The 71,525-nt window shown below is 37.8% G+C and overlaps 4 protein-coding genes, 1 long non-coding RNA gene, 1 other non-coding gene and 1 pseudogene across 14 annotated transcripts; 6 read left to right on the forward strand and 1 right to left on the reverse strand.

Moving 5' to 3' along the window:
* Positions 1-1,800: 1,800 nt before the first annotated feature.
* Positions 1,801-2,814, forward strand: LOC113309901. Its single transcript, XR_003340790.1, has 3 exons — positions 1,801-1,940; positions 2,056-2,130; positions 2,677-2,814. It is a non-coding gene; the product is annotated as an uncharacterized LOC113309901 (long non-coding RNA).
* Positions 2,815-8,142: 5,328 nt separating this feature from the next.
* Positions 8,143-8,215, forward strand: TRNAF-GAA. The gene has a single exon. It is a non-coding gene; the product is annotated as a tRNA-Phe (tRNA).
* Positions 8,216-8,745: 530 nt separating this feature from the next.
* LOC113311525 lies at positions 8,746-15,029 on the forward strand (annotated as a pseudogene).
* Positions 15,030-18,096: 3,067 nt separating this feature from the next.
* On the forward strand, positions 18,097-22,912 carry LOC113310636. 3 transcript variants are annotated; one of them, XM_026559362.1, is made up of 10 exons: positions 18,097-18,466; positions 18,848-18,902; positions 19,069-19,140; positions 19,655-19,726; positions 19,889-20,588; positions 20,692-20,838; positions 20,946-21,029; positions 21,129-21,248; positions 21,346-21,540; positions 21,702-22,912. In XM_026559362.1, exons 2-10 carry the CDS (start codon positions 18,880-18,882, stop codon positions 22,707-22,709), a joined length of 2,421 nt encoding a protein of 806 aa, XP_026415147.1. In that variant the 5' UTR covers positions 18,097-18,466; positions 18,848-18,879; the 3' UTR covers positions 22,710-22,912. The 3 variants fall into 3 exon arrangements, with proteins under 3 accessions (XP_026415147.1, XP_026415148.1, XP_026415149.1); XM_026559363.1 differs by having other exon boundaries at positions 19,892-20,588; XM_026559364.1 differs by lacking the exon at positions 18,848-18,902.
* A 47-nt stretch (positions 22,913-22,959) lies between these two features.
* On the forward strand, positions 22,960-30,599 carry LOC113310637. Of its 5 annotated transcripts, XM_026559369.1 has the most exons (9): positions 22,960-23,215; positions 24,138-24,212; positions 24,307-25,003; positions 25,101-25,244; positions 25,328-25,429; positions 25,574-26,466; positions 26,866-27,005; positions 27,733-27,804; positions 27,943-27,980. In XM_026559369.1, exons 2-7 carry the CDS (start codon positions 24,148-24,150, stop codon positions 26,870-26,872), a joined length of 1,908 nt encoding a protein of 635 aa, XP_026415154.1. In that variant the 5' UTR covers positions 22,960-23,215; positions 24,138-24,147; the 3' UTR covers positions 26,873-27,005; positions 27,733-27,804; positions 27,943-27,980. The 5 variants fall into 5 exon arrangements, with proteins under 5 accessions (XP_026415154.1, XP_026415151.1, XP_026415150.1 ...); XM_026559366.1 differs by lacking the exons at positions 27,733-27,804; positions 27,943-27,980 and adding an exon at positions 27,324-27,357 and having other exon boundaries at positions 22,960-23,219; positions 25,574-26,443; XM_026559365.1 differs by lacking the exons at positions 27,733-27,804; positions 27,943-27,980 and adding an exon at positions 27,324-27,357 and having other exon boundaries at positions 25,574-26,443.
* An 8,279-nt stretch (positions 30,600-38,878) lies between these two features.
* LOC113308622 lies at positions 38,879-42,410 on the forward strand. Of its 2 annotated transcripts, none has more exons than XM_026557082.1 (7): positions 38,879-39,105; positions 39,429-39,503; positions 39,655-40,360; positions 40,447-40,593; positions 40,693-40,776; positions 40,890-41,009; positions 41,121-42,410. In XM_026557082.1, exons 2-7 carry the CDS (start codon positions 39,439-39,441, stop codon positions 42,060-42,062), a joined length of 2,064 nt encoding a protein of 687 aa, XP_026412867.1. In that variant the 5' UTR covers positions 38,879-39,105; positions 39,429-39,438; the 3' UTR covers positions 42,063-42,410. The 2 variants fall into 2 exon arrangements, with proteins under 2 accessions (XP_026412867.1, XP_026412868.1); XM_026557083.1 differs by having other exon boundaries at positions 38,882-39,105; positions 39,658-40,360; positions 41,121-42,408.
* Positions 42,411-47,580: 5,170 nt separating this feature from the next.
* LOC113314327 (transcription initiation factor TFIID subunit 12-like) lies at positions 47,581-51,237 on the reverse strand. 2 transcript variants are annotated; one of them, XM_026563119.1, is made up of 8 exons: positions 50,669-51,237; positions 50,409-50,576; positions 48,714-49,256; positions 48,519-48,593; positions 48,251-48,329; positions 48,106-48,170; positions 47,921-47,956; positions 47,581-47,827 (listed from the first exon to the last, which is right to left on the reverse strand). In XM_026563119.1, the coding sequence occupies exons 1-8, from the start codon at positions 51,227-51,229 to the stop codon at positions 47,717-47,719; spliced, it is 1,638 nt and encodes a 545-aa protein (XP_026418904.1). In that variant the 5' UTR covers positions 51,230-51,237; the 3' UTR covers positions 47,581-47,716. The 2 variants fall into 2 exon arrangements, with proteins under 2 accessions (XP_026418904.1, XP_026418903.1); XM_026563118.1 differs by having other exon boundaries at positions 48,714-49,259.
* Between the last annotated feature and the right edge of the window lie 20,288 nt (positions 51,238-71,525).

Genomic DNA, 71,525 nt, shown 5'->3' on the forward strand with positions numbered 1-71,525 from the left:
AGCATTTTGAGGCCATTAGATAGGAAGCATATGAAGAAAAAAAAAACGGATAGAAAACCCTTGATCGCTAAAATAACGAATTTTATTTAATGTTATTATGGAGAAAATTTTTGATGGGGGCGAAATCCGAAGGGGGCATGGGGGACAACTGATATATTGACACATGTCTTTGATTCCCATGAATTTTGTTTCCAATAATACCAACAATAATTAAGAAAACAAGTTTTCTGTCCAAAAATACATTTGTTTTATATTATTGGAAACAGAATTCATGGGAATCAAAGACACGTGTCAACATATCATTTGTCCCCCATGCCCCCTTCAGATTTCGCCCCCATCAAAAAATTTCTCGTTATTATGCTAGTGCTATTTACAACTAAATCCTTTGAGAATATCTGAAATTTTCAGAATAAACTCAACAAATTTGGGAAATCAGGGAGGAAGATTTGGAAACCGGAGAGGAAAAAACGGTTACAAAAAAAGGAGAGAGAAAGAGATACAGTGGATCAGAATCAAAAAATTTATTTACTAGTACTGTAATGTAAATGCTCTAAAAGGAAAAGATAATATACATTAGGATAAAATACTAACTTATGGTTGTACATTAATGTCAAGTAAATCAATTTTTGATGTAAAACCACTATAATGATGATTGAAAACATCGAAATCGAAATCAGTTTTCTTGTAACTCTACACTTTGGTGCTAAAAGATCTCTTAGCGATAATGCCATAAGTCAATTAATCCTTAAAGGTTTTGTTACCTTATCTCATATGTTTTTAAGTTTACTCTAACATCTCAGATTCTCAAAGTTATTGTTATGAGAATTCCCAACCAAAAATACACGGAGCAAAACCATTTATTTTGGTGCTCTATAAGATAGGATACTTACATCTTTTTAAATAATATATATGAAAATGTTGCAGTTATACACTCACGTAAAACCTATTTATGCTCATTTGATTATGTATCTCCAAAATCATCATGACTATAGTCACACTATATCATTTCAAGAGATCACTCATTTTACACTAAAAGCTACCAACAACTAAAACTCATGGGGTAATTGTCTACCCGTAATGAGGTACGTTTGACATCACCTGGTATATCTCTATTATTATTAAATAACGTTTTATGGGATTTTGAATTTTTATCCCTCTCTTGTTTCATGGTTGTCACTCTCGCTAGTATCCTCAATGTTGTTCTTGTTTCAAAATTCGCAATCTTTGGTACTGTTTTAGCCAAATCAAAAGACTCAACTCTAGAAAAATTAGGATCTATTAGGGAAAAAAGTAGAATGTCTTTTCATCTGCTTCACAAAGTACAACAACTTAAAGGAAGAAGACAAATAAGTATTTACTGTCACTACTCAAGAGTCAAGATTCAAAGTCAGATTTGTTTATATTTTTATTCATTTTTCCAATTTGTTCCGACTTCAGTTTCTCGGCCAAATTGGGTATACCAATTTTAAACCCATCTAAGATGGTGTGTTAAGCAGGGCTGCACAAGAACCCGTAGGGAGGATCTGAACCGGAGTGGAACCGGAAATACCGAACCGGAACCGGTCTAGCCGGTACAGACACCGGTACTGGAAGTTGAGAACCGGTCTAGACCGGTACAGACACCGGTTCTAGGGGGAGTACCGGTAGGAATCGGCCCATATGTACCGTTTAATTTCAGCCGTTAAGATCCTAACTAGTTTTAATCCTATCCGTCCAATATAGATAACCCTAATACTAATCGCTAACTCTGGTAACTCTCTCACTCTCAGTTTTCTTTCTTCTTCGTTTTTTTTCCTCTCTGAAGCAGTGAAGCTATGAAGAGCAGCCTCTTCATCTCTGAGTAACTACGGCTACCCTCACCAATCAATCAGGAAATCACCAATTCACGATCATCATCAAGTGATTCAAGTCTTACTAGTTAGTAGCTATCAATCAATCAGGTAATCTTTTCGATTTCCTTTCTATTTCAACAAAAGGAAACCCTAGGAATTGTAAACGATTTTAAGTAGCTATCGCTTGACTAATCAACTAACCCTAGTGTTTATACTCACGCAGGTTAAGTGGTGACTGCCAAGGATACCAATTTTTTCTTCGTCTATCAGATTCAATCTAAACCTTTTTGTTTCCAAGGTACTTTACAATCTTTACTTATTCTTGTTCTTCTGATTGATCAATCTATCTTATGAGATTAACCTTGTTGTTGTAAATGATTTAGGGTTTGACATTGATTGAGAGTTTGAGATCAATTTAGGGTTTGAGAATTCAGATTGATTGAGCAATACATGTTAATATGTTATAATGAATACATAGATTGATTGTACTTTGTACTACTGTGTGATAAGTGATAACTGATTAACTGTGATTCTATGAACGGTTTTGCAATTAGTTGTATCTTTCTTGTATGAGTATGTATGACAGTATCACTTTGTGTATGTCTCACTGGAGGTATTTCCTAACTTGGATTTGTTGATAATATTGAGTTTGTATGTTAGTATGTCTGTATACTGTATGTTTGTCAAGTACAATAAGTATTGGGGTGTATATGAGAATATGTAATGTATGGAAATGAATGGACTGAAAATATTCAATCTGCACAAATTCAACTGTAGTTATGAACTTCTTATGTATTTGCTTGCTATTTGTTTTGAACTGGTTGTAAACTTGTAATACACACAGGTTGAGGTTGTCCTATCCAATCAATGGCCTTATTGGAGGGGAAAGTGCAGATTTGTGGCCTAGGATTGCAACTTGCAAGTGCAGGCTGTGCAGCCATCCATTTTCGTTTGCAATGATCGCATTTCATTTCTTGTCGACTTGTCGTAGACAGACTTATATGGTAGTGGAAATGTTGTTTTTACTTTTTAGCAAACTGAACTTATGAACTTATTTTGGATTGTTGTTATGAAGTTATGCAAAATGTTGAACTTAAATATGTATGCAACCTGAACTTATTTTGGATTGTTGAACATTGAACTTATGGAAATGTTGTATTATATTTTGTAATATTTTTCAGGTAAAAAACCCGGTACCGGTCTTGTACCGGACCGGTACCGGAGGACCGGTACAACTCCAGGTACAAGTACAGGTACCGGTCCTCAAAATGAGGTACCGGTCAACACCAAGTACAGGGACCGGTTCCATAAGAGAACCGGACCGTACCGGAGTATGTGCAGCCCTAGTGTTAAGGGGTGTCTAAAAAACGTTATAAGACCAAATTGCTCTTACTATTAATTTATGAATTCAACCTTAAAACTAAAACCTATCAAAACAATTTTCAAAATCTTTTTTAAATTCTAACTGAGTATGTAATAAATACTTACCATTTTTTCAAATCCCCTATGGTTCCACATTTTTATCACAAGTATTAATCGGCAGGGTATTTTTTTGTTGACCTTGCCGACTAGTATTAGTCGTTATTTTCCTAAATTGAATATCATGACGACTTTTTATCTCTAAAATTAGCATTTACAGTGTCGTCACGATATTCATCCTTATACCTTGACGACTATAGTTTAGTTGGCAGGTTATCAAATTAATATTGCGCCGACTATAGGTTCACTTACCTTTTTGATGAGTTTCTTTCTTTTTGTCTTCCTTAAAGCAGAAGATTACAATCATGATCCCTAACCTCATTTCTTCTTCCAAATAACAAAACCTAAAAAAATTGAAACAAAAAATAATTAGGGATTTGTTTATACTAGAAAATGTTAAAAAAAATGTGAATAATAAAAAAAAAAACTAACCACTAGAAACATCAGAAATTCTAGGGTTTGTGAATTGAAGATGATGAAATTTGGGATTTTGGATTTTTTCTATGTTGCTGGAGAAATCGGGAAATTGAAATTTTGAGAAAACAGTGAGTTCAATTGTTTGTAGGGCCTGGCTTATGAAGTAGCGGGTTTAGTTGATTGTTATAGTGAACATCGTGTACAAATGCAACTACATTACAATGGCACCACGTGTAAATAGATGAGTACCTGTTTTATTTGGAACCAGTTTTGTTAGTTTTTAATTCTTTCTAGGATACAGTTGGAACCAGTTTAAGGATCAAAATCTTTAATTACTAATACTATAATGTAAATGCTTTAAAAAGGGAAAGATAAAATACATTAGGATAAAATACTAACTCATGGTTGTACATTAATGTCAAATAAATCAATTTTTGAAGTAAAACCACCGTAATAGTGACTGAAAACACTGATACAGATTTTAGATAACCAAAATTAATGATTAAATGAAATCCAGTTATATCTGCAAGCGCAAAGGTCAATAGTAATATAGATAGTAAATGTGGTTCATTCTCACAGGGAGTGTGAAATGCTCTACCAACTAATACCAAAAACTAAATAATCAACAAGATAATGTTTTAAGGATTTTTAGAAATTCGGAACAAAATGAAATGATAAATAATTTAAAGATAAACAAAACGAGCGTGGGTTATTAAGATTTTCGGTTTCCACCAATTAATTATGCAAACTCTACTAATATTTAAAAAGTATATTCCATACTTTTTCAAATACTGTTTTTCCGCTATAGTTGTCTTGACTTCATGAGTAGTGATTCTAAAGCATTACATATCTATCCTTGCATACCACGTCAAGGGATTTAACCGAAGCACACGCAGTATCAATTCAAAAGCATAAATAATTTAGAAAATCACATCAACAATAGAATACCAAGCCAAATGAAGAAAAACTACTAATCAATCAACTCATTATTAAACATATAAATATAAGTTTTCATAATAAAATTGGGTTTTACCTAGACCCTAACATAGTTTTAGCTAGCCATGACTTTCACAAAAAAACCATAAAAAGATTAAAATCAAATAGCTAAGCAAAAATGGAGAAGAAAAACTCCAAACCCTAGACTGCGAAACAGCCGTCTAGCCGCGCCTAACCCTTCTCTATCTCTGGCCGTCGGCCTCCTCCCCCACAAGGAACCTCTCGGATAAAACATGAAGATCTTGTCTTTATTTTCCTTTTTTAATGCTTAATTCCTGTTGGTCTTGTAATGTCATCAGAGGACCTATAATTAAGGAAGAAATAAATTTCTTACTCTTTTCATTCTAACGAAGAGCCACACTAGTTGCTCCTTCCAAATCTCGGTCACTGCATAATGTCGAATTCAGTCAACAGAACTAGTCTGTATCCGTCTGTTTCCCAGCACACTTTCAACTATTCCTTGATCGGCACCTGATCACTCCCTGTCCGTCTAAGAACCACGACGGCCGTTCACGCTGCAAACAGCACCAAACTCGTACCATTATCACTCAAAGCAATCGAACCAAACAATTCAAACTGTTCCAAATCAAACCCAAATCCTTTCCATACTCCGGCCAACCAACAACATCAGTTTCTGCCATCTCCAGTTCACGTTAAGCTCTATACACAGCTAGCACAATCGTTCTCCCTAGCCAGCAGCACCAACTGCACCAGCTTCTTAGTTCAGACTGGATTTCAGTCGTTTGTTCTCAACTCCAACTCGACTGCTGCCTGCAACTTCAGTTCGATGCCAACAAACCCAATAATCAACTGCCTTTATTTACCTAAATTTCGTCCACAACAAACAAACTCATGCAAGACAGAATACACCTTCTCCTTCATTCACAGATCACAACAGCTCATACTACCATCACTGGCAGCTGGGTGTTTAAAAACACATGATTCAACGGAAGCTTAAGTCCTTCTTTAATCTTCGTTTGCGATCGAATCCATGCCATTAACGCTCCTAAAAACTTCCATTTCGATCCACAGAAAACAAGTTCAGCCAACATCAGACATACAATCAATATCGAACACATGATTGAGCCACAAACTTCTCATTTTCTGACCCTTAAGACTTCGTATTTCAGGCATTGTATCGACCAACTAAAGTGCAGTTTCCGTGCGTATAGGGGATGTATCCTTACTGCTTTCTTCGCTCCTCCTCACAGCTTTCTTCGCCTGCCAAAAACCAGAACTCCAGGCTTCTACATCTCGTCATCATTGGCTGCAAGGTCCCAGCTAATTACTCATACAACTCTTCACCGGCAGCAACCAGTTTCATTCCTTGACCGGTTTCCTCCATCACTAGCTTGAACGTAACAACACCTTCACTGCTACTTCTGATTTTTAGAGCATAGCTTGAACTCCATCTCCGTTTGATGTTAATGCTTAACAAATGTCACCAAGAGATGAGGTGCACAAGCATCCACGTCCGCCTTTCCTTTTAGCTCTAATGGGCTTCATGTGCTTGAACAGAGAAAAACTATTCTTTGCTTCATTTTCTGGCAGAGAAATGTACCCAAGCACTAGTGGGCACAAGCTACTTAACTGAGCTGCCTCCTTTGGGTATTGTGAGTGATACTGGCGATTGTTGTTGCAAACGCCATATTAGCTCCCATTTAGTCATATATTAAAAGGGTGATCAGATTCGTATGTACTTTCTACAAAAACACTAAAATAATGTCATTAGCCGAGATATCGAGTCCTAGCTAATATAAATATAGATACAAAATGTAGCACTTACGTGCTTATCAAACACTGAAATCGGTTTTCTTATAACTGTACATTTCGGTGCTAAAAGATGTCTCAGCCATAATGCCAGAAGTCAATTAACCCTGAAAAGTTTTGTTACCTTGTCTCATATATTTTTAAGTTTACTCTGACATCTCATATTCTCAAAGTTACTGTTATGAGAATTCTCAACCAAAAAATACATGGAGCAAAAGCATTTGGGTTAGTGCTCTATAAGATAGGACAGTTACATCTTTAAAAAGAATATATATGAAAATGTTGCAGTTATACATTCACGTAAAACCTATTCATGCTCATTTGATTATGTATCTCCAAAATTATCATGACTATAGTCACACTATATCATGTCAAGAGATCACTCATTTTGTAACCTATTATAGGGGCTCACGATTCTATTGGACTGAACCATCGTTATAATGTCTACCAAATTGGTTACGGGGTGTTTAGTGTCATGTTAAAGGTCTAGATTACCCTTCCATTTTTAAAATGACTAAATTACCCTCCTATCTATTCAAACGTAATAATAAAAAAACAAAATCAAAATCAGTTTTTCTTTGATAATCATCATCAAATATATTTAAACCTTAAAAAAAAACCTAAAAAAAAAAGAACCTAAAAAAAAAAAGGATTGCAGTGACGATAATCAACAAAATCCTTCAATCCTTCAATATCCTCTAATTGTCGAAGAGCATCAATTTCAATTTCACCCTAGACTATCGGAAATATCAAGTGGCATGATTTACATTAGGGTTGCAGATGGAGTTACGGTTGGTTATTCTTAATTAACCAACCGTAACTATGATTTATGAAGGTGTTTCAAACTTAGAGGTCAACAACGACAATGTGTTCAACAACCACAACCAACTATGGTGTGAAAAGACCTTTTTACTTTTAATATAAGCGAGGCATGTGTCTGTAAAAGTTAGGAGAAGATAAACAGAAAGAATGCTGCAAAATGTGGCAAAATCACAATTTTGCAACAACTTATCCATGCCATGTACAAGCAACAATAATTGCATAGTTGCATTATCTTAGCGAACTTTTTATGCCATAAGAGTTTATCTTGTTCACTACTTACATTGAGTCCTACCAGAAACCATACACCAAAGCAAAGTTTTCAAGTTCAAGATATGAAGTTATTTGCAATTCGTCGTGAATTAGTTCCTATACTGTTCTTACTGGTTTAGGAAGCTTGGATACATGTATTTCTAGTCTCATGATTTCATAATCTAACCGAGACCATACAATTAGCAATAAAATCAAACTCTCTCTAATAGTTATTCTGCTTCCTAGCCTCTACATCAAGTAAAAGAGGTCACAAAACCTCAAAAAAAAAGAAGAAAAACAATTCACATGAAGCCGTTTTATCGTATTCTCTATCTATAGAACGAATGGTAAAGCTACAATATCCTCTTTCAAACTTCTACATCATTCATGTGGGTTGTCGTCATCCATTATATACTGTTATAATATTTTGATAGTAAACCTTAAGGAAAAGAAAAGAATCTAACACCCTGTGTCTTGTATATACCAATACATTGAATTCATAGTCTTTCGATTCAACTCCATGAGTCACGACCAACATAGTTACTTCACATTCATCTCTGCTATCACATACACATATGCGGGGATAGCTCAGTTGGGAGAGCGTCAGACTGAAGATCTGAAGGTCAGGTGTTCGATCCACCTTCACCACATTATCATTTCCTTTTTCTTAATCTAATCAATCACACGATTATTGTTTTTCTTTTTCTTTACGTAATCATAAGACTTACGATACAAGATTATTTTCCTAACTGAACACCTTCACCACATTATCGTTTCTTTTTTCTTAATCTAATCAATACAAGATTATTGTTTCCTTTTCCTTAATCTAATCACAAGACTGACTATACAAGATTAGTTTTCTAACTGAATTTTCCTGTGGAACGACGAAATTAAAAAATAAATCAACTTGCAATCATGCAAAAGCTGTGTGGAGATACCTGGACATCAATATTGATCAGGTTATAAATAGCTGTCAGAGCATCAGAGAACGAATTATTTCTTAGTTCTTAAAAGTCAACAATACAAGCAAGGAGGTACAAGATACTTAGAGAAAACCACTTATGGTTGCATGCTGGATAATCTGGAAAGAAAGATGTGACTGCATCTTTCAGGATAAAACTCTCAACCCTGCTAATACTGCCTCTAGAATTAATTTTTAGTTGCTCAGTTTTAGTCAGACATGCGTTTTAGACAAATATCAAATAGAAATACTAGATTAGATTGGAGTACTTCATTTAATAATATGCATACTGATGTTGATACAATATTTGTTGATACTTCATTTGATCATCTTACTCTTGATTGTGGCACTGGAATAGTGTTATTCTCTTGCGCAGGTGAAGTTAAAGGAATCAAAGGAACCTATGCAGTTGGAGTAATGGATCCAGAAGCAGAAGAGTGCATGGATATTTTGGGAGCTTTGAGCTGGGTTAAAGCTTCAGGACGTATCAAAATCAATTTAATAGATGATGCAGAGAACACGGTGAACTCAATTACTTCTGAGAGTTTATTTGTTCAATCGGAGAATAAAAACTTAGTGAGAGATATTAAATTTCTTTTGAACTATTTAAATATTTTGAGTGTTGATCGTCATGTCAACAGGAGAGTGATAACTTAGCTGATGTCATAGCTAAGAAAGTGAGAAGAGATAAGATATGCATTGAGGAACTGCATAATGTTCATAGATGAGTCGAACCGATGGCTCACTCGAAATTGCCTAAGGGTTTATTGGACTTTTTGTAGTAGCCACCTAAGCATTAACGGATTTAACGTGCCGTTTACCGTTTTTCTGAAGAAACGATCAAGAAAAGAGCACTTTAGAAAAATTAAGAAAGGGGGCACTTTTATTAACGTATTTCAAAACAGGAGCATTTTATCAAAATTTCAAAATTTATGTAAAGGCCATTGGTATGAACGAATTTTCTATACAATGCAACTTAAGGTAACGTTATAAGAATTCATTATGTAAAGGCCAACTTGTATAAAAAATTTAGCCATGCATGTACTCTCAGCTCATGAAAAGCCAATGCAACCTAAAAATTTGGCCGCATATAAGATGAGAGTATGTTTATGTTCAATTGTCAGTATATTCCAAGTAATAAAGATATGATATTTTTTATCATCTCGATCCTCAGCTGCCAGTAACATCAAAAAATAGAACAGATCTCTCACTCAGTCAAAAAAAACAAAAACAAGAGATCTGCCATCTCTCCTCCCAACGGCTATTTTTCTTCAACTTTTCTCTTCTTTTTCCCTTTCAGTTTTCCTCCTCCGATGATAGCTGAGTAATTAACCCATCTGGTATTCGATCCCAAGCCAGATGGGGATCTAGAAAAGGGTTTTGAGTCATCAATTGTTGTGTAGATTCTGTTCGATTATGTCCCTTGGTTGGCCTGATTTATGTTTCATCATTTCTTCTCGTTCATCATTTGCATCTAATATTGAGTTACAATTTCTCTGTACATCTCATTCATCATATGCATCAAGCACTGTTCGTCGCTGCATCCTTAGGATTTAGTTGGCTCTCCAATACTTTATTTCAAGTCTCTTTTTAATCTCTCCGAGTCTCTTCTTAGGTTTCCAAATTATTGATTTGAGATCATCCCTGATATATTATGCTTTTCAGGATGGGGGATTTGACCCTAATAGAGTTTTGATTCACTATTAGTTGAAATTTTAGAATAGCAATTTAGAAAACCATTGATAACTTTAAGATAAACACAGTAGTAATTAAGAAACTTAGTAAACAACACTGGAATACTACAGATAGACATTCTAGGATAACTTCAACATTACTTAAACAACTCAAAACAAAGTATACTAAAAACTTAAACGGGAAACTGCTTTCTATCAATCTTCAGTTCTTTTCTTTTTTAGTCCAGACAGTCTATCGTTAGCCTAGTATTGTGGTCTTCTAATCTAACAGCTAGATTAGCAGTCCACGTCAGTTAGGGCAACCTCCTAAGTCATATGGGAGTGCTAATCTAGCAGCTAGATTAGCAGTTCACGTCAGCTGGGACCACTACCCAGCGCTGATTGGTTCAGCGCTTTAAATTTCAGACGTCAGATCAAATTTTGTGATTTTTGTGATCCGTGTGATTTTTGTGAGTGCTGAACGTTTCAACGCTAAGGTCACTTTTTGAACGCTGAACCATTCAGCGCTTCAATCTCGCTGCTAGTTGAACTGCGAGCACATGCTAGGAGAGAGAACTAGTGTTAACTTTTAGGCCACACTTTTTTTTAATTGCAACACTTAACTGCCAATCTAGCAGCTCAATCTAGCCCATAGACTTAGCCTTAGATCTTATAAGTGAAAAGTACAGCCACACCCATTTTTAAGATTTTGGTCACTGTGAAACACGCCGACAAAAAAGTTCAGGCGCGCACCCAATTTTGGTGAAAAAATTTCTCCCAAACCCATAGTTTATAAAATTAGGTTTCAGTTTTTTTTTGTTCTTCTTCTTCGATTCCTTTTCTTCTTCCTCTCCCCTCTACTGTTCCATCTGTTAGACTTGATTTTTCGTTAAATTTGTTCATACCGGCATCTTGTGTTCTTCTTATTCTTCTGCGTGTCTGTTGTAGTATCCAGTGACTATGATCAAGTTCAAGAAGAAGGTCTGTGGTCAATCAAGCCATGAGTCTTGTGGATGTTCAACAAGGGATAAGATTCCTTTTCAAGGTGGAGACAGAGATGGAACTAGTGGCGATAGTTTGGTGGAGATTTAAAACTGAATCAGTTAAAGGAAGGGGATCTGATGCTGCTGATTTGGGGAGACGATTAATGGAGTGCTTATAGTTTTCAAGGGCTTGGAAGAGTGGGTTTAATTCAGGCTGGAGTTAACAGCCAGGAAATGAGTTTAAAGAGACGTACAACTGTGTAGCTGGAGTTGAGCCGTTGTTATGTTTGAATATGGCAGTAAATGGTGATGATTGATACTAGTTTACAAGTCTTGTAAGAAATAGGAGAATGGGTTATGTATGAATTGAAATCTACAGGATTTGTTGACGCACAACAACACCATCAGTTCTGCTCATATGGTGTTCGTAGAATTTCCTGATCCAAGGAGAATGGAAGTTTTGATCGAGATGAGTTAGGAGATATGTTAGAAGCTCAGATTGGCAGCAGGATAATGGTTCGAGTGACTGGTGCTTGTTATCGACAGGATAAGAAGATGAATTGAGCAGCAAGGAGATTGGTTGAGTAAATGGAAGAGTATCATGGGTTCTGACCAAGTCTTGGCTGAAAGGAGAGAAGAAAAAAGTGTTGATGCTGTCCATTTGTGTTGTTGCAGCCAGGGTGCTGGTGCTATGCTCATTTATAGGTCCTTATAATTTGATGGTCCTCTTTTGTCCCTTTTGTTTATGGCATCTGTTGGGTCCTACTGTCATTTGTGGATTTGTTCCACGAATACAATGTTCCACAATATTCATTACGGAACACTATCGGCATCGAAGCTGTTATGCTTGCTTGTTATATGGTGCAGGTGATAGTCTTAAGTCTGCAATACAGTTTTAAAATTTTATGTTGAATTTTCTGATATATGTTTTATTACCTGGTGATGTGTTGTGAATAGTGATGCATAACAAATTATGCATCTACAAAATTTGTTGCATAATTCTTGAAATTGGTTGCATAACACGCTCTGCAGTTTTTTTTTTTGTATAACTTGTTATGCAGTCCAGAAAACGTTTGCATAACATGTTATGCAGCTACTTTTTTCTTAGCATTGAAACCAACAAAAAATAAGATTGCATAACTTGTCATGCACCTACAATAATATCTACATAACATGTTATGCAGTCGTGGAAATATGACTGCATAATGCATTATGCATCGAGAAAATTATTGCACAATCTTTTATGCATCGAGAAAATATATGCATAGCCTGATATGCATCCGTAAATATGGATGCATACTGTGATGCATCAATTTTTATGTACACACTAAAACCAACCAAAACAATGGTTACATAACTTGTTATAGATGCATAACTTTGTTATGCAGATGCATAATTTGTTATGCAGTCGAGAAAATGGTTGCATAAAATACTATGCGTCTGCAGAATGTGTTATGCATCTTTTTTGGTGGCTGCATAATGGTTATGTAGTCAGTTTTCTAATTTTTGCCTAAAATGATGATCACCTCCGACTTTTTCGTGAAAAACAAAAATTTGATATTGTTGTTTGTACTCGTTGCATAACTCTCTTAAAAAGATTTCCAACGATATAAAATTTGTAAAATTCCAAGGCGCGAATTTTTAGATATGTTATATCCAAGTTGCGTTGCCAATTATACCCCTGATGCGTAACCCGTCACGCGGATGCATAATCCGTCATGCAAATATTTTTAATAATTTCATATAATTATGGGTGTCACGAAAATAATTATGAGTGTCACGGTACCTAAAATTAATTATGGGTCTGACAATGAGGATATTATTTTTTTTGGGCCTCCACCTAATTTTTCCCCGTAAGTGAAGTAGGAGGCTCTAAACGGATCCTCCTTTGTTTGTTTCACATCAAGCTTTTTTATTTTTATTTAGTTTTTCTTTTTTTGAACCACTCGAAACCACAATTGATCTGTTTAGATCGAAATTGATGGAGGTATATCGCAACAAAAAATACATTAGACCAGTTATCACTCTATACAAAAACTAACATATTCCTGAAGGTAGCCCATTGTCTTTACGGCTGGTACCTGCCCGCTCCAGTATATATATATATAGGTGCCTTGATCATGAAAAATTTCCATTTAATCTTTAGCACATTCTTACCCAATTGAAAAGCGAAATGGATGATTTGTTATTGAAGATATGTACGGTGTTTCTCTTGGTGGTAGTCCTCTTTCTTTCTTTCTTTCTTTCTTTCTTTCTATTCTTTAAAGAAGAAGGAAAATCAAGATGACGGAATAACAGCAGTTGGGCCACCTGGAACTGCTGGTTGGGCGCAAATCATAAGAGAAAATGTAGATTTCCTTCGGAAAAATCTTAAAGGGATTCCAGAGCAATTCTTTCAGGATAGGATTCGAAAATACTCTTCAGAAGTCTTCAAGACTTCATTATATGGAGAGACTGTGACTGTCTTCAGTGGTGCTGCTGGTAACAAATTCTTGTTCTCAAACGAATACAGACTCGTAAAGACTTGGTGGCCTAAATCGGTTAGTAATTAAGATTTTAGAAATGGTAGAAGATCAAGCCTCACCCGCGGCACAACGAGTATCTAGGAACGTCCGTAATAAGGTGTTTCCATTGATTACGAAACTAGATATGCTCCGGAGGTACGTCGGCGTGTTGGATTCTATAGCAAGGAATCATCTCAGTACTCACTGGGATGGCAAAACGGAAGTTGTTGTGTATCCTTTAAGCCAGATTTACACTTTCTCATCAGCATGTTTGTTGTTCTTGGGCATCAGTGATGAAACTCGTGTCGGTGATTTACTCGAGCTCTTTAATGTGGTGAGCGATGGAATCTTAACTATACCCATTAATTTACCCGGGACACCATTAAATCGGGCTTCTAAAATTATCCGAAAGGAATTTGCAAAAATAATTAAGCAGAGGATGGATGAGATGCATCTTTTTAATGAGGATAATCTGCAGAAGATGAATGAATTATCATCGTCGTCATCACCCTCGTCTTCAGTTCCACCAGCACATGATTTGCTGTCGCAGATGATTCTATTTTGCAAAGAAAATGATGATACTGAACATGTAGAAGACATTGAAAACAACAATAAGAAGACAAAGACATTCATTTACGCGTAGTACCTTGCGGACTTGGTACTTCCGATAATCATCGCTGGATATCACACCCAAAGTACTGTTATTACAGTCCTTATGAAGTATCTTGCCGAGCTTCCACATGTATGACAGAGCAGAACGAGATCGCAAATGCGAAAGCAACAGGAGAGTTACTAAATTTAGATGACATACAAAAAATGAAATACTCATGGAATGTAGTTTGTGAGGTATTGCGACTTGCACCACCGCTCCAAGGAGCTTTCACCGAGGCGTTGGATGACTTCACCTATGCAGGATATTTCATTCCAAAAGGATGGAAGGTAACCAATAACCCATTTATTAGTTCAAAATCTATTTATATATGTTTCCAATGAATTAGGACTTCAATTGAATTTATTTGTCTGTATAATTTGGTACGCAGTTATATTGGAGTGCAATTTCGACACACAAGAATCCAGAATATTTTCCAGATCCTGAAATGTTTGATCCGTTTAGATTTCTAGGGGCAGGGCCTGCTCCATACACATTTGTAGCGTTTGGAGGAGGACCTGGAATGTGTCCTGGAAGAGAGTACGCTAGAGTACAAATGCTCATTTTCATGCACCATGTTGTACGAAAGTACGAATGGGAGAAGCAGATTCCTGGTGATGAAATATTAAAAGTCAGTCCCTTTCCTTCGCCGGCTAAAGGGCTTCCGATACTACTTCGACCTCCGAAAACCTAATTAGCTAGTACTATTTATTTGATTTATCAAATAATCGTGTTTTATGTCGTAGCTTATTCTACTGTATAATTGTAATTCTCGTCAAAGTTTGTTACCAGAATTTGCCATCCGTTCATTTTGCTTTCATGCTATTGTAAACTCAATAAAATTGATTTATTAAAAAGACAAAGAAAATATTATTATAAACTAATAAAATTCAATAAGCTCATGACTTTAAAAGATAAAATATAAAACATTTAACAATAAGTTAATAAAAATACATTGTAAAAGAAAAAAAAAATTAAAAGTTATGGGCCAGCATGACAACATCTTCGAAGCATATGTAGTAATTGTTCGATCTTTATAAAATTGATTAAAAGTTATCTCCCTCCGGTTTTCTCCAAATTATGATATTTTACAAATTTTCGGAAATCGTGATATTCTTTTTTTATGTGCTCTTGTCCAATCATTTACGCCTTTACTTCGTCAGTAGAAGCGTCATCAACATCGTGATTTATCATAATCTCAAAAAGATCGCATTCATCCGCTTGACTTTTTATGAATTCTTCCATCTCGATTATGTCATTTGAATTATGTTAGTATGAGTAGAGCTTTTCTTCTATTAATTCGGTAACTTATTCTTCACAGAGTAATTTGAAGAGTTATGTACATATGACATTCTTCCCTTTACAATTGTAAAAAGGTATTGTGTCATATTTATAGTCAAGAATTGGCTCATCACAACACTTTTCTTGATTGCAGACAAGACCTTTTACTCCAGCAAAATGAGAGGCAGGTTTGATTACTTCTTTAGACATTCGTACGAGAATATTATGAAGTTTTTCATTCCGCAGTCGAAAACGACATCTCCTTTCAAGGTGACCTTTGTTCCCGCAATAATAACAGTTGTAGGGAATGTGTTTTGACTGTTCTCATATGAACTGTTTTCGAAGGTGGAAAATCTTTGTTCATAGGAACATCAGCTGTTAAAGGAGGTTTTTCACTTTTGACGTCAGTGAAATTCTCACTTAGGAACTTGTCATTAACACAGACAACCATGTAAATCTAACTTCGGTCTCATCCTATAAAATTGCACATCCAAACTGGATAGTTTGATAATGGTGATTCACCCCTGTAAATGGAGCAAACAACATCTCATATTTATTTGTTCGATATGTAGTATCAAAGAAAACTACTTCACCAAACTGATCATATGACATACGTGACCGAGCATCGACCCAAAAAAAGTTTACTGTTCTCCCTTGTTCGGCGACTTGGACTGCATAAAAGAACTGTGGATTTTCAATTTGTTTCATCTGTAAATAATTAATAACTGACTGGGCCTCGCCAACTTCCAAATTCTTATGCCTGACATTGCGCAAATGATTCTAACAGTCTCTCCGGTTAAATCCTATCTCTGCACCACCAAAGATCGATTGGACTTTAGAAATTTAAATGTTTTCCCTATAGAATGCCTCTGTAAGATCTTTCACGGCATCTGGCATGCATCTATTTATGCACATGAGCTTTTTCTTTGTTGGTGAGACAAATTTGTGGTTATGAATATCGGAAAATTGTGTTACGATCCATTTATTCTTTTCGTCATCGTGAAGAAACCGAATCTTTGCCTTGCAGTTACACTTGATGGTATTGCAACTTCTACCTTTTTTTACCTCTATTTTTTCTTCCTTTGTTTTTTTCCCCTCACGAGCGCACACCATATAAATTGCTGTCGCTTCGTCTACCCCAACACGTGTTTTATTTGTTGATCGAATTCTCACTGAACATCCATTCTGCCGGCCATACTTAGTGTAACGTTCTTTCACTTCTTCACTAGTACTACCTCCGTCCCACTATTAGTTGACCTAGTAGCACAATTTAGAAATGATTTACCACTAAAACTATACGACGAATATTCGTAAATTTTATATCGTTGGAAAGCATTTTAAAACACCTATGAAACGAATATAAATATGAGTAACAAATTATATAAAATCAACTACTAATGAGACAAAATTAAAAAACAAATAAGTCATCTAATAGTGGACGGAGGGAGTATCAAATTGCATTCCATTATATGGTTTTTCTATATTGCAGGAACTATCCTTTGAAGGTCCACTATTGGTAGCATCCTGTTTTTTGTTCAACAATGTGTTTGTATCGTTGGTTCCATCATCCAATACTCGATTTTCATCGTTTGTTTCGTTTGACGGCTCATCCATAAATAATCAACTCTGAATTTTTTTTTCAAAAGTTAGGTACTATGATAAGAGTACAATTCCGAACAGATGCGGAAGAGAAGAAAACAAAATACTATTAGTATCGCAGCTAAGAGTTGGAGAAGAAAACTAAACGAATCCTTCTCATAAAGACGTGGAAGATATTCTTCCAAAAAACATGCTAGATATATTTGGAATCAGTTGCAAAGAATTTATCGTGTTATAAACTTTGTACCAGGTCGGCTTGACTAAGCCGTAAAGCTTTTGTTGTAGAAAAAAGATGCCACCTCATCAAAATTGGTAGCCCTTGGATGTATAGAGATGGACGGTTAGAAACTTTTGTCTAAACCTTTAGTCAAAACCATTAGTCCCGTGATCCCTTCCCCTCTACAAAACCATTTTCTCCCCAAAAATATCAATTCAAACGAAGAAGAAAGGTGTTCCCTTATCCAGTCTGGGGGTGCCTTTACCAATTTGTTTTTTTAAATAATTGAGGTGATGCGAATAGCAATTTTGGGGTCTAAGTAGTAAAATTTTTGGGGTGCCTTTTTCAACTCTTCCTGGGCGTGCCGTTATCCAAAGTTGGGATGTATTTAGTACTTTTTCGGGTGCCTTTAGTAATTTTTCGATCCGATTTCTCCAAAATATTTCTTTCCAAAAATATCTACATAATAAATACAAAATTAAACACTAATAAAATATAAAATTAAGACAAATTAAACACATAAATGTGTCTATCAACAATTACTCCGATTCTAGGCATACCGCCTAGCTAAAAAAGTTAAAAACCTACTCACTCAAAAGAGTAGGTCCCGGCCCCTACAGGGTCCGGTTTTGTGGTGAGAGATAGGTTTTAGTTTTATCTACACTCTCTCGTTACGTTCAGAATTTTTGTTACAGAAAAGGGATAATACCCAAACGGAAGGTGATGATGAACCCATTGCTAACACTGAATCCCTTGCTGAATGCCATGGAACGCAGCAAAGGAAAATACACAAATAATTTTTGGTGATACAATGAAGGGGCACAGAGCTGGGCAAGAGAAAGCAGCGCCTTTGGGGATTTCTTTTACGGCCAAGTGGCAGTTTATAGGTGACAAGTGTATCATCTGAACCTTTTTAACTCCACTGCTGAAACCTCTCTCAATTAACGAATTAATCAAAAATCTCCCCATCTTCAGCGAGATCAGAAGTCTCATCTCCATAATTTGGGTCTAAGTTTCTCTAACCCCATCTTCAGGTACGATTCGAACTCTACAGAAACTGAAATTTCAGCTGGGAAAATCGATTTTATCGATGGTGTTGTTGTTACCTCAGAAATCAAGTACAGTAATTCTTTGTGTGTTAAAGCTGATTTATTAGTGTTTCTTATCTTACAGCAGCCATTCCCAAGACCTTTCCTCTTTCAACTCTACTATCTTCATACTGTAGTTGAAATCAGTGGAGTAATATGATTGTTATTGTTGAGAAAATTAACATGCATGTTAACTGATTGATGAAATTTCTCATAGGAGTTTAGTTTCTTACACATGGAGGACGAATTTTAATGTTGTTGGCCTGTCATTGTGTCTCTATGGGGATATGATTCAAATTTTTTTTCCTCTCTTATCATAAACAAAAGGCAATTGAATGGGATTTTAAAACCCTGGTCAAATGTGTTGTAGCTTATGCGCAGGGTGAGTGATGAAAGGCTTGATAAACTAAAGACACTAGCTTTTGCCTAGTAATTTAGCATTGTCATTTTTGTTATTTGGATTCAATAATTCACTCTTGATGTTGTAGTACGTATCTCTCAATTTTCTTTGCAAATGATCATTACTAACCCACAATTGTTGTTTGTAGACTCCAACTAATGGATCGAAGGAAAAGCCTTCGTAAAAAAGCGGCAGCTGAAGGTGCTAATAACATTAACAGGTAAATTGGGAATCTGTAATCGAGTGAAGTGTATTTCTGTATACCCCAAAAATTTGCATGCATTACAAATTTTATCTTGAATGTCCGCTCTTTTATGTATAGATGATGCAACTTTTTTTTGATAAACTAGCTTTTCTTCATTGCTCTTGTTTCAATCAAGACTTAACCAACTTGTTGATCAATTGGGCATCCTCACCATCCAATGTTGTCGATGTTCTGTAATTATGTACACTATCCTTTCATTGTAAGTTATATTGTGCTTCCTGAAAATGTTTATTATAACTATCCGGTCTTTGGTGATGACTCTGCCATCCCAACGAGCAAGGGATTCATACTTTTTCGTATGAGGAAGGCAGTGCCCAGACAAGCCTTGGCCACTTAACATGCTGTACTGGTTATTTAGCATTGTCACTTTGTTACTAAGTTCAATATTTCACTCATGACGTCGTAGAGTTATGTATCTCTCATTTTTCTTTGCAAATGATCATTACTAACCCACAGTTATTGTTTGTAGACTCCAACTTACGAATCGAAGGAAAAGCCTTCGCAAAAAAGTGGCAGTTGAAGGTGCTAATGACATTGACAGGTGAACTGGGAATTTGTAATCGAGTGAAGTGAATTGCTGTATAACCTCAAAATTGGCATGCATTGCAAATTATATCTTAAATGTTTCTTCATTCTTTTTATATTCAAAGTACTCGTGAAAGGCTAATGTGCAGCTGTTTTTTTTTTTTTGGGCTATTTATAGCAGCTATATTCACCCTCAGAAGTTTAGGGATAAAAGTGCGACAGTAATAAATCACTCAAGCTTGCTGCTACTAGCCGAAGTACGGAACCTGCTGTCTGTTGATGAGCAAGCCATATTTAAGGGTACAGCAATCGGCCATCTACTTTCGGTGCCGGATGATTCCAAGTTTAGCGGCACCATAGTGCATTTCTTACTTTCGAGGGAGATTCAATTGGATGATAAACCAGAAAAAATGCACTTTAAGGTTGGTGGAAAAGTATTGCATTTTGGCAAGAGAGAATTTGCTTTGATTACAGGGCTTAGTTTCAACAAATCCGAGAAATTTTTTATATCGTCCCTCAATCCTTCATCCCTGATGAGGAAGCATTTCCCCAACCAAGATCATGTAAGTGCATCAGAAGTGAAGGATCTCCTCTCCAAAAACAATTCTGCTTGCCCTTCTCTAGACAGAGTGAAGTTGGCATTACTTTTGGTTGTACACAATTTCCTAATGAGCCGTCAATATAGACAAGCCATAAACATTAGTTATTGGCATTTAGTTGATGACTTGGAGGAATTTAACAAGTACCCTTGGGGTGAAGTAACATTTGCTAGGATTTCGAAATTTAGACTACCACTAATTTATCAAGCCAACAAAGAGAACAGTGGTGCTGGTGGGGAACCGAGTTACACGGTGGTTGGAATTGCACATGCTTTGGTGGTAAGTGGCACTTCGGTTGATATTTTGTGGATACGTAGACGTTATCATTTGATTAATCTTTTTGCATTGATGTACTGGATCATTTTTGTTATTATTATTGTAGGTTTGGGCTCTCGCTATCATGCCTGGGCTGCTTAATCTGTGTGGACGAAAGATAGAGAGTAGAAGCTGGCAACCTCATATGCTTTGTGTGTTATGCACGAAATCTCCTTTCTACCCCTCTCTTATTCAAATATTGGACGTGAATGATGTATGTCCTAAAAAGAATTTCTTTTTGTCCATATGTATGCACGAGACACCTGGAGACATGGTTGTTTGTTTCCTATATTTGTAATTTTTAGTGACATAAAATTGCAGGTTCATGTCTGTTCAGATATGATGTGGCAAAAGGGTGATGGGAATCAGTTAATAATGCTTGGGTTAGAAGAAGGTACTACCGAGGTAGAGGATGTGTACAGCGAAGGGTTTTATAAAATGTTTTACTCCTTGTTATAAGCAGTATAACAGAAAAATAAATTCTTGGTTTTAACCTTGTCGCAGTCAAGTTCTTCTATCCAGACAGAGAAAGAAAAACATGAACACCATGTGGAAGAATCGTCTCTGAGGGACTCTTTCCATGAGAAGAAAGACTGCGATCAAGGCCATGAAGTCCCAGAACAGGTAATAGTGTAGTCGATTCTACTTTCTCTTCGTGTCTCTCCCCTTTTTATATCCTACCAAAGTTTTAGATATCTGATTCTTCTTCCACATCTTACAGGCTCCTGACTTTCTTTCCAAAAAGAGAGAGATAAGTACAGAAGAGTCTCGCCCTGGTGAAGGAAAGGGAATTAGTAATTATGAACCTGAACATCTTCCTTCATCAGAACATATAACTATACCTGCCATCCCTATCCTCCAGACAGATTGGGAGTCGTCTCCAGATAGAGACGCGGCTCGCTGTTTGGTGGATCTGGTAGCATATACTTCAGATATCTTCCCATTGGATTATTTTTCCTATATCATTTGCCTACAATATAATCGATCAATAACTGTCTAGCCGTTCCTCACCATTTTTATTTTCTTTTATTCATACCTTTCCACTTTAAACATCTGATTCTCTTCCACATTTTATAGGCTTCTGCCTCGCCGTCCAAAAAGAGAAAGATCAGTGCGGAAGAATCTCTCCCTTGTGAACGAAATGGCATTTGTAATTATGAATCTGAACATCTGCCTTCATCAGAACCTATAAGGCCTTCCAACCGCATCCTCCAGGAATCTGTGGCAAAAGAGAATGAGAATGACGTACTCGACAGTAGTGGGAAGGACTCGCGTGGCAAGGATGTATCCAAAGGAAATATATCATTTTGCTCTGAAGCAAAAACTACAGGGAATATATCATCTTGTTCTGGAGCAGAAACTACGGGAGCTGAATCACTTGAAGTGGGTGAGCTTGTTGAGGGGCCTGCCGATGCTACAACAAATATATCCTCCTTTAAGGGCCTACCGACTGCCGATTCCACCTTGTTGAATATTTTGACTTCGATAGATATCATTCCTTACCCCCCAGGGTTTCCAAGGGCTTCAGCTCAAGAGAGAGCTGAAGGGTTTGAATATGTGGACAATTTCAAGATCCCAGAAGAGTATGTAACTTTGTACAAGAAGATCTATGAAAAGCATGGGCATATGGCGACTAAAAAAGTCGTCAAGTTCAATGATGATATGCTACTCACATGTGTTGCCAGTTTATTGAAGATCATCTCGGCAATGGAATATGTGCGTGGTTCAGAATTGAGTGAAGCTTTGCTGGAGAGATGGGAAGGATTCCTCGAAGATGCTGAGACCTTGGAATTCAATATTAAGTGGCTTCGTGAAGGACTCAATCGACTTAAGAACCATTGGAGGTCTTCATTTGGGATAGATAGAGAAGTTGAAAGCCATGCACAAGTACTGGATGCGATGCAGGTCAAATATGTTAGCCTGTCGACAAGAGAAGACGAGCTAAATGCTGAACTCTCAGAGGTAAAAATCCAGAAAAAAAAAGCTGAAGCAATGATTTCATTTGAGCGAAAAGCTATTCAAGAAAAACTGAGTCAGAAAATAAAATTACAGAATGAATCTGTTGCAGAAATAGTGCTTAGTTGAATTTGTATACTTACTTGTTCAAAGGTTATTATGATGCGATGAAAGAAGCAGTTTTATTAGCCAGAGAACTTGCCAAGTTTGTAAAATTGCTTAGGCAATGATGTACAGTCTGTCTGTCTTGTAAATGGGTGTTTGACAGCTTGCCAAATTTGTAATATATAGTAGCATGGGTAGTGTGCTGAAATAAAAAAAAAAAAAAAAAAATCTTTCGTTGACCATGTTTGACCTGATGATTTTTGCAGTTTGCACCATAGATAAAGCCATAATGCCGTGGAAAGGCTAAGATTAGGCAGGTATACAAGGTTGAAGCAATGCTTTTGGAGTTTTCTCTTACGGGCAAGTGGCAGTTTATAGGTGACAAGTGTACCCTCTCCAACTCTACTTCTTAACTCTCTCCCAGTTAACTTATCAGAACTCTCTCCATTGAAGAACAAAGAGATCAAAAGCCTCACCATATCAAGCAATTTGGGTCAAGTGGTTTCACATTTCTCTAACCCCATCTTCAGGTAAGTACGATTCAAACTCCTTAAAAACTGAAATTTCAATAATCGTTTTATGTGTTAAAACTAGTGTTTGTAACTAGGGTTTACAGCAGCCATTCCCAAGACCTTTCCCACTTTCAACTCTACTTTCTTCGTACTGTAGTGATTGTCATTATTGAGAAAATTAACATGCATGTCACCTGATTGATGAAATTTCTCATAGGAATTAAGTTTGTTCCACATGGAGGACGAGTTTGAATGGGACTTTTGTTGTTGCAATGGCTTAACATTGTGTCTCTCAGGGGATATGAACTATGGAAGGGTTGGGATTGGATGTTTTTCTTTTCTAATCATAAGCAAAAGGCAATTGATCAAAACCCGTTGGGTCCTTGCAATTGAATCGGATTTAAAAACTCTGTTCAATTGTGGTTTTCTGGTTAGGTTGTTGCAGGGTGATCGATGAAAGGCTTCATAAACAAAAGCACTAGCTTTGGTTCTTCGCACTAGTTTTTCATCAAAAACTTAACTAACTTCTTAATAAATTGAGCATCCTTGTCATTCAATGTTGTTGATGTTTTGTAAGTTATACACTGTGCTTCCCTTGTAAGTTAATATTATGCTTCCTATGAATGTTTCCTTTTGTACGTTTCTGGTCTTTTGGTGATGACACTGCAATCGCAATTTTCAAAGTGGTGCAATGGTTTTGTAGTTGGCACTTGTTATGCTTTTAGTTTGATTGGGTACCATGTTGGTCGACTAAGGGACTAGGCAGCCTAGACAGCCGTCTAAAGCCAAAATTAAGAAAAACGTATGCATTTTAGCTAAATATAAAGATTCAAGAAAAATGCACTTCATTAACGCTGTGGAATTATAGTGCAATGGAGAAGTTTTCGTTCAACATACCATTCCTTGAGGATCATTACTAACACACAATTATTGTTTGTAGATTCCAACTTATGGGTCCAAGGAAAAGGCTTCCTAAAGAAGAGGCAGTTAAAACTTTTAATGACAGCATTGACGGGTAAATTGTAAATTTGTAATTGAGTGAAGTGAATTTCTATACAACCCCTAAATTTGCATGCGTTCAATTTTACTGTTTTTGTGGTTTGTATCAGGTATATTCACCCTCCAAAATTTAGGGATGGAAATGTGAAAATAACAATTTACTCAAGCTTACTACAATTAGCCGAAGTACGTGACTGGCTGTCCGTTGATGAGCAAGCAATATTTAAGGGCACGGCAATTGGCCATCTACTTTCAGTACCAGCAGATTTGAAGTACAGTGGCACCATTTTGCATTTCTTACTTTCGAGGGAAATTCACGTGGATGATAAACCAGATGAAATGCACTTTAAGGTTGGTGGAAAAATATTGCATTTTGGCAAGAGAGAATTTGCTTTGGTTACAGGGCTTAGTTTCAAGAAACCGGAGAAAGATTTTGTATCTCCGCTCAAATCCTCATCCCTGATGTGGACTCATTTCCCCAACCAATATCGTGTAACTGGATTACAAGTGAAGGCTCTCCTCTTCAAAAAGAATTCTACCTGCCCATCTCAAGACAGAGTGAAATTGGCGTTACTTTTGGTTGTTCATCGCTTCTTAATGGGCTGTCCAGATAGAGATGCCATAAACATCAGTTACTGGCATTTAGTTGACGACTTGGAGGAATTTAACAAGTACCCTTGGGGGGAAGCAACATTTGGTAGATTAACAAAATTTAGATCACCACTACTTTATCAAGCCAACAAAGAGAATAGTGGTGCTGGTGGGGAAACGAAGTACAAGGTTGTCGGAATTTCCCATGCCTTATCAGTAAGTGGCACTTCGGTTGATATTTTGTGGATGTGTTAACGCTATCGTTTGAGTAATTTTTTTGGATTGATGTGTCTTTGTGTTATTTTTGTGGTAGGTTTGGGCTCTCGATATCATGCCTGGGCTGCTTAATCTCTGTGGACGAAAGATTGAAAGTATAGGCTGGCTACCACATATGCTTTGCGTATTATGCACGCAATCTCCCAAGTATCCCTCTCTTCGAACATTGGAAATGAATGATGTATGTCCTAAACTTTGTTATTCTTTTTGTACATTCTTTTATATATCGAGTCGTTTGTAATGTTTAATGACATAAAATTGCAGGTACATGTCCGCTCAGATATAATGTGGCAAAAGGGTGATGCGAATCAGTTAATAGTGCTTGGCTTAGAGGAAGGTACCCCCGAGATAGAGGTTGAGGTAGAGGTTGTGGATAGCGATAGCTTCTGTAAATTATTTTTCTCCCTATTAAAATCAGTATAACTGAAACTAAATTTTTTGTTTTCAACCTTTTCAAAAAAAAGTCAAGTTCTTTTTTTAGACATTTGATTCTTCTTCCACATTTTGCAGGTTCCTGTTTTTCTGTCCAAAAAGGGAAAGATAAGTACAAAACAGTCTTGCCCTTGCAATGGAAAGGGAATTGGTAACTGTGAACCTGAACATATGACTATACCTGCCATCCCCAACCAGGAACCCGTGGTGAGAGAGAATGAGAATGACATTCCCCACACTAGTGTGGAGCACTCTCACGGCAAGGCTGTACCCAAAGGGAAAACTACTGGAATCAAATCGCTTGAAGTGGTTCAGCTTGTTGAGGATCCTGTGGTTGCTAAAATGAATACGTTCTCTTCTAAGGGCCTGACTCCTGATTCTACCTTGTTAAATATTTCGACTTCCATAAATGTCTTTCCTTCCCCGCCAGGGTTTACAAGGGTTTCAGCTCTGGAGAGAGTGGAAGGATTCCAATTTGTGGACGACTTCAAGGTCATAGAAGAACATGTAATTTTGTATAAGAAGATTTATGAAAAGCATGGGCATATGGCGACTAAAAAAGTCATCAAGTTCAATGATGATATGTTACTCACATGTGTTACCAGTTTATTCAAGATCATCTCGGCAATGGAAATTGTGCGAGGTTCAGAATTGAGTGAAGCGTTGCTGGATAGATGGGAAGGGTTTATCAAAGATGCCGAGAGTTTGGAATTCAATATTGAATGGCTTCGTGAAGGATTCCATCGAATTAAGGACCACTGGAGGTCTTCATTGGGGATAGATAGAGAAGTTGAAAGCCATTCTCAAGTATTGAATGCAATGCAGGTAAAATATGATTCCCTGTTGACAAGAGAAGACGAACTTGAAACTGAACTTTCAGAAGTAAAAGTTCAGAAAAGGAAAGCTGAAGCGACGATTTCATCTGAGCGAGAAGCTATTCAAGAAAAGGTGACTAAGAAAAACAAATTACGGTGCGACCCTGTTCTAGGAATTGTGCTTAGCTAAATTTTTATACTTGCTCAATGGTTAATTAATGATGTACAGTCTTGCCTGTCTTGTTAATGGGTGTCCGTAGTTTTTAGCAGTAGGACAAACTTTCTTAAGGCAAACCGGTTTCCGTATAGTATAGTAAAAACTTTCACTCTCTCGTTTGATTGAGTGAAAGAGGGTTTCCTAGTAGGATCATATTGAATGAGACTCCCAAACCCCATAACCATATTCTTCTTAGGATTCTTTTTTATCACATGATAATTTTTTACTAGTGACCCATATTGCAAAATAATGTATTTGTGTCAACAGTGTAATTTAATTTCTGAATCACTAAGCATATTTTGAGTCACGAGCTAACAAATATTTAATTACTGTGGCAGCTTTTAGGTGACAAGTGTATTATTCTCTCCAACTCTGCAACTCTCTAAACTGCACTTCTGAACTCTCACTCAATTGAAAAGCTAACAGTGGAAGTAATCTCATGAACAACCAGGAGAACGAAGATCAAGTCACTCTTCAGGTACCATTCAAACTCCTCAAAAACTGAAATTTCAGTTCGGAAATCGGTATATGATTCTGTTGTTACCTCTGAAATCAAGTAAATCTTGCTGGTTGTTAATTTCTTTGTGTTTTGTAAAATAACCAGAGTTTACATCCGTTCCTCTTCAGCTGTATTTTCTTCATTGTTTAAATGATCAATGGAGTAAGATGAGTGTCATTGTTGAGAAAATTAACATGCATGTTAACCATTTTCTTGAATGAAATGTTTTTTTCTTCTCAAAGCAAGAGTGGGTTAGAAAATTCTGGCTCATAACTAACCCACAATTATGGTATGTAGATTTCTCCAACTTATGGCTCCAAGGAAAAGGCTTCGTAAAAAAGTTGGAGGTGACAGGTGAATTGGGAATTTGTAATCGCTGTGTAACCCCTAAAATTGCACTGCATTAAAAATTCCTTGTTTATTGTTTGGCGAAATTAACATGCATGCTAATTTTTTGACGAAATTCCTTCATAAGAATCTAGTTTATTCCACTTAGAGGGCGGGTCTTAATGGGATTCTGGTCTGTTGTTGGCTTGTCATTGTATCTCTGGGGATATCAATTACGAAAGGAGTTCATACTTTGAGTATATATGACGGCAGTGCACGGACAAGCCTTGGCACTAGATATTTCACTCTTAACGTATGGTTATATTTCTTCATTTTTCTTTGCAAATGATCATTACTAACCCACAATTATTGTTTGCAGACTCCAACTTATGGATCGAAGGAAAAGCCTTCGCAAGAAGGTAGTAGTTGAAGCTGCTAAGGACATTGACAGGTGAGTTGGAAATTTTTAATTGAGTGAAGTGAATTGCCGCATAAGCCCCTAAATTTGCATGCATTACAAATATTATCTTATATGTATCTCCCTCAATTTTACATTCAAAGGAACTCAAAAAAGATAATTTTGTAGCAGGTATATTCACCCTCCGGAATTTAGGGATAAATATGTGCATGTAGCAAATATCTCAAGCTTAATGCTACTAGCCGAAGTACGAAAATGGCTGTCGGTTGATGAGCAAGCCATATTTAAAGGCACAGCAATTGGCCATCTACTTTCCGTTCCGGAAGATTCCAAGTTCAGCGGCACCATTGTTCATTTCCTACTTTCAAGGGAGATTCACATGGATGACAAACCAGATGAAATGCACTTTAAGGTTGGTGGAAAATTATTGCATTTTGGCAAGAGAGAATTTGCTTTGATTACAGGGCTTAGTTTCAAGAAACCCCAGAAAGCTTTTGTGTATTCCGCAAATCTACCATCCCTGATGAGGACCCATTTCCCCAACCATAATTTTGTAAGTGCATCAAAAGTTAAGGCTCTCCTCTTCAAAAAGAATTCTAGTTGCCCTTTTATAGACAGGGTTAAACTAGCGTTACTTTTGGTTGTGCACAACTTCCTAATGGGCCGTGAAGATAGAGATGGCATAAACATCGATTATTGGCATTTAGTTGACGACTTGGACGAATTTAACAAGTACCCATGGGGCGAAATAACATTCGAAAGAATTACAAAATTTAGATTACCACTGCTTTATCAAGCCAACAAAAAGAACAGTGGTGCTGGTGGAAAACCTGCTTACAAGGTTGTCGGAATTCCACATGCGTTGTGGGTAAGTCGCACTTCAGTTGATTTTTGTAGATGTCTAATCTTTTGAGTGATCCTTTTGGATTAATGTATCATTTATGTTATTATTGGTTTAGGTTTGGGCTCTTGATATCATGCCTGGGCTGCTCAATCTGTGTGGAAGAAAGGTAGAAAGTGAAGGCTGGCAACCTCATATGCTTTGTGTATTGTGCACGAAATCTCCTCCATACCCGCATATTATTCGAGCATTGGAAGTGAATGATGTATCTCTCCTATAGTTTGAAATTTTATTTTTTCACTCTTTTATGTATATATGGTACACTTGGAGACATGGTTGTTTGTTTTCTATTATTTTTGCAGGTTCATGTCCGTTCGGATATAATGTGGCAAAAGGGTGATGCAAATCAGTTAATAGTGCTCGGCTTCGAGGAAGGTACCCCCGAGGTAGAGGATGTGGACAGCAAAGGGTTTTGTAAAGTGTTTTTCTCCTTGTAACAGCAGTATAAAGCAAATTCTTGGTTTTCTACCTTTTTTTTTTTTTTTTTTTTTTTTTTTTTTTTGCAGTCAACTTCTTTTATCCGGAGAGTGAAAGAAAGACACGAATACCATGGGGGAGAATCTTCTCTGAGGGACTCTTTCCACGAGAGGAAAGACGGCAATCAAGATCATGAAGTCTCAGAAATGGTAATTTTGCAGTCTTTTCTCACCCTTTTTAGTTTCAGTATTTATGCTCGTCCAAGTTTTTAGATATCTGATTCTTCTTCCACAACTTACAGGCTCCTGTCTTTCTGTCCAAAAAGAGAAAGATAAGTACAGAAAACTATCGCCCTTGTAAAGGAAAGGGAATTGCTAATTATGAACCTGAACATTTTACTTCATCAGAACCAATGACTATACCTGGCATCCCTATCCTCCACACTAGTGTGAAACACTCGCATGACAAGGATGCACCCATCAGGAATATGTCATGTTCTGGAGCAGAAATTACTTGAATTGAATCACCTGAAGAGGGTGAGTTTGTTGAGGAATCTGCGGATGCTAGAATGAATACATCCTCTTCTAAGGGCCTGACTACTGATTATACCTTGTTAAATATTTTGGCTTCCATAGATGTTTCTCCTTCCCCCCCAGGGTTTGCAAGTGCTTCAGCCCAAGAGAGAGTGGAAGGATTTGAATTTGTGGACAACTTCAAGATCCTAGAAGAGCACGTAATCTTATATAAGAAGATTTATGAAAAGCACGGGCATATGGCGACAAAAAAAGTCATCAAGTTCAACGATGCTATGTTACTCGCATGTGTTACCAGTTTATTGAAGATTATACCGGCAATGGAAAATGTGCGAGGTTCAGAATTGAGTGAAGCATTGCTGGAGAGATGGGAAGGATTTATCAAAGATGCTGAGGCCTTGGAGTTCAATATTAAGTGGCTTCGTGAAGGATTCAGTCGACTTAGGAACCATTGGAGCTCTTCACTCCGGATAGATAAAGAAGTTGAAAGCCATGTACAAGTATTGAATGCAATGCAGGTCAGATATGATTGCCTATCCACAAGAGAAGATCAACTTGATGCTGAACTTTTAGAAGTAAAAATTCAGAAAAGGGAAGTTGAAGCGACAATTTCATCAGAGCGAAAAGCTATGCAAGAAAGGCTGACTGAGAAAATCAAATTTCAGAATGAATCTGTTGTAGGATTACTGCTTAGCTGAATTTTCATACTTGCTCAATGGTTAAATCAATGATGTATATAGGTTGTCTTTCTTGTAAATGGGTGTCTGTAGTTTTTGGCAGCAGGACGAACGAGGATTTGATTGAGTTTCGGGTGAAAGAGTGTCTCCCAAATAGGATCAATTTTGTCAAATTTGATCGTTATTCTGGATGAGATTCTTCACAAACCCCACTTAATTGCAAAATAGTTTTTGTCTCAACCGTGTAATTTTCAGGTTACATATCGCAACTTCCGAGTCAATAAAGCATATTTTGAGTGACGAGCCAACAATTTCCAGTGAGAGAATAATTTAGGCTTTTGTTAACTTGTATATCCGTATACGTATTAAGATTTAATAAATAGTTTTATTTCATTGGAAATTGTATTTTTTTGTCTTAAGAAATTGGTTTTTCTTGCATGAAAAACAACGAATTTTTTTCCGAATGCAAGGAATCATTGTTTTCAATGCAACAAAACAAACAAATTTTGTTTCCAATGCAAAAAATAGTTGTTTTAATGAACCTTAACATGTATACGGGTATACAAGTTAACAAGACGCAATAATTTAAAGTCAAGTGATCAAACACGATTAAGCGGGCAAATATTTAACAGTACAAGTTCTCTACACACCGAGAAAATAGACCAGATAAAAATCGTCTCTCACATCTTTTTTCCATTTTTTTATGGGCCCTGTTCTTCAGGAGACGTACAGGAGTGGATTGTGAGGGGCGGTTTTTTGTGTGTGGTTTTTATCTCGGTCTCCCGAGACTTGTTGAATATTTAATCACACAGTGGCAGCTTTTAGGTGACAAGTGTTTTCTTCTCTCTAAACTGCACTTCTGGAGGTCTCTTGTCAAGTAGTTTTGGTCAACTCAGTTTCACGTTTCTTTCAGGTACCATTCAAACTCCTCAAAAATTGAAATTTCAGTTTGGAAAGTGATTTACTGAGTGATTCTGTTTTTAATTACCTCCGAAATCAAGTAAATCTTTGTATTTTAACATTTAGAGTTTGCTAATTTCCTGGTGTTTTGTAACTAGAGTTTACAGCCGTTTCCTCTTTCAGCTCTATTTCTTCATGGTGTTGGATGTCATTGTTGAGAAAATTAACATGCATGCATGCATGTTAAAATTTTTTTTTTTTTTTTTTTTCATCCATTGAGCATATGGATATAAATGGGTATGAAATCTCTGGTGAAATGCGTTTTTTGGGTAGAGGTTGTTGGTTTGTTACTGATTTTTTGATCAATTGAGCATCTGCACTATCTGGTATTGTCGATTTTTTGGAAGTTATGAAGTACGCAGTTAGTTGATTGGGTGCCATGTTGCAAGGGATGAATACAGATTATTGGTTTGTTGTAAAATTTGTTGAAATTTAATATTTCAGTCTGAACAGTACAGTTAGATCTCTCTTATTTTTCTTTGCAAATAAACGTATGGCTCCAAGGAAAAGGCTTCGTAAAAAAGTGGCACCATTGTGCATTTCTTACTTTCGAGGGAGATTCACATGGATGGTAAACCAGATGAAATGCACTTTAAGGTTGGTGGAAAAATATTGCATTTTGGCAAGAAAGAATTTGCTTTGATTACAGGGCTTAGTTTCAAAAAATACGGGAAAGCTTTTGTACCGTCCCTCAATCCTTCATCCCTGATGAGGACACATTTCCCCAACCAAGATCGTGTAAGTGCATCATAAGTGAAGGCTCTCCTCTCCAAAAACAACTCTGCTTGTTCTTCTCTGGACAAGGTGAAATTGACATTACTTTTGGTTGTGCACCGCTTCTTAATGGGCCGTCCAGATAGAGATGCCATAAACATCAATTATTGGCATTTAGTCGACGACTTGGAGGAATTTAACAAGTACCCCTGGGGGGAAGAAGCATTTGGTAGAATTACTAAATCTAGATCACCCCTACTTTATCAAGCCAAAAAAGAAAAAAGTGGTGCTGGTGGGGAACCGGCTTACAAGGTGGTTGGAATTCCACATGCCTTGTTGGTAAGTAGCACTTCGGTTGATATTTTGTGGATGTGTGAACGCTATCGTATGTTTGAGTAATCTTTTTGTATTGAGTATCATTTATGTTATTGTTCTTGTAGGTTTGGGATCTCGATATCATGCCTGGGCTGCTTAATCTGTGTGGACGCAAGATTGAAAGTAGACGCTGGAAGCCTCATATGCTTTGTGTATTATGCACGAAATCTCCCAAGTATCCCCCTCTTATTCAAACATTGGAAATGCACGATGTATGTCCTAATTTTATTTTATTTTTGGTTCATTCTTTTATCAATAGACGATACACCTGGAGACATGGTGGTTTGTTTCCTAGACTTGTAATGTTTAATGTTATAAATTGCAGGTTGATGTCCTTACGGATATTATGTGGCAAAAGGGTGATAGAATCAGTTAATAGTGCTTGGCTTAGAGGAAGGTTCCCCCGAGGTAAAGGATTGTGGACAGTGAAGGTTATATGAAGTGTTTTTCTCCTCATTATAAGCAGTATAACAATAAAATAAATTCTCGGTTTTCAACCATGTCAACTTTTTTTTCACAGTTAAGTTCTTCTATCCAGACAGAGAAAGAAAGACACGAATACCTTGGGGGGAATCTTCTTCGAGGGACTCTTTCCATGAGGCGGAAGATGGCAATCAAGACCATGAAGTTGCTGAAACGGTAATTTATTGTGTAGTTGATTCTACTTTGTCTCAGTGTGTCACCCCTCATAAAATATTTAGACATCTGATTCTCTTCCATATTTGACAGGCTCCTGTGTTTTTAACCAAAAAGAGAAAGATGTCATTTTGTTTTGGAGCAAGGACTACAAGAACTGAATCACTTGAAGAAGTGGGTGAGCTTGTTGAGGAAAATGTGGATGCTACAATGAATACGTCTTCTTCTAATTTCCTGGCTCCTGATTCTACCTTGAATATTTCGACTTCCATAGATGCCATTTCTTCCCCCCCAGGGTCTACAAGCGCTTCCGCTCAAGAGAGAGTGGAAGAATTTGAATTTGTGGACAACTTAAAGATCCCAGAAGAGCATCTAGTTTTGTATAAGAAGATTTGTGGCCAGTATGGGCATATTGCCACTAGAAAAGTCATGAAGTTCAGTGATACGATTTTACTGGTATGTGTTACCAATTTATTGAAGGTAATCTCGGCAATGGAAACTACGCGAGGTGCAGAACTGAGTGAAGCATTGCTGGAGAGATGGGAAGGGTTCATCAAAGATGCTGAGACCTTGGAATTCAATATCAAGTGGCTTCGCGAAGGATTCCATCGACTTGAGAACCGTTGGAGGTCTTCATTCGGGATAGATAAAGAAACTGAAAGCCATGAACAAGTATTGGATGCAATGCAGGTCAAATATGATTGCATGTGTACAAGAGGACTCTCAACTAAGTCTTATGGTAGACCGATTATACCGTCAAATATGATTGCATGTCTACAAGAGGACTCTCAACTAAGTCTTATGGTAGACCGATTATACCGCTAAACGAACGAGTGTAAAGCCGGCTACGACAGATGGACTCTCAACTAAGTCTTATGGTAGACCGATTATATTGCTAAATGACCGAGTGTAAAGGAAAGATTGTAGGCTATTCTTTAGTTATTATCTGTTATCTTTTGAATAAGTTCAAATCTGTAACAAACTCAGTTGTATTTTTTCAAGTATAAATAACATCTCTACTCCACAAATTCAAGTGTGGAAGTATTCACCAAATACCAATTTTTAACTTGGTATCAGGCTTGATCCAAGCCACCTTCCGCACAAATACCCAAAATCAAAACCAGAAAAACACAGAAAGCAAAACCCTAAACACCATGGCAGACACTACAAATACTATTCGTCAGGTACATATACATCTTCTGGTTACCTTGAAACATACTGAAACCAATCACCTACTCTGGAAAGCTCAGTTTAAACTCATCTTAAAAGGGTATGATCTCACTGGTTTCATTGATGGAACCAAACAAAAACCAGCAAGGACCCTGCCTGACAGTGATGATATAAATCCAGCATTCACAGCTTATGAGGCACAGAACTCTCTGATTGTTGGATGGCTGAACTCGACCTTAACTCATGAAGTTCTATGCAATGTTGCAAAACCTGACACAACAAAAGAGATATGGGATAAATTGGAGCCGGAGTATGCACCAAAAACGTTTGCTCATCAGATGAGCCTCAAAAAACAGCTTCACAGCATGTCAAAAGGTAATAAATCTTTGAAAACATATTTGAATGATGCTAAAAGTTTATTTCATCAGTTAGCAGAATCAGGGTGCACAGTTTCTGTTGATGAAAAGAAGCAGGCAATTAGAAATGGCCTGAATCAAAGTTAAGATCCAATTGTAACTTCATTAAGCACTGTGGAGGGAATGGAACTAGAGACTTTCTATTCTCATCTTCAGACCTTCTATATGAGGCTCGAGTAACAATTGTCATTACTGTAGACCCATGTTGCTAATGTAGAAGTTTCCAACTCTGCCTCCTCCAACAAACCAGATCCAAGATGGTTTAATAACCATAACAAAGGGTTTTATCAGCCCAACACCAATCAACCCTATCATTGCAATCAGCAACCTCAGAGGAGCACCCAATTTGAGGAGAAATGTCAGATATGCAAGAAAAAAGGCCATCAACAAGACAAATGCTGGTTTCGTTATGAAAAACCGAACAACAACACTCAAAGACAACCAGCTACATATATAGAATTACCTGGAGGAAATGGTGCAAATCAATGGGTGACAGACACTGGTGCCGCCCATCATCTCACTGCGATATGCACAATTTGACTATTCCCCATGAATACAATGGTACTGAAATGGTACATGTTGGTAAGGTAATGCTCTTAAGATTGCCAACATTGGCAATGCTTCCTTAACATACAATTTTAGGTCTCTCTGTTTGAATAATATCTATCATGTTTCACAGATAAAGACTAATTTGTTGTCAGTCACTCAATTCTGTAAAGACAATAATGTGTATTTTGAGTTTCACACAACTTATTTTCTTATGAAGGACAAGCACTCGGGGACGACGTTGCTAAGAGGACTGAATAAGAATGGGCTTTATTTATTAGAAGGAGTAGACATGATAGATATCCAAATCCAGCCGCATGCAAATGTCTCTACTTCCTTCCCATTATGGCACCAAAGGCTAGGGCATCCCATGTTGCGTACCGTTTCACAAATCTGTCTTAAAAACTCTCTTTCGGTTTCCAATAAATCTTTTGATTATTGTCATTCTTGTCATCTTAGTAAGAGCAAGAAGTTTTCTTTTTCCTTAAGTAGCACAGTATATGACACACCTTTGAGTTTGGTTGTGTCTGATATTTGGGTTTCGCTTCAATGTTCTAGAAAATTTTTTCTCGATATTATCTCTTAATAATGGATGTCTTTTCTCAGTACACTTGGGTTTTTCCTCTTATTCAACGTTCAGATGCATTAAGCACTTTTATTTTGTTCCATAAAAAAGTAGAAAGACTCACAGATCACAAAATTAAGGTATTTCAATCCGACAATGCCTTAGAATACAGAAAAATTAATGCCTACCTCGATGAACATGGTGTTCAACACATATTTTCATGTCCTCACACTTCTCCTCAAAACGGGTTAGATGAACGTCGTATAAGGCATGTTACGGAGTATGGATTAGCTTTACTTTTCCATGCGCATATGCCTAAATCGTTCTGGGCAGATGCTTTTACTACAACCTGTTTTATGATTAACAGACTACCCAAATCTGCCAAAGAAACAAAAACCCCGTTAGAGCTTCTATTCAACAAACAACCTGATTACAAATTTTTGCGTGTTTTTGATTGTTTAGCATATCCATGTCTTAGGCAGTACAACACCACCAAATTGGAACCAAAATTTCTTCCTTGTGTCTTCGTAGGGTATAGTAATGCACACAAAGGCTATTTGTGTTTGCATCGAGAAACTAATAGGCTATACATATCTCACCATGTACGTTTTGAGGAAGGCTCTTTCCCATTTCAGTCTCTCAAGCAGCGGAATCCCTTGCAAAGTCCAGGTAATGTTCCTTCTAGCACCAGTATTTTACTTTCACCATCATTTAGAAGATGTAGTTTAACAGATGGTGTAGAAAATAGTGTTATGGTTTCACCAGGGAACACACAATCTGAAGAAGCAGTCTCCCACACAACGTCTGAACAACCAGTCTCTCCCCAGCAGCTGCTACACTCGCCAGCAAACAATCCATCCAACTCTGCAACTTCAGCAACTTCAACTACACAACATCTGGTACAGACTGCTGCTTAAGTACCACCAATTCCTGCTGTCACTCAACCAATGACGACTCGAGCTAAATATGGCATCACCAAGCCTGTCAAAAAGATGTGCCTAACTGCAACTAAGCACCCACTGCCTGCTGCAGATTTCATTGAACCAACATGTTACAACATAGTTTCTAAGATTCCAGTATGGAAACAGCAATGGATGTGCAAATAAATGCTCTAATACGCAATGGAACCTATTCTTTGGTTAAACATGAGAAGGGAATGAATGTTGTTGGTTCAAAATGGGTTACAGGGTTAAACAAAATCTTGATGGAAGCTTGGAAAAATGTAAGGATCGTTTGGTTGCTAAGGGATACAATCAGCAAGAGGGTCTCGATTATGGCGAGACCTTTAGTCCAGTGATAAAGCCGTGTACTGTACGACTTGTGTTTTCAATTGTTGTTATGAATCAGTGGCAAATAAAGCAGCTCGATGTGGATAATGTTTTTTTGAATGGAAACCTGGAGGAAGATGTGTATATGCAGCAGCCAGCGGGTTATGTCGACCCTGATTACCATAATCATGTGTGTAAATTACACAAATCACTCTATGGGCTTAAACAGGCGCCGAGGGCCTGGTATTCTAAGCTAAGTACCCACCTGTTGCAGCTAGGGTTCAAAGGCTCTATTGCAGATAGTTCCTTATTTGTTTTGCAAACGACAGACTCCATCACATATGTGCTTGTTTATGTCGATGACATCATTGTTACAGGGTCACAACCTTCGCAAATTAAGAAGCTTATTGCAGATTTGGGAGCAGCATTTGCACTAAAGGATATGGGAGATTTGATATATTTTTTGGGTGTTGAAGTTCTAAGGCATGATAATGAGTTAGTTCTAACTAGGCGGAAGTATGTTGATGATATCCTTAAGCGTACTAAACTTGATGGTATTAAACCTGTGTGCACTCCTTTGGCTCCGGCGGTGAAGATTCAAAAGAATGGTAGTCAGAAGTTCGAAGATGCTACCTTATATCGTCGTGTGGTTGGTGCACTTCAATACCTTCATCTAACTAGACCGAATATCTCAGTTGTTGTGAACAAGGTATGTCAATACATGCATGAACCTTATATTGAACACTGGGAATTGGTTAAAAGAATCCTTCGGTATCTTAAGAGCACTATCGATTATGGGTTACATCTCAAAGGTAACAAGGAATATTCTCTCCAATCATACTCTGATGCAGATTGGGCTGGGAGTTTGGATGATCGACGCTCAACTAGTGGCTATTGCATCTATTTTGGGGGAAATTTGATATCTTGGAGTGCAAAGAAGTAGAAGATTGTCTCGAAATCTAGCACAAAGGCTGAATACAGGGGAGTGGCCATTGCAACGTCTTAGTTGATATGGATTCAGTCTCTTCTAATGGAACTAGGAGTTAAACATTCTCCACCCATCTTATGGTGTGATAATCTAGGAGCGACGTATCTTACTGCCAATCCGGTGCTTCATGCAAGAACAAAGCACATCGAAATCGACTATCACTTCGTCAGAGAAAGGGTTGCAAGAAAACAATTACAAGTTCGTTTCATTAGCTAGCATGATCAGCTTGCAGACATCTTCACAAAGGGTCTTTCTGCACCGCATTTTCAAATTATTCGATCCAAGTTGCACGTCCGTCAACTAAAGTACAACTTGAGGGGAGGTGTTAAGGATGACACAATCATCAGCTAAAGACTCGCAGCTACGACAGATGGACTCTCAACTAAGTCTTATGGTAGACCGAGTATACTGCTAAATGACCGAGTGTAAAGGCAAAGACTGTAGGCTATTCTTTAGTTATTATCTGTTATCTTTTGAATAAAGTTCAAATCTGTAACAAACTCAGTTGTATTTGTTCAAGTATAAATAACATCTCTACTCCACAAATTCAAGTGTGGAAGTATTCACCAAATACCAATTTCTAACTCTATTAATGTTACGTGATTAGTCAGATATGTGAAGCGATCGAGTACCTATCAAGTTAGGTACTAAATGATTCCCGCCTCAAATAGCTCAGAGCCAGATATGTGAACCGAATTAGATTTCTGATCAGATATTAGAAAAAAAAATAAACAAAAAACAATCTGATATCCAAAACAAATAAATCTAAAATTTCGGACTCAAATAACTCCACACCAGATATGTGAACCAAATTAGATATCTAATCAAATATCAGGAGCAAAAAGTATTTCAAAAACAAACTGAGCCAGACGTCAGAAACATAATAATAAAAAAAAAAAAAGAAAAAACGATCTGACTCGCTTTGAGTCAGATACCTAGATTCGTATTTTGCCCAACAAACATGGCAGTAAGTGTATTGATGCCACGTTTGAGAGGGAGTTCATTTTGACGCCACGTGTGCACCAAGTAAGATATTTAGGTCCAGCACTCACTACTAGTACTTCAGTAAAGACGACTCACCGGACCGACAGACATGAAATCACAGTGGAACTCCATTGAAGAACAAAAACATTTAAGGGCTTCCCCGTAATCGATTTACTTATTGATGGTATTGTTGAAATCAGGAAATTCCTTGAATTTTGTTTACAGCGCCATTTCTCTTTAACTCTATTTTCTTTACACTGTGCATGTTAATTGTTTGATGAAATTCCTCAAAGGAATCTAGTTTTTTCCCACTTAGAGGATAGCTGTCAGTGAGATTCTGTTGTTGGCTTCTCATTGTGTTTCTGGGGTTATGAACTTTCATACTTCTGATTATGCAGGCAGTGCCCAGACAAGCCTTGTCACTAAATATTTCAGTCTTAATGTAGAGATATATCTCTCGTATTTCTTTGTAAATGATCATAACTAACCCACAACTTTTGTTTATAGACTCCGACTTATGGATCGAAGGAAAAGCCGTCCAGAAAAAGTGACAGTTGAAAGTGGTGGTAATGGCATTTACAGGTGAGTTGGAAATTTGTAATTGAGTGAAGTGAATTGCTGCACAACCCCAAATTTGCATGCATTAAATTTTTTTGTCTTAAATGTGTCTCCCTCAATTTTACATTCATAGAACTCATACAGGCTGATTCGTGATTGTTTTTGCGGTTGGTAGCAGGTATATTCACCCTCCCGAGTTTAGGAATAAGCATGTGCAGTTAAATAATTACTCAAGCTTACTGCTATTAGCTGAAATACGGAAATGGCTGTCTGTTGATGAGAAGGCCATATTTAAGGGCACAGCAATTGGCCATCTACTTTCCGTGCCGGAAGATTCCAAGTTTAGCGGCACCATTGTACATTTCTTACTCTCAAGGGAGATTGACATGGATGATAAACCAGATGAAATGCACTTTAAGGTTGGTGGAAAACTATTGCATTTTGGCAAGAGAGAATTTGCTTTGATTACAGGGCTTAGTTTCAAGAAACCCAAGAAAGCTTTTGTCTACTCCACAGATCCCTCATCACTGATGAGGACCCATTTCCCCAACCAAAATCATGTAAGTGCATCAAAAGTGAAGGCTCTCCTCTTCAAAAAGAATTCTACTTGCCCTTCTCTAGACAGGGTTAAATTTGCACTACTTTTGGTTGTGCACAACTTCCTAATGAGCTGTCAAGATGCAGATCCCATAAAGAACGATTATTGGTATGTAGTTGACAACTTGGAGGAATTTAACAAATACCCTTGGGGAGAAGTAACATTTGATAGGATTAAGAAATGGAGATTAAGAACACGATTACATTATCATGCCAACAAAGAGATCAGTGGTGCTGGTAGAAAACCTGCTTACAAGGTGGTCGGAATTCCACATGCCTTGATGGTAAGTGGCACCTCAGTTGATATTTGTGAATGTGTTATCTTTTGAGTAATCTTTTTAGAGTACTGTACCATATATTGTTGTTGTAGGTTTGGGCTCTCGATATCATGCCTGGGTTACTTAATCTGTGTGGACGAAAGATAGAAAGTAAAGGCTGGCAACCTCATATGCTTTGTGTATTATGCACGAAATCTCCTCCATACCCCCATATTATTGGGGCTCTGGAAGATAGTGATGTATGTCCTAAAACAATTTAAATTAATTTATTTTCACCCTTTTATGTATATACGGTGCACCTGGAGACATGGTCTTTTGTTTCCTATTAATTTCTGTAGGTTCATGTCCGTTCGGATATAATGTGGCAAAAAGGTGATGGAAATCAGTTAATAATGCTTGGCTTGGAGGAAGGTACCTACGAGGTAAGAGGATGTGGACGGTGATTAGTTTTGTGAAATGTTTTACTCCTTGTTATAAGCAGTATAACAGAAAAATAAATTTCTTATTTTTCAACCTTGTCAACTTTGTTTTGCAGTCAAGTTCTTTTATGAGGATAGAGGAAGAAAGACAAGAATACCATGGAGAAGATTACTCTCCAAGGGTCTCTTTCCATGAGAGGGAAGATGGCAATCAAGGTCATGAAGTCCCAGAAACGGTAATTGGGTAGTCTTTTCTCCTTCCTCTCGCTGTTTCTTACCCTTTATAGGTTTAGTATATATACCCTTCCAAGTTGTTAGACATATGATTTTTCCTCCAAATCTTACAGGCTCCTGTCTTTCCCTCTAAAAAGAGAAAGATGAGTACAAAAAAGCCTGTCCCTTATAAAGGAACTGGGATTGGTAATTATGAACCTGAACATTTTCTTTCATCAGAACCTATCACTATACCTGCCATCCCTATCCTCCACACCAGTGTGAAGCACTCGCATGACAAAGATGTACCCATAGGAAATATGTCATCTTCTTCTGGAGCAGAAACTAGGGGAATTGAATCACTTGAAGTGGGTGAGCTCGTTGAGGTATCTGCGGATGCTACAATGAAAACGTCCTCTTCTAAGGGCCTGGCTACTGATTCTACCTTGTTAAATATTTTGGCTTCCATAGATGTCTTTCCATCCCCCCCAGGGTTTGCAAGCACTTCATCCCAAGAGATAGTGGAAGGGTTTGAATATGTGGACAACTTCAAGATCCCAGAAGAGCATGTAATTTTGTATAAGAAGATCTATGAAAAGCACGGGCACATGGCGACTAAAAAAGTCATCAAGTTCAATGATGCTATGTTAATCACATGTGTTACCAGTTTATTGAAGATTATCTCGGCAATGGAAAATGTGCGAGGTTCTGAATTTAGTGAAGCACTGCTGGAGAGATGGGAAGGATTCATCCAAGATGCTGAGGCCTTGGAATTTAATATTAAGTGGCTTCGGGAAGGACTCAATCGGCTTAGGAACCACTGGAGGTCTTCATTCGAGATAGATAAAGAAGTTGAAAGCCATTCACAAGTATTGGATGCAATGCAGGTTAAATATGTTCACCTCTCGACAAGAGAAGACAAGCTAAATGCAGAACTTTCAGAGGTAAAAATTCAGAAAAGGGAAGCTGAGGTGACTATTTCATCCGAGCGAGAAGCTATTCAAGAAAAAGTGACTGAGAAAAACAAATTTAGGTGTGAACCTGTTCTAGGGTCAGTTCTTAGTTTGAATACTTAATGGTTATGATGCGATGAAAAGAGCAGTTTTATGCGCCAGAGAAAGTTTTGTTAATCAGTGATATAGTCTCAGTCTGTCTTGTAAATCGGTGGTCTAGGTCTGTAAAATTTACCCAGACAAACTTGCCGAATTTGTAATATAGTAGCATTGGTAGTGTGCTAAAGTAAAAAAAAAAGAAAAAAAAAACTTCAACCAACCATCCTTGACCTGTTGATTTTTGCAAACTGTGAAAGTTTAGACAGTTTGTCACTGCCGATGTTGGCTGAATGCATTACTGGTGTGCGAAGGCTGAGATTAGGCAGGCATGGGGACTGATAATAATATTCTATTTGAAAGTTTTAATTGGTTTCTCTTAGAGACAAGAACACCCTCCAAAAATAGGCGTATGGAAGCACACAATGATCTACGATATTCCAAAGAATAGTTGGCCAACTCTGTGTATCGCCGGCTAGTGTGAAGTTTTGCTTAAAATATATTCTTATTCAATTTTTAAAAATACCTCTACCTTTTGAAAAGTGGAAGCAACTAGCACAAGTTGCTTCCAGAAATGGACGCAACTAGCACAAATTGCTTCAAAAAAGTGAAAGCAATTTTCTCAAATTGACTCTAAAAAAATTAGTTTTACCCCTCGAAGGTATTTGTGCAAGGTCAACAAAAATGAAGTGTACTATTTATAACATTCCCACTGTAAACCATTTTTTGGTGCAGAATTCTAAACAGACCGCCTAACTGGACCACCCGAAAACCGTTGAGAGACATGAGCTCACCCTTAAATGAGACTCCCTGCCCTTCCATCCACATGCCAGTTTTTGGGGTGGTTTACTTGACGGTCTGTCCAGTACTACTGCTTTTGGTGCTTGAATAGTTCGAGCGACAAGCGCACAACGTGCAGAAAAGGTGAATGAGAAAAACAAAAAATGATGACATCGCCTTTAGTATTTTAACTAGCGCTTAACCAGCACCAAAATGACACATACATAATTTTTACCTGGATATTAGATTTAATATTTATTTAATTATCGAGTTATTCTCCTTATCGTTATAAAAGTGATGGAAAAAGCAATAGATAATTTTACTTTTCAGTCCATAAATCTTTTCTCATATATGAATCCTTTTTAGTATGTTTGATATTTTGACATTCTCCCAAAAAATGTCTCTTCCCGAACTATATCCTATTAGAATTATTTTTCACACTCTTTCTCAAAAAACAATGATATTTTATATATAGTTTGCAAATACAAAGATATATTATTAGTCATTTGAAATGGTATTGTCCTTTTGCATCTTCCTTATTTTAGTGACCGTGTAGAACCCAAACATCGAACTATGTAGGTTAAAACAAAATTGCATCACTCGAACTATTCGTCCCATAAATAATTGTGTACGTATTAACAGTGTCCAGATCTTTGTTGACTTTGTCCCCTTTAAAAATGGTCCAAAAAGATAAAAACTCAGAATGGACTTTATAGTATATATTTCGTCGTATGTTCTTGAAAAAGCGGGGGTACAACAACCATACCCAATATTTCGTTGGCAATCTGAATAAACAAACTCCAATATACTTTCAAGAGAATCAACAAGACAGTCAGACTCAATCTAGAGAAAAGTATATCAAAGAGTTTTATATCTCTATCTCTCAATTCAATCTGCAATCAGCAAATAGCAATTTGCGAGCCCGATTGAATATAAGAGAAGTAACTTGGACGGTACCAAAGACCAATGTTCAAGGATCAATCAATTTCAATCAATAACTAAAGGTTGGATTTACCAATTGATCGATTCAACGCACAACCTGTGATATTTCAATTATATAACAAAATATAATGCGCAAAAGAAATAACACAGACACCGGAATTTTGTTAACGAGGAAAGCCGCAAATGCAGAAAAACCCTGGGACCTAGTCCAACTTTGAACACCACATTGTATTAAGCCGCTACAGACACTACTACCAATGAACTTTGAACTGGACTGTATTTGAACCCTAATCAATCTCACATTGACTCAAGATACATTTGCGCTCCTTACGTCTCTGATCCCAGCAGGATTCTACGCACTTGATTCCCTTAGATGATCTCACCCACAACCAAGAGTTTCTACGACCCAAAGTCGAAGACTTGATAGAAAAATCTGTCTCACGCATAAAAGTCTATTGGAATAGATAGTTCTGTCTCCCTGAGAAATACCTACGAGTTTTATTTCGTATTTTGATAAATCAAGGTGCACATGAACCAATAGATAAACCAGACTTATATTCCCGAAGAACAACCTAGTATTATGAATCACCTCACAATTATCTTAATCGTATGGTAGAGAAATAAGATATTGTGGAATCACAAACGATGAGACCAAGATGTTTGTGACTACTTTTAATCTGACCTATCGGAAAAAAATCTCAATCAAATATTAGCAAAGATAATTCTCAATCACGATAAAAGAGGTAAGATCAGAACACCTACAGAGAAAATAGTTGTGCTTGGCTTCAAAATCCTAATGAAGTCTTCAAGTTGTTAACCTACAGGGTTTCATAAAAACCTAAGGTTAAAGAAGAATCGACTCTAGCTTATGCAACTAGTATCACACAGGAGGTGTGGGGATTATGTTTCCTAGTTGCTAGAGTTCTCCTTTATATAGTTTTCAAATCAGGATTTGCAATCTAAGTTACCTTGGTAACAAAGCATTCAATATTCACCGTTAGATGAAAACCTTATTAGATTCAAGCTAATATCTTTCAACCGTTAGATCGAACTTAGCTTGTTATACACAAATGAAATGTATCTTCATTTAGGTTTAAGTAATTGTACCTAAACGTGTATACCATATTGGTTCAACAGTAGTTAATCGAGGTTAGCTATATGAAAACTCTCATATCAACCTTATTCATCTTAACCATAACTAGTTCAAATGACTCAAATGAAACTAGTTAAAGAGTTGTTCAATTGCTATATTCTCATAGAAGTATACAAGAACACAGTTGAAGAAAAATCGGTCTGATTCACCGAATCAATTCGTGAACATTACAACCATGGTTTGCAAAGAATGCATTCCTCAATATATAAATGTATTAATTCATGTCACAACCGATTTTAGAACTTTAACCACTCAAGTGTGCAAACGGGTACGCATACTTAAGTAGCAGGTCTGAGTTTGGGTTCGCCAGTATGAGAACGGATACGCATACCTTAGTCTGCTTCCAAAACCCATCAGAAATTCCCGAACCTATACCTTACGCAAATATGCTACCGGTATGTGTACTTGGTACACGAAATTTCGTAACTATAAGTATGTATACGGGTATGCATACTCTAGTTCCGGCCATGGATCACTTACATGCAAGAATGCATACTATGTTAATAATCCAATAGTTCTAAACTCTATTTCAATCATTGAAACTTTCTTAGAGGATGGCCATAGCCGTTTTCACACACTATAAGCATCAAAGAAATTTTCAAGTTATTGAAATAATCATAACGAAACATTCCAAGTCTACACCAAATGATTGTATCACACAAACCATGTAAGATGTTACTCGGAGATCTTCACATGATCATCTTTTGACTTTCGTCAAGAATATAAGATGAACTTGGTTGAAGCGAAAGCTTACCAACACATATTTCGAGAAATATGTAAGCGCGTTAATCTCATCTCGAAATCTCAAATGTGCATAATCGACAACTATATAGTAATACGAATTTTGTCTCTATATAGGATATAGAGTAGAAATAGACTTTCCAAGTGATAGATGAGTTTTAGTCTCCATATACCTTTTGTTGATGAAGTTCCACAAGCTCTCCTTAGTAGTTCTTCGTCTTCAATTGATGAACGTTGTGAAGTCTAATGCTCAACTACACAATCTATCCTAGTCCGAGACATCACTATAAGTAGACTAGAAATCAAGACTTATAGTTTTGATCACTAACATTGACAAACAAGCTTGAGATAGATACGCTTGCGAGTTCGACCGAGCAGTGCTCTAATAATCTCCCGCTTTGTCAATTTTAATGACAAAACTACCAATACATATTACAAAATAAATAAACTTTGTAGCTTCTCATCCAAATGCTTGATCTCCTTGGTTCTTCAACATTACTCGAAATCTTCGTCACTTCCAAGTACTCCAATGATTCCAAAAGTGTTCAACTCAGCATCATAGTTTTTGAAGATCCGTAGCAATAACAATGATAAAACAGTTGCTTTCAATCATTGTTATACAGGGTCATATTATCATTACACAGCATCTTGTATGGTGATATGTATCACTATGGTGATATACAGTTGCTCTCAATCATTGTTATACAATATTGTCATATTGTATCACAACTTTGAAAACAATACTGTGGTGATATGTATCACTCCCCCTTAGTCAATACTTCATCTCATAATGAAAACCACTTCCCCTTACATAATGATCCATAAACCATATGTATTTCTAGTGTGAACTACACATTAATTCTCCGCATTTTTGTGAATATAAATTGGCAAAGGTACGAAAACTAGTGGGATCCTCATGAAATTTTCATAAAGATACTTCATGACCAAAAGAGAACAACATACCAACTTGTTTCGATGATTTCACATAGTCGAAACTCAATGTATTCATCAATGAGTTTATAAAGATACAAGATAACTCCTGCAATATTCCACAGCCGCACTCCACACAAATATTTGTTTTCAACTCATTTTGATGATTACTTCTCATTTATTCAACCAAAAACGAATGACAAGTAATGAGTTTGTGTGAATATCTTTGTTAATGTTTTAAATTAAGCTATATATATAGAGATGGTGGTGGTTGGTGGTGGTAATCGGTGGTTGATGGTGGTGCTAATCGGAGGTGGTGGCGGTGGTAATCGGCGATGGTGGTGGGAGGAGGTGGTGGTAATTGGTGGTTGGCGGTGGTGAGAATCAGAGATGGTGGTGGTGGTAATCGGCGGTGGTGGTGTGAGGAGGTGATGATTATACATATATAGGAGGTCATTAGGTGAGTTTTAATTAAATTAGGTTAAGGATAAGTTAGTCATTTCAACACTTTAGGACACCCCTTATAACTATAGGGAAGGTGACCTAATAAAACCATGGTCCCTCGAAAAAACCATAGTCCCTAAAAAAATCATTCTTGGTTTGTTGTCGATTTTTTTGCTGAACTATGAAAAGAGTTTTCTGACGGGTGGATTGGAGTGCACTCACCCACTCAATGGCCAAGAAGAAGGGGCAAAAATCTAAATATTTGGCTATTTTGGCCTAAGCTGCTGGCCAGTTACCATAAGTGTCCTCACTGCTAGTGCCAGCCTTTAGCAATTCCGATCTTAGAGTGAGCACCTGCCTTTTCCCTTCCTATTAGAAACCAACAGATGTTGATTTTTTTTCTTTATAAATTTGCTTTTAATTCAAAAATGACCGTGTTACCCTTTAATTAAAATTCTATATGCCAACACAAGTTCTCCCGGTCTTGCTTTGTAGTAGGAGCACTACTTGTAATAAAAAAAGAGTCAAATTTTGTACTCTATACTGACCACAAGAGGCTGAAAGTAGGCAATTTTTTTTATCCTTCCGATAAAAAATTTCATACCTTTCAAAAATGGGTATGATTGGAAATTTACAGCTGTTTCGCTTTTTTCAGGACAAAAACAAAATAGAAAACCTTTGGTTGTCTACTTTATGGAGCTGGTGCAGCCTTTGCTGCATGGCCTTTTGCAGCTCCAGTTGCAGCTCCGACGGAGTTCTTCACATATGCAGCAGCATCAGATAGCACCATTGACTTCTTAATCTGCACAAAACAATGTTAAAGAAAAGATTCTAAAGCTTGGTTTAGAAATATACCTGAAATTTAAGTACGCAGAGGTAGAGAAGAAAAACATACCGCTGCAAGGCGCTCTCGGTGAATTTCATTTGTATACTGCAAACAAAAAATATGGAAGAATTAGTAGTCTAACTAAGAATCAGGGAAGAAATTGAAGGTTTATGCTTTAACAACTATTACAATCTTGCAATGCAAACTTCTATTCATAATAACACACAGGTCTAAATCCTGACGAGAACTCTTACCGGCTTCTTGTAGTTCTTTATCTCATCCCCACCAAACCCAGGTAGTGACATGTTCCAGTTCCTTTCTGCATTAAATGCAAAGAACAAATCAACATCAAACAATAAGAAAAGCTGATCAAGAAATGGGCAATTCCTCATTACTAACCTAGATGTAGAAGGATATCTTTTGCTTCCAGGACATTTGATTTTCGGTGCTTGGCCAGTGAACAGGCAAAAGTTGTTACCTTCACAAGACAGACAGAGAACATCAATCAAATATTAGAAAAATAAAGAAGGATAAGAACTTACTTGGACGAATGAAAATTAGGAAAAAGAAAAAGAACTGTCAAGTGCACAGTGACATGATAGCGTTTGATACGCAAATCTTAATGACCCTAACTGTCAATTAAAAAATAGAGATTCAATCAACTTACCGACTCGACGAAATCCTCTGCAATATCCACCAGAATATCTTCAACCTCCGGATCAACCTTCTCTGATGGATCAATCTGTACCAAATTTCCTGGCTATTAAGAACTTAAGAACTATCATAGTCACAAAGGTAGATTAATACAAAGAGTTGATGACAAGACCTCCTGTAAATAAGAATAAGAACATCAATTACTCACCTGAGTTATTAACTCGTGGATGCTTCTCTTACTGAGAATCTGGTTACTAGTTTCACCAGGATCTGCATTAAACGGCGAGTTGTTCACTCCAGATGGTGATGTAGTAGAAGTTTTCAGGCTTCCTGGAGTTAAACCTCTCAAAGCCAGTGCTGGATGTGGTGAGGGTTGTTGTTGGATCCTTGTTGGTGGAAATTGGTGATTGTAATGCTCTTGTGACTGATTTGGCTGAGAAGGTTGTTGTTGTTGCTGTTGTTGTTGTTGCTGCTGTTGTTGTTGAGGAGCCGATGGCATCTGATGAGAGACCGTTGAGTAAGAATGGGGGTGCTGCTGAGGAATATGGGATCTTTGTGACAAGGTTTGTGGTCTCATCTGCTGCCTGTATGGAGGGGATGTTAAAGTAGGTGAATGCATTGGTCTCCCTGGACCGGTTGATGACATCCATTGCTGTGTAAGCTGTGGTTGCATACCAGCTGGTGAGGCAGGTGATGGAGCACTAGTTGTACTCACTCTTTGTAAAACATGAGGTTGTTCATGGCTTTGATACTTCTGAAAGGAAATTGAAACGTATATTCAGGTAATCACTTCCATGGTTATGTTTCACAGAAAAAGAGTGTCCTATTTTCGATTATCGACAAAAGTACCTAGATTCACTCAGGGGATCTGCTAAGCCTAGCAATTAACAATCACTGGGTACTGATATTATACTACCTCCATTTCAAGAAAAGTGAAAGTAATATCACTTTTCCTGAAACAGAGGGAGTATCTTTTTCTAAGCTCATTTCTATATAAGAAGTGAGAACAAAAAGGTAACCATTTTGTATTCCAGGACCCAGGTTAAGATTGTCAAATGTAGTGTAAAAAAACGGGAAACCACAAGAATCAGAACAGGTTAAGGTTGTGATTCGTGTTAAGCTGTGTCATATTCCAGGACCCAGGTTAAGATTGTCAAATGTAGTACCAAAACTTGAGCATACATAGTACACAGAAACGGGAAACCATAAGATGCCAGGGTTTTTCATGTCATCTAACCAGAAAGAACTTCACAAATCTATTAACACCTGAAAGCAACAACAGCTTATTGACACGCAGTTTCGGCACTACTCCACAAATCTAGTAGATCCTTTCAGGAGGCCCCAGTGACTATTCATACAACCTAACTAATCTTCATAGTGCCAGGGTCAGTTATTCACGAATTAGCTACACCTACTGTTTATTTCCTGTGGTCAAACTAACTATACAGTTCATCCAACGATAAAGTAATGTAAATTGAGTTGCAGAGCCATGGCACAATCACATCTAAAACCAAAAAAATGTAGAGGTGAATCATACCAGTCTTCGCTGGAGGTTACCACTAATTTCTTTTTCCACTTTCTATTCTAATTATTTCCTCAACAGTAGTAGATCGCTCAGGGTCTCTGCTAAGTCTAGAAAACTACAAACTGCAGGGTATTCCGGGTTATGAACATGAACATACATAGTACAAGAAGGAACATCTTATGTCAGGGTTTTTAATGTTACTAGACAGGGTAAAGATTTTCTAGATCCACAAACAAGGTAAGCACAAAATATTGTACACCACATAAAACCCAATCTTACTACCGAACAATGACATCCACATTTAAAGCAACATATGCAATTATCTATAAGACAATATAACAATTGGATTAACCATAAAAAAGCCATTTTAACACTAACTTGATTAGCAGCTAGAGATTGATTAGTTGCTGGAACCGGTGGTCTCATAGCCGACTGCGAAGACACCGCAGCTCTGTTCTGAAGGTGTGACATCGGCCGCATAATCGAACCTGAACTAATCGAACCCATCATTCCAATATTCTGAATTCCTGGATGTACAGATTTCATCTGAAAATAAAATAAAATCACCAACAAACAAAATTCAGAAACCCAATTTCAAGAAAACCCCCAAAATTAAAAGATTCATCATCTAACGTTACCTGATTAGGGGTTAGGGTTTCAGGAACATTCACAGGATTCCGACTAAATTGAGTAGTATAAGAAGAAGGACCAAACGAAGAGAAATGAGAAGGTTGTTGTTGTGATGATGGTGTTGGTGGTCTTGAAGGATGAGCTGGTACACCAATTGCAACGCCACCTCTTTGAAGATGCGGTGTTGAAGTAACAGTGTTTGGGATAGGAGTCGGAGTGGTAGATTGGAAGTGTGATGTTGATAAAGCTTGTGGTTGTTGTTGTTGTTGCTGTTGCGGTGGTGGTGGTCGGATTCTGTTGTTCATTGGTGGTGCTCTGATTTGAGATTGGTGGTTGTGGTTGTGTATTGATTGCTGTTGATTGTGAAGTGGATTTGCTGAAGATTGAATATTGTTAGGGTTAGGGTTTTGGGGGATTTCAGGTGTTTGGGTTAATGTAGGTTGAGGGATATTTGATTGCTGTGGTGGATGTTGAGATTGTTGCGGCGGTGATTGCGGTGGTTGCGAAGGCGTTGATTGCGGTGGTTGAGAGGCGGTTGACGGTGGTGGTTGTGTTTCTTTGGAATCCATTTGGGAATTTTGGGAGGGAATTGATAAACCTCTCTCTCTTTTTCGCTGGTATTTATAAAGAAAGGCTGTTTTTTTCTTTTGGCTGACTGGACTTTTTTTTCTGACTCAATACTGCTTACAACTGAATCAGCAGTTTGGCTTGATTCTTCCAATGGCTTGCACCTCTTTGGCTGGAAAACTGGATATCAAACTTTTTTTTATTTTTTTTGTGATGTAAAAAGGAAATATATAAAGATAGTATAATAAATTTACAATTTCAATTTTACCAAAAATATTAATTAGAGATGATGCTGACTTTTTGAACTCTTTGGTATAGGTGTGTTGATAAATGTTGTATTTTTCTGATCCTTCCTTCTTTTGCAGTTGAGTCTGTCGTTGTATAGTGATCTCTAATTATGTATCTAACATGTTCTAGTGGGAGTTTTTTTAGAATTTGCATAGTTTCTTCACAGTATTTTCCGCTGTCCGAGAGGTAATCGCCGCATCTTTGTTAATTGAATCCGGCACGAATTTACAGTCAGTTGTTATTGGAACACTTGAAAGGATATTTTCTTCTAGCCATTTTAAAGCTCTAAGGAGTGCTAGCTTTTGCTTCTGTGTATAAAGCTGAAGATGCCCATTCCGAGGCTGCTGAGATATGCATGAAAGCCTCTTGGTCCACTGAATACAAAATGAAAGCATATTCCATGGATAAATCCTCTTTTTTATAGGAGGCATCAACAAATGTTATCCAATCTGACTTAAATTCTGACCATGAAGTTTAGTGAACTTTGGTCACTAAGAGTTGTGAGTTTTCGCTTGGTGCTTGCCTTTTGAATAAAATTCTTAATTTGTTTCAACCTTGTTGGATTAGGTTGGTTTTTTGAAAGACTACCACGCATCTATATTTCCATATAAACCAAATTATTGTAGTAATTTTTTCTTTAAATTACGAAATTTTTGGATTTGAAAACCAATTTTCTACCGAGTACGTAATTGATTTTGTGCATATTTGAGTATTGACTGCATCCAAGAGCATCCAAACCATATGGCTCTAGTAAACGGCCAAACTCTTAATATGTGATGTTCTTTTTCCAAGTCTTGAAGTGTTGCACATGGTTCAATCCAATGGAATCTATGAGTTGTAAGCTGAAAGTGTACTTGTGGTAGGTAATGCCTTTTAAGTTAGTTTCCAGATGAACAACGAATAACTTGCCTCTTCCATAATTTTTTCCAAGGGAATTCACTGTTAATCTCATTAACCTGATTTTGATTGATGAGGAAATTGTAGATATTTCTTACCGAGAAATCCCCTGAATCATGATGTTTTCATCTAATCATGTCAGTCCCTTGCAAGTGTGGAGATATAGCGAGAATCTTTTCCTTTACATCTGGAGGGAAAAATTCATCTAATTTCTTAGAGCCCCACTCTCCTTTGGGTTTATTAGATCTTGGACTTTTTGTGGTAAATGTTCTTCTTTCTCACTCGGTCTATGAATGATATCTGAATTGGGTATCCAATTGTCCTCCCATATATTCGTATTAGCTCCATTTCTCACTTACCAAGTATAATTTCCTTTAATAATATTCATACCTTTTGGTATGCTTGTCCATATCCAAGAGTCTTCGTAGTTTCTAGTTGGTTCCATTGGGTTGGAATTGTAGAAGTACTTTGCTTCTTGAAGTTTCACCCATCACTAGTCTTTTTCTATCATTAACCGACTGGCCAACTTTTTTTTATAAAGAGCTATGTTAAACTTGTGAGGTTTTTTTTATACCCAATCCCCCTTGTGATTTAGGTTTACACATGGTAATCCACACCTTTATATAACCACATTTACCTTTTGAATCATCTTTATTCCACCAAAAATCTCTCTGAATTTTATCTCATTAATTTATGAAGGGTCTCCTTGGGAAGGGCTAATATCTGCATTTAGTAAGTTGGGTAGGCTTGAAGAATGTATTGGATTAGGATTGTTTTACCCGCTTGTGAGATAAATTTTGCTTTCCAACCTTGTAGGGTATTATAATACATTTTGAGGAGAGGCCGAAAATTTTCTTATTTATTTTTATCAAAAACAAGGGAGTACCGAGGTATCTATCATTTTTGTCATCAAGGGAACTTTGAATATATTTTTTTTAATGATTTTCCCATGTTTGGAATGAATTCTAGGGCTGAAGTAGAACCCCGATTTTTGTAGATTTACCATTTGGCATGTGATTTCCTCGAAAGCAGATAGAATATCCAATAAGTTTTTGCTTCTCCCAAGACTGCTTTCGTAAATAGGAAGCAATCATCAGCAAAAAATATGTGGGATATTGGGGCATTTTTATTTATTTTAAACCCTGAGATTTTGTTCTCTGAAGTTGATTTTTCAAGGAGTGTTGAGAGAGGATCTTCATGCAGATAAGAAAAATATAAGGAGAAAGAGGATCTCCCTGTCTTAGTCCCCTGGAGTTTGTGAAAGTCGGAGTTGGGAATCCATTTAGAAAAATAGAGAAAGAGGTAGTGTAATTGGATTGATAAATTAGGTTTACCCAAGAATCGCTATATCCGAAATTAGATAAAGCCTTTATAATAAAAGACCACTTAACCCTATCAAAATCTTAGGCAGATCTATCTTTAGATCCAAAAAACCTTTCTTATTTTTGGAAGTTTTCACCGAATGAAGGGGCTCATGGGCAATGATGATGTTTTCGGTTGTTTCCCTGGAAGAAAGGCAGATTGGTTGTGTGACGGACCGGAAAATTACGCCTTTGATGCATTGCCCCGCAGGCCGTAACTCCCCCGGTGCGCCATGATGAAGCTACGATCCGGGCCTCAAATCTAGGAAAATGCACGTCCATTTGCCCTTGCAAGCATTCTCGTGGAGCACGATGCATCTAACTTAGCTTCCACACCGTTCCAACTTACCCTTGTTCCGCGAAGGGTTTATTAAGAAAACAAAAACTTTCCTAAAACCGCAAAAACCGCCTTTTGAGGCCCTAAACGATGGAATTTGGCTAAATTCTGGTGACCATCTAGATCTATAGATAAACATGTCTTGATCTTTGGGTCGTTTCCCATCAAAATGGACTCCTCTTGAGCTAAATTACGACATTCGAGTTTTTAGCCTATTTTGAACGCCTTGATAGGAAGTATGAGCATCTAGTGAATGGAATGCAACTTGCCTCATCAATTTTGGCCACAATCATCTCTTGCGTCGATCTATCGAGCCAGATGATATGAGAGGCCTGAATGTCGCAATCTTCTCACAATTAGATGATATGAGAGACAAAGTGCTGGACCGACAATGCTGCAACTCATTGCGGCTGCCTACGTATCCTTCCCTACTCTAAAGGGATCAGGCACAGATCGTAGTTCATCTCGAAGGGACAATCAACTTAAGTCAACTAGTTTGCAGGGTCGTGGCCAAACAATAACGGTAATGGCCTAGTCCGTATAGGCCGTTCCGTCAAAATACATCCAAGTGATGCATGTTTGGTCCGCAATATGGCATAAAGATGCCTAAGCATCAAATTCCCTCTTCGCGAGGCCACACAACAATAAATGAGCCCTAGGCATCATTTATACTCTTCCGGCTAATCTATGAAGCTTACTTCGTACATGGCCCGCATATGTACCTTCAACCAACTACCCCTACCTATATATGTTAATTTGACATTTTTACAACTTAAATTGGGGGAGAAAAAAATCATTCATAGACTCCCCATACCATGATGGCTGCACCTTACAATTCTGGCCAACTGCTATGTACGACCATAATGGCTGTACATTTAGTTCTGGCTCACAGGCCAATTTCAATGTCCGACCATGACGACTGAACATTTACTGAGCCATGTCCCATGAAGGGACGTGATAGTTGTACTTCCGTCTTTGGCCCATAGGCCACTCCAATGTCCAGCCGTGATGGATGTACATCTCTAACGCTATCTCACTTGGTGCATGGTCCGTATATGCACCTTCAACCAAGTACCCCTCCCTATATATGTTAACTTAACATTTTTACAACTTTGATTAGGGGAGGAAAAATCATTCATCAACTCTCCACTTTTACTATTCATGGTCGTTGCCACATACCCGACCATGTTGACTGTCCACTGCCATCTGATGTCCAGCCATGTTGGTCGTCCGTTACCGGCCCGATGTGCAGCCATGTTGGCTGTCCGCTGCCAACTCGTTGTCCATCCATGTTGGCTGTCAGCTGCCAACCCGCTGTGCAACCATGTTGGCTGAACATTGTCAACGTATTGGCCAAGGGCTAATGTTCATTTTCCTACGCAACAGAAGCTTTGGATGAAGCTTCATTTCAGGCCATGGTGCATATTTTAGCACGCGCCATGCTAAAAACACAGGGTGTTACATTATTCACCCCTTTAAAGAATTTCGTCCCCGAAATTCAAAACAAAGACTATTGTGGACAATCTCATCGGTTTGGATTTCCTGAGAAAAAGTCCCATACCAGATGCTCAGAAATCACTGTTTTTCTTCAAGTTATCGTGAACAACAATTTAGACCTTCTAAGTAACCGTCCCATACCGCATGCCCAGGAATCCAAAAGTGCCCACAACAATACCAAGAATTGCAATTGGCTAGTGCGAAGAGGATATCTCGACCAGGTAACTTGAATGTGAATCCCATACTACGCACTCAGAAGTCCATAAAGTTCACAAGGTTGGAAGATGTCATCTAAATGACAAAGCAAAACCTAACGTAACACTGTGAGGAGCAATCTCTAATGCCAGTGAAGTTGGATGCAAGCCACCGTCCCTGACGGATTTACCGGGTTGCCACTCATAAGTGGGATGCTAGCCGGGCCTGACAACGCACACCCTTGGTCAGTGCCAACGTGTTGGGATGATCAGTCCCATTGTCTACCCACCGTCTCAGACGGTCTTCCGGATGCTTATAAGCGGGGTGCCACAGAGGCCTGGCAAACTCACGACACTTATACAAGCTCAACTCGATTCGCAAAGTAACTGGCCCAGCAGTTACAAACTCTTTCCGCCCAGAAGTTGTCCTACCCTCCAACTTTAAGTTTCCATGATGGAAAATACTCACCAATAAGTCCAACCCGCACAAGTCCCTAGAGTTTTCTCGGAACTTGCTCTGATACCAACTGTGACGGATCGGAAAATTACGCCTTTGACGTGTTATCCCGAGGGCCGTAACTCCCACGGTGCGCCATGATGAAGCTACGATCCGGGCCTCAAAGCTAGGAAAATGCACGTCCATTTTCCCTTGCAAGCATGCTCGTGGATCACGATGCATCTAACTTAGCTTCCACACCGTTCCAAATTACCCTTGTTCCGCGAATGGTTCATTAAGGAAACAAAAACTTTCCTAAAACGGAAAAAAATGTCTTTTGAGGCCCTAAACGATGGAATTTGGCTAAATTCTGGTGACCATGTGGATCTGTAGATCAACATGTCTTGATCTTTGGGTCGTTTCCCATCAAAAAGGACTCCTCTTGAGCTAAATTAAGACATTCGAGTTTTTAGCCTATGTCGAATGCCTTGATAGGAAGTATGAGCATCTAGTGAATGGAATGCAACTTGCCTCATCAAGTTCGGACACAATCATCTCTTGCGTCGATCTACCGAGACAGATGATATGAGAGGCCTGAATGTGGCAATCATCTCACAATTATATGATATGAGCGACAAAGTGCTGGACCGGCAATGCTGCAACTCATTGTGGCTGCCTACGTACCCTTCCCTACTCTAAAGGGATCAAGCACAGATCGTAGTTCATCTCGAAGGGACAAGCAAGTTAAGTCAACTAGTTTGCAGGGTCGTGGCCAAACAATAACGGTAATGGCCTAGTCCGTGTAGGTCGTTCCGTCAAAATACATCCAAGTGATGCATGTTTGGTCCGCAATATGGCATAATGATGCCTAAACATCAAATTCCCTCTTCGCGAGGCTACACAACAATAAATGAGCCCTAGGCATCATTTATACTCTTCCGGCTAATCTATGAAGCTTACTTCGTACATGGCCCGCATATGTACCTTCAACCAACTACCCCTCCCTATATATGTTAATTTGACATTTTACAACTTAAATTGGGGGAGCAAAAATCATTCATCAACTCCCCAGGCCATGATGGATGCACCTTACCATTCTGGCCAACTGCGATGTACGGCCGTAATGGTTGTACATTCAGTTCTGGCTCACAGGCCAGTTTCAATGTCCGGGCATGACGACTGAACATTTACTGAGCCATGTCCCATGAAGGGACGTGATAGTTGTACTTCCGTCTTTAGCCCATAGGCCACTCCAATGTCCAGCCGTGATGGTTGTACATCTCTAAGGCTATCTCACTTGATGCATGGTCCGTATATGCACCTTCAACCAAGTACCCCTCCCTATAAATGTTAACTTAACATTTTTACAACTTTGATTAGGGGAGGAAAAATCATTCATCAACTCTCCACTTTTACTATTCATGGTCGTTGCCATATACCCGACCATGTTGACTGTCCACTGCCATCCGATGTCCAGCCATGTTGGTTGTCCGTTACCAGCACGATGTGCAGCCATGTTGGCTATCCGCTGCCAACTCGTTGTCCATCCATGTTGGCTGTCAGCTGCCAACCCGATGTGCAGCCATGTTGGCTGAACATTGTCAACGTATTGGCCAAGGGCTAATGTTCATTTTCCTACGCAACAGAAGCTTTGGATGAAGCTTCATTTCAGGCCATGGTGCATATTTTAGCACGCGCCATGCTAAAAACATAGGGTGTTACAATATTCACCCCTTTAAAGAATTTCGTCCCCGAAATTCAAAACAAAGACTATTGTGGACAATCTCATCGGTTTGGATTTCCTGAGAAAAAGTCCCATACCAGATGCTCAGAAATCACTGTTTTTCTTCAAGTTATCGTGAACAACAATTTAGACCTTCTAAGTAACCGTCCCATACCGCATGCCCAGGAATCCAAAAGTGCCCACAACAATACCAAGAATTGCAATTGGCTAGTGCGAAGAGGATATCTCGACCAGGTAACTTGAATGCGAATCCCATACTACGCACTCAGAAGTCCATAAAGTTCACAAGGTTGGAAGATGTCATCTAAATGACAAAGCAAAACCTAACGTAACACTGTGAGGAGCAATCTCTAATGCCAGTGAAGTTGGATGCAAGCCACCGTCCCTGACGGATTTACCGGGTTGCCACTCATAAGTGGGATGCTAGCCGGGCCTGACAACGCACACCCTTGGTCAGTGCCAACGTGTTGGGATGATCAGTCCCATTGTCTACCCACCGTCTCAGACGGTCTTCCGGATGCTTATAATCGGGGTGCCACAGAGGCCTGGCAAACTCACGACACTTATACAAGCTCAACTCGATTCGCAAAGTAACTGGCCCAGCAGTTACAAACTCTTTCCGCCCAGAAGTTGGACTACCCTCCAACTTTAAGTTTCCATGATGGAAAATACTCACCAATAAGTCCAACCCGTACAAGTCCCTAGAGTTTACTCGGAACTTGCACTGATACCAACTGTGACGGACCGGAAAATTACGCCTTTGACGCGTTATCCCGAGGGCCGTAACTCCCACGGTGCGCCATGATGAAGCTACGATCCGGGCCTCAAAGCTAGGAAAATGCACGTCCATTTTCCCTTGCAAGCATGCTCGTGGATCACGATGCATCTAACTTAGCTTCCACACCGTTCCAAATTACCCTTGTTCCGCGAAGGGTTTATTAAGGAAACAAAAACTTTCCTAAAACGGAAAAAAAATGTCTTTTGAGGCCCTAAACGATGGAATTTGGCTAAGTTCTGGTGACCATGTGGATCTGTAGATCAACATGTCTTGATCTTTTGGTCGTTTCCCATCAAAAAGGACTCATCTTGAGCTAAATTAAGACATTCGAGTTTTTAGCCTATGTCGAATGCCTTGATAGGAAGTATGAGCATCTAGTGAATGGAATGCAACTTGCCTCATCAAGTTCGGACACAATCATCTCTTGCGTCGATCTACCGAGCCAGATGATATGAGAGGCCTGAATGTGGCAATCATCTCTCAATTATATGATATGAGCGACAAAGTGCTGGACCGGAAATGCTGCAACTCATTGCGGCTGCCTACGTACCCTTCCCTACTCTAAAGGGATCAAACACAGATCGTAGTTCATCTCGAAGGGACAAGCAACTTAAGTCAACTAGTTTGCAGGGTCGTGGCCAAACAATAACGGTAATGGCCTAGTCCGTGTAGGTCGTTCCGTCAAAATACATCCAAGTGATGCATGTTTGGTCCGCAATATGGCATAATGATGCCTAAACATCAAATTCCCTCTTCGCGAGGCTACACAACAATAAATGAGCCCTAGGCATCATTTATACTCTTCCGGCTAATCTATGAAGCTTACTTCGTACATGGCCCGCATATGTACCTTCAACCAACTACCCCTACCTATATATGTTAATTTGACATTTTTACAACTTAAATTGGGGGAGCAAAAATCATTCATCAACTCCCCAGGCCATGATGGCTGCACCTTACCATTCTGGCCAACTGCGATGTACGGCCGTAATGTCTGTACATTCAGTTCTGGCTCACAGGCCAGTTTCAATGTCCGACCATGACGACTGAACATTTATTGAGCCATGTCCCATGAAGGGCCGTGATAGTTGTACTTTCGTCTTTGGCCCATAGGCCACTCCAATGTCCATCCGTGATGGTTGTACATCTCTAAGGCTATCTCACTTGGTGCATGGTCCGTATATCCACCTTCAACCAAGTACCCCTCCCTATATATGTTAACTTAACATTTTTACAACTTTGATTAGGGCAGGAAAAAGCATTCATCAACTCTGTACTTTTACTATTCATGGTCGTTGCCATATACCCGACCATGTTGACTGTCCACTGCCATCCGATGTCCAGCCATGTTGGTTGTCCGTTACCAGCCCGATGTCCAGCCATGTTGGTTGTCCGTTGCCATATACCCAACTCATTGCGGCTGCCTACGTACCCTTCCCTACTCTAAAGGGATCAAGCACAGATCGTAGTTCATCTCGAAGGCACAAGCAACTTAAGTCAACTAGTTTGCAGGGTCGTGGCCAAGCAATAACGGTAACGTCCTAGTCCGTATAGGTCGTTCCGTCAAAATACATCCAAGTGATGCATGTTTGGTCCGCAATATGGCATAATGATTCCTAAGCATCAAATGCCCTCTTCGCGAGGCTACACAACAATAAATGAGCCCTAGGAATCATTTATACTCTTCCGACTAATCTATGAAGCTTACTTCGTACATGGCCCGCATATGTACCTTCAACCAACTACCCCTCCCTATATATGTTAATTTGACATTTTTACAACTTAATTTGGGGGAGAAAAAATCATTCATCAACTCCCCAGGCCATGATGGCTGCACCTTACCATTCTGGCCAACTGCGATGTACGGCCGTAATGGCTATACTTTCATGTCACGTCCCAAATACTAAACCTGCTTAGCTAACATTAATATAGCCTAAACCTGAAGTAACACCATCTAGATCTTCGAACTTAAGGAACTCAATCGCATAAAGTAAAACAAAAATAATTCTCAAACACTCTGATACTTAATAGATGGAAACTCTCATAAGATATGAATATATTAATGTGTTGTTTTACAGATAAGCAAAGAATACAAATATATAAAAGATCCATAAACGTTCTTAATCTGCTAATGCTTTCATCTACGAAACGAATATCTTCATGTGCACCATCTCTTCTGAAAACTGAAACTGAAGTGGGAACAAGTGACCACACCATCCCAAAGGGGTGCCCAATGGAAACAATTAACATTCAAGTAATCACTAACATGCATCGTAGTTCTTACCATCAACACCAGATATTACAAACAAACAAACATAATATGCACACGAGTGATTTCCCCAAAATAAAATAGTATATATATAATATTCAACCGGCTTACCCCGACCTACTATGTAATATTTAACCGGCTTACCCGACCTACTATAGATATAAAAAGTAAAGTGCGTAATATTTATCCGGCTTTCCCCGTTCTATTAAAATATAAAAGTAAAGTGCATAATATTTAACCGCCTTTCCCCGGTCTACTAAAAATGTAAAGTGCGTGATATTCAACCGGCTTTCCCCGGCCTACATAGATTATAGGAAGAAGCCGTAGGGAAACACATTCACTCCTTGCGGGGGATTCACACAATACATATTACACACATATTTACAATCATTGCAAACATTGTACATACCAATATTAAAAACACGTCATGCTCGCAGATAAAAAGAAAGCTCAATGATTACAAGAAGGTTACAAAGTTCCCACCTGATTTGATGACAAGCCTCGCATACCTTGAAATCCATAATCCACTGGTTCATCCTTTGAATCGATCGTTGTTAATAACAATTAACTGTTAATCATACAAGCACTCTAAAGATTAGCCAAAAGGCTCATACATGACTCATAACATAATCTCGTACAATTCTCTAGTTATAAGCTAAGTGAACTATCTATTAGTTCTAAACCCATTTATGATTCTACACCTTTTCATTATGTATCTTTAACATAACAAGGATTTACTAATTCCACTAGGTAGAATCTATAGTCCATTTGATAAGTCTAAAGAGCATCTACAACTTTGTAGAAGGAACTAAAGACTAATTCAGACCATAAAGGGGTCCAAAAAGTATAATCCATAAGACTGGCCCTAAGCCTATGCCCACCAAACCGGCCCATTAATCTAAGGCCCAGTCCATTCGGGTCAACTAACGGTCACTAAGGGTCAACGGGTCAATTAACAGTCAAAGTAAGTGAAGTCCACGGTCAAAGGGTCAAGGAAAGTCAATTGGTCCAAGGTCAGGTCAATGAGTTAAGTCACTAAGTCAAATGATTCAACTCAGCCAAGGTTCACTGAGTCAGGTAAAACAAGCCAAAACTCAAAAACAATTCCTATTTCCTTTCTACTACATTAAACACAAACATCAACTTCATTCCATACATCTAAACCTCACTGAAACTATCAATATCTTCTGCTTAGGTCAAGAAACAACCTAACAGTTTACGTTCACCGTCACTCTAACATCACTACTACCAGTTCTCCGGAATTGTAATCACTTCAATCATATCCAACCCCAACTCCATGTCATCTGCAATTGCATACTCAGAGCACAACCCAATTACAACTGCAATACCCCCTACAATATGAACTCCATAATCCTTACTTGAGCCATAGCACCAACAATTATAACTCTAGCTCGTACCAAAGACTCGAACCTTCATAATCACAGTCACTTGCACCTACAACATAGTAATACCCCCACTTCTATTCAACTCACATCACCACCACCATTACAGTTCCAACACTATCACTTCGCATCCACAGCCAAAGCCCATTCTAAGATTCTTTTTCTTGAGCAACACTTGTAGATGCAATGTAATGGCATCAGTCCACCTGCAACATTTTTTCTCCCTGCATATCTTAACATTCATCTAAAAGAATCTTGACCAACATCACCACTATCACTTCAGGCAGTTTATGACCTTCATACACTAACTGAAATGCCATATCTTCACACTGAAAGTTCACCAGTACTCTCAAACTCATGCAATACCAGTTCACTACACTACTGAAATCAACTTGATCTACTCATTCCAATCTTTATCAATTACAAGACCAGCTCCTCTTACTTAACATCCACCAATACCCAACTGTATCAAAATCTTCATGTTCTTCATTCATCAATTCAATCTCATCCCATGTAGCATCCACATCATCACCTAAGTCTTGAAACACTTGAATTACCACCATCTGTAGCTCCATCTTTATTCTAGTTCTCTTTCAGCTCAAATGCATATATCTCAGGCCTCTTCCTTGCATCATATAACCCCACACAACTCAGTTAATCCCATTCTTTATCAATTTCCCAACTTCAGCTAAAGTCACCACCAATAAAACTTCTTCATTCAAATGAGTTACTAACAGCCCTAGAAACAGGTTCATCTAAAACTCAATTCATTCAAAATTCAGTAACAGCACCATCTTCCCTTCCTCCCTGTGATCTAACATAATCCTAACTAACAACCACAGTCCCATACTATGCTTAACTCAACAACAGTTTCATTCATAAACACAAAAATTCAATAATTTAAACAATTGAAACAAAAATACTAAACTTAGCCGAAATTAGAATCTTACCCAAGCATGAGCATCCTCTGAATAGCTAATTTCCCAATTCACTTCCATTGAAACCCTAATTTCCATTTTGGGGAAAGAACAGAAACCCTAATTCCTCAATTCTTCATGAATAACTCCAAGTCATCCAATTAACTTCATCCCGTTCCTCAATTAACAGAACCCAGTCGTCAATTTCTTCTTAATAATCACCTAATTCGAATTCTAATCCAACTCAGGAACCCTAATATCAAATTCAGACCACTCTTCAACCTTATATCCTAATTCTTAATAAAACCAACTTAATTCAATCCTCTAAACCATCATCTTCATCTTCTAATTCCTCTTTGAATCTCAAATGAAACTCTAACTGCAAATTACAACAACATCAGTTCCTTCTTTTCCCGAGATAATTCAAACACGGAACCAACATCGGCACCTTCGATTTAATATACTACCCAGTTCTATGAATTAAATCCACGAAACAAACACAATTCATCGAATTGAGATCGACAGGAAAGGAGAGAAGAGAATACAAGAGAAGAAGAATGAATTTCTCTCTCTCGGCTTGGTGAAGATAAGGCCAACCAAAATGCTAAGGACACCCGAGAAACGGATAGGGGCAGCCATGATGTTTAGATGCAAATATGATTATTCTTCCCTTCTCATAAATATGATAATATCTTCTTCATCCGGTATCCGATTAAGACGTTCGAGTCGTCTATCTCGCATAACTTTCCAGACCTATCTAGTGATACCAATTTCGTATCTAAATCGTTGTTAGATTAATTTTTATTAATTAACGTCGTCTCTAATTAGTCTGTCATTAGCGGCTTAGTCGTCTCTTGATTATCTCTAGACCAGTCAAATAACGTTGACGAGCTTGAGGGTCTTTACATTCTTCCCACCTTATACATTTTCGTCCTCGAAAATTGAACCGTCCTTTCGGTCTTTAAAAACTCCCCCACCTTAAAGAAAAATACTATCTCTTGACTAAATGCAAATATTGCTCATACTTACAAACGCGCAAAAAAGCAACTCATTACAAATGAGTTCGAAACAATTCGAAACAAAACACAAATCTATATGAATTTCTATAATGGAAACTATAAACTTTAGTCTCTAAGCTCTCTACACTAATTTCCAATTCATAAGTTGGTCGTCTCTAAGCTCACTATGTTGAATTAAATTATAACAAATGACTAGGTCTAATTTCTTCATACTAAATTTCTTCTTCAACAGACTAATGGTTCCAATTACAAAAGAAAATATTCTATCAGTTTCTAATAAAATTTGGAATCTATCGGTTTACTAATAGAAGTAAGTCCTCCTTTTATGAATGGAAATCCATGCATGCAGTTTCCCTGTCTAGGTTCATGACGCCTGTAAATGCTTTCCTACTGCCAAGATAACACAAACATTCCAGAATTACAAACCTCACTATATTCCCAGTGCTGAATTAACTAAGGGTCACTCAATTAACACTAATTAATTTCTAAACTTATATCGAAATTACTAAACTATAATGTAACTGGTTTCAACCTAAAATTTTATTTCATAAAATATAAAACTAACATAAATATACACAACATAATAACAAAGAAACCAACACGTTATACAAAACAATCAAACAATTCAATTCATCTTTTAATTATTGATTATTTTTAGTGAATTAAGATTTATATCACAAGCCCATTCCAGTTCTAAACTAATCTAATAATCAATCTGGCACTGGCTACTATTTATTGTTTCCCATGTAAGATCTAATAGTGAGCTCTGATACCAACATGTCATGCCCCAAATACTAAACCTGCTTAGCTAACATTAATATAGCCTAAACCTGAAGTAACAGAATCTAGATCATCGAACTTAAGGAACTCAATCGCATAAAGTAAAACAAAACTAATTCCCAAACACTCTGGTACTTAATAGATGGAAACTCTCATAAGATATGAATATATTAATGTGTTGTTTTACAGATAAGCAAAGAATACAAATATATAAAAGATCCATAAACGTTCTTAATCTGCTAATGCTTTCATCTACGAAACGAATATCTTCATGTGCACCATCTCTTCTGAAAACTGAAACTGAAGTGGGAACAAGTGACCACACCATCCCAAAGGGGTGCCCAATGGAAACAATTAACATTCAAGTAATCACTAACATGCATCGCAGTTCTTACCATCAAGACCAGATAGTTCAGACAAACAAACATAATATGCACACGAGTGATTTCCCCAAAATAAAATAGTATATACAGTATTCAACCGGCTTACCCCGACCTACCATGTAATATTCAACCGGCTTACCCCGACTTACTATAGACATAAAAAGTAAAGTGCGTAATATTTAACCGTCTTTCCCCGGTCTACTAAGATATAAAAGTAAAGTGCGTAATATTTAACCGGCTTTCCCCGGTCTACTAAAAATATAAAGTGCGTAATATTCAACCGGCTTTCCTAGGCCTACATAGAACATAACAAGAAGCCGTGGGGAAATACGGTCACTCCTTGCGAGGTATTCACAAAATACATATTACACACATATTTACAATCATTGCAAACATTGTACATACTAATATTAAAAACACATCATGCTCGCAGATAAAAAGAAAGCTCAATGATTACAAGAAGGTTACAGAGTTCCCACCTGATTTGATGAGAAGCCTCGCATACCTTGAGATCCATAATCCACTGGTTCATCCTTTGAATCGATCGTTGTTAATAACAATTAACTGTTAATCATACAAGCACTTTAAAGATTATCCAAAAGGCTCATACATGACTCATAACATAATCTCGTACAATTCTCTAGTTATAAGCTAAGTGAACTATCTATTAGTTTTAAGCCCATTTATGGTTTTACACCTTTCCATTATGTATCTTTAACATAACAAGGGTCTATTAATTCCACTAGGTATAATCTATAGTCCATTTGATAAATCTAAAGAGCATCTACAACGTTTTAGAAGGAACTAAAGGCTAATTCAGACCAGGAAGGGGTCCAAAAAGTATAATCCATAAGACTGGCCCTAACCCTAAGCCCACCAAACCGGCCCATTAATCTAAGGCCCAGTCCATTCGGGTCAACTAACGGTCACTAAGGGTCAACGGGTCATTAGCAGTCAATGTAAGTGAAGTCCACGGTCAAAGGGTCAAGGCAAGTCAATTGGTCCAAGGTCAGGTCAATGAGTTAAGTCACTGAGTCAAATGATTCAACTCAGCCAAGGTTCACTGAGTCAGGTAACAAGCCAAAACTTAAAAACAATTCCTATTTCCTTCTACTACATTAAACATAAACATCAACTGCATTCCATACATCTAAACCTCACTGCAACTATCAATATCCTCTGCTTAGGTCAAGAAACAACCTAACAGTTTACGTTCACCGTCACTGTAACATCACTACTATCAGTTCTCCGGAATTGTAATCACTTCAATCATATCCAACCCCAACTCCATGTCATCTGCAATTGCATACTCAGAGCACAACCCAATTACAACTGCAATACCCCCCTACAATATGAACTCCATTATCCTTACTTGAGCCATAAAACCAACAATTATAACTCTAGATCGTACCAAAGACTCGAACCTTCACAATCACATTCACTTGCACCTACAACATAGTAATACCCCCAATTTTATTCAACTCATATCACCACCACAATTACAGTTCCAACACTATCACTTCGCACCCACAACTAAAGCCCATTCTAAGATTCTTTTTCTTGAGCAACACTTGTAGCTGCAATGTAATGGCATCAGTACACCTACAACATTTGTTCTCCCTGCATATCTTAACATTCATCTAAAAGAATCTTGACCAACATCACCACTATCACTTCAGGCAGTTCATGACCTTCATACACTAACTGAAATGCCATATATTCACAGTGAAAGTTCACCAGCACTCTCAAACTCATGCAATACCATTTCACTACACTACTGGAATCAACTTGATCTACTCATACCAATCTTTATCAATTACAAGACCAGCTCCTCTTACTTAACATCCACCAATACCCAACTGTATCAAAATCTTCATGTTATTCATTCATCAATTCAATCTCATCCCATGTAGCATCAACATCATCACCTAAGTCTTGAAACACTTGAATTACCACCATCTATAGCTCCATCTTTATTCTAGTTATCTTTCAGCTCAAATGCATATATCTCAGGCCTCTTCCTTGCATCATATAACCCCACACAACTCAGTTAATCCCATTCTTTATCAATTTCCCAACTTCAGCTAAAGTCACCACCAATAAAACTTCTTCATTCAAATGAGTTACTAACAACCCTAGAAACAGGTTCATCTAAACTCAATTCATTCAAAATTCAGTAACATCACCATCTTCCCTTCCTCCCTGTGATCTAACATAATCCTAACTAACAACCACAGTTCCATACTATGCTTAACTCAACAACAGTTTCATTCATAAACACAAAAATTCAATAATTTAAACAATTGAAACAAAAATACTAAACTTAGCCGAAATTAGAATCTTACCCAAGCATGAGCATCCTCTGAATAGCTAATTTCCCAATTCAATTCCATTGAAACCCTAATTTCCATTTTGGTGAAAAAACAGAAACCCTAATTCCTCAATTCTTCATGAATAACTCTAAGTCATCCAACTAACTTCATCCCGTTCCTCAATTAACAGAACCCAATCGTGAATTTATTCTTAATCATCACCTAATTCGAATTCTAATCCAACTCATGAACTCTAATATCAAATTCAGACCACTCTTCAACCTTATATCCTAATTCTTAATAAACCCAACTTAATTCAATCCTCTAAACCATCATCTTCATCTTCTAATTCCTCTTTGAATCTCAAATGAAACTCTAACTTCAAATTACAACAACATCAGTTCCTTCTTCTCCCGAGCTAATTCAAACACGGAACCAACATCGGCACCTTCGATTTAACATACAATATGTATTATTTGAGGATGTCTTATTTGTGTTGCCATATAGGAAACACACACAATGACCATTGGAGAAGCTCTAATAAACCACCTTGTATTTTGGAAATTTGAGATATGTGTATGATTCTTATTATTTTTTACTATGGTTTTATAATTATTTGAAATTCTATATTAAATAGTGTATCGCCTGTAAAAACAGATATTATCATTTGTATAGGTGTATAGGACCCGACCGATATGATACCGATACGCGATATTAACTACCTTGAACATACTACCCAGTTCTATGAATTAAATCCACGAAACAAACTCAATTCATCGAATTGAGATCGACAGGAAAGGAGAGAAGAAGAATAGAAGAGAAGAAGAAGAAAGAGAAGAATGAATTTCTCTCTCTCGGCTTGGTGAAGATAAGGCCAACCAAAATGCTAAGGACACCCGAGAAACGGATAGGGGCAGTCATGCGGTTTAGATGCAAAAATGATTATTTTCCCTTCTCATAAATCTGATAATATCTTCTTCGTCCGGTATCCGATTGACACGTTCGAGTAGTCTATCTCGCATAAATTTCGACACCTATCTAGTGATACTAATTTCGTATCTAAATCGTTGTTAGATTAATTTCTATCAATTAACGTTCGTCTCTAATTAATCTGTCATTAGTGGCTTAACCGTATCTTGATTATCTCTAGACCAGTCAAATAGCGTTGACGAGCTTGAGGGTCTTTACAATTCAGTTCTGGCTCACAGGCCAGTTTCAATGTCCGGCCATGACGACTGAACATTTACTGAGCCATGTCCCATGAAGGGCCGTGATGGCTTTACTTCCGTCTTTGGCCCATAGGCCACTCCAATGTCCAGCCGTGATGACTGTACATCTCTAAAGCTATCTCACTTGGTGCATGGTCCGTATATGCACCTTCAACCAAGTACCCCTCCCTATATATGTTAACTTAACATTTTTACAACTTTGATTAGGGGAGGAAAAATCATTTATCAACTCCCCACTTTTACTATTCATGGATGTTGCCATATACCCGGTCATGTTGGCTGTCCACTGCCATCCGATGTCCAGCCATGTTGGCTGTCAGTTACCAACCCGATGTGCAGCCATGTTAGCTGTCCGTTACCAACCCGTTTTCCAGCCATGTTGGATGTCCGCTGCCAACTCGTTGTCCAGCCATGTTGGATGTCAGCTGCCAACCCGATGTGCAGCCATGTTGGCTGAATATTGTCAACGTATTGGCCAAGGGCCAATGTTCCTTTTCCTACTCAACAAAAGCTTTGGATGAAGCTTCATCTCAGGTCATGACGCATCTTTTAGCGCGCGCCATGCTAAAAACACGGGGTGTTACAGGTTGGGGTCGAGGAAATGATCTTATTTAAGATATGATTTAATTTGTTGGGTAGGGTTTTTGAAATAAGTCTGTATATTGTATTGCTAAGAATGATGGATCTTAAATCCTCTGGAGTTTGAGGCGTGGTGATTTTTGGGATAAGGGTCATTTTTTGAAATAAGTCTGTATATTTATTGCTAAAAATGATGGGTATGAAATGCTCTGGAGTTTGAGGTGTGGTGAGTTTTGGGATAAGGGTCATAAACGAATGGTTGGAATCTTGTGCAATAATTTTTGACTTTAAGAAATCTTGAATAGTAAAAATAATGTCTGGACTCAGAGTTTCCCAGTTGGACTTAAACAAACCTGGTTGAAAACCATCTGGGCCAGGGGCTCTCTATGGGTGCATATTAGAAAGAGTTGACCAAATTTCTTCATTATATGGGATTTGAATTAAGGATGAGTTTTCCGAATCGGAAATACTAGGTTTTATTATTTCCGACATGTCGACATTGTAGTTACTCATATGAGAAGCACCTATCTGGTTGAAATTATTGATGATAAGGTAATTATTTGCTCTCGATCTGTTATCCAAAGACCTGAGGATTCTCTAAGAGCATGGATTTCATTTATATTATTTCTATTAGATGTCGAAGCATGGAAATATCTTGTATTTGGTCATATCCCTTGAAGAATTTATCTCCAAAAAGTTGATCATAATAGTCATTTATAATTTCGTACCATTCTCCAAGATCGGCTTAGAAACTTTGTGTTAGAGCATTGCTCGGTCGAACTCGCATGCGTTGCTATCTCAAGCATGTTTGTCAATGTTAGTGATCAAAACTATAAGTCTTGATTTCTAGTCTACTTATAGCTAAGTCTCGGACTAGGATAGAAAGTGTAGTTGAGCTTAAGACTCCATGGCGATCATCATACAAAGACGAAGAACTACTCAAGGAACTTGTGTAACTTCATCGACTAAAAGGTATGTGGAGACTTGAACTTATCTATCACTCAAAAGTCTATCTACTTTATCTCCTATCTTGAGACAAAAGTCGTATTGCTATATAGACTTTGATTATGCACATTTGCTATTTCGAGCCAAATTTATCTCGCTTATCTATTTCTCGAAATATTTGTTGGTAAGCTTTCGCTTAGGCCAAGTTCATCTTTACTAGTGATGAAAATTCATATTAAATTTTAATTACTTGAAAATGGTTTTGACGAGAAATGGTTTGTGAATAACTATCATATAACGTCCTCTAAGAATGTTTTAATGATTGAAATGAGAGTTTATAATATATAACCTTGGAAGGATATAAACATTGTGTGGTAACACATATGTGTGTAAGTCCTTATTCCTTGAACCAAAGTATGCGTACTTTGCTTCTCATGAAAACCGGAACTAAAGTCCTCGTACCAGTACGCGCACCATCGGAAGTTCACATCCCGTGAAAATTTGCTGGAGTTTGTGAACTGAAAACAAGCTCATTCCGGGTACTTAAGTCCGAGTACCAGTCCGCGTACTTAGGTTGGTTATTTTCTAAAAACAATTATTTGTGAACTTAAACTTATATAAACTAAGGAATGCATGTTTGCAAACCGTGGCTATAATCGTTTTTGCTTCGATTGTGTCTTGTACACTTCTATAAGATCTAAGCAATTGAACAACTCTCTAACTAGTTCATTTGAGTCATTTGAACTAGTTGTGATAAAGAAGAATATGGTTGATATGGAAGTGCTCATATGGCTAACCATTTGGTTAACTAATGTTGAACCAACTAAGTGTACATGTTTGGGTACGGTTACACAAACCTAATTAAATGTGCATTTCATTTGTGTGTAACAAGCTAAGTTCGATCTAACTGTTGAAAGATATTAGCTTGAA

The sequence above is a fragment of the Papaver somniferum genome, chromosome 9 (assembly GCF_003573695.1).
Source record: "Papaver somniferum cultivar HN1 chromosome 9, ASM357369v1, whole genome shotgun sequence".
Lineage (NCBI taxonomy): Eukaryota > Viridiplantae > Streptophyta > Magnoliopsida > Ranunculales > Papaveraceae > Papaver > Papaver somniferum.

Coding starts and splice junctions, on each gene's coding strand:
- LOC113310637 (XM_026559366.1), top strand. CDS start 24,148: ATGGGTCCAAGGAAAAGGCTTCCTAAAGAAGAGGCAGTTAAAACTTTT. Junction 24,213..24,306: donor TTTAATGACAGCATTGACGG/GTAAATTGTAAA, acceptor GGTTTGTATCAG/GTATATTCACCCTCCAAAAT. Junction 25,245..25,327: donor GAACATTGGAAATGAATGAT/GTATGTCCTAAA, acceptor ATAAAATTGCAG/GTACATGTCCGCTCAGATAT.
- LOC113310636 (XM_026559362.1), top strand. CDS start 18,880: ATGTGTTGTAGCTTATGCGCAGG. Junction 19,141..19,654: donor GGTGCTAATAACATTAACAG/GTAAATTGGGAA, acceptor TATTGTTTGTAG/ACTCCAACTTACGAATCGAA. Junction 21,541..21,701: donor CTCGCTGTTTGGTGGATCTG/GTAGCATATACT, acceptor CACATTTTATAG/GCTTCTGCCTCGCCGTCCAA.
- LOC113308622 (XM_026557082.1), top strand. CDS start 39,439: ATGGATCGAAGGAAAAGCCGTCCAGAAAAAGTGACAGTTGAAAGTGGT. Junction 39,504..39,654: donor GGTGGTAATGGCATTTACAG/GTGAGTTGGAAA, acceptor TGCGGTTGGTAG/CAGGTATATTCACCCTCCCG. Junction 40,594..40,692: donor GGGCTCTGGAAGATAGTGAT/GTATGTCCTAAA, acceptor TAATTTCTGTAG/GTTCATGTCCGTTCGGATAT.
- LOC113314327 (XM_026563118.1), bottom strand. CDS start 51,229: ATGGATTCCAAAGAAACACAACCACCACCGTCAACCGCCTCTCAACCA. Junction 49,260..50,408: donor AATCTCTAGCTGCTAATCAA/GTTAGTGTTAAA, acceptor ATTTCCTTTCAG/AAGTATCAAAGCCATGAACA. Junction 47,957..48,105: donor TAAAGAACTACAAGAAGCCG/GTAAGAGTTCTC, acceptor TTTTGTTTGCAG/TATACAAATGAAATTCACCG.